We start from the raw sequence: 70,597 nt of genomic DNA on the forward strand, positions 1-70,597 counted from the left end.
CACTATTTACAATAGCCAAGACATGGAAGCAACCTGAATGTCCATCGACAGATGACTGGATAAAGAAGACGTGGTATATATATACAATGGAATACTACTCGGCCATAAAAAAGAATAAAATAATGCCATTTGTGGCAACATGGATGGACCTGGAGATCATCATTCTAAGTGAAGTAAGACAGAAAGAGAAAGAAAAATACCATATGATATCACTTATATGTAGAATCCTGGAAAAAAAGGACACAAATGAACTTATTTATAAAACGGAAACAGACTCACAGACAGAGAAAACAAACTTATGGTTATAGGGGGGTGGGAAGGGGTTGGGGAAAGATAAATTGGGAGTTTGGAATTTGTAGATACTAACTACTGTATATAAAATAGATATACAACAAGGTTCTACTATATAACACAGGGAACTATATTCAATACCTTATAATAACCGATAATGAAATAGAATATGAAAAGGAATATATATATATATATATATATATGTATGTGTGTGTGTGTTTGTATATATATAAATAAATGAGCCACCATGCTGTACACCAGAAATTAACACAGTATTGTAAGCCAGTTACACTTCAATAAAAAAAGAACATAAAGAAATGCCCCTTTCGTGTTTATCATGTCCTGAGATCTGGGTGATGTCCTGAATTTTCAGACTCCTTCAGCACTTGCCGCCGAGGCGCTCAGTAAAACATTCCTCCGTCCCAAGAAGCTTTGAGAAGAAAGCGGCCAAGCTGAGCCGCGTCCCCGGAGCCCGGGCAAGGGCCTCCGCGCCCACGGCTCGCAGCCTGCCGGCGCCTCCTGCCCCGCCCCGCCCCGCGCGGCGGCCGGCGCGTGAACGGCGGCGGCGGCGGCGCCGGGGAGGGGCCCGCCCTCGCACGCATTCCGTGCTGGAGCCCGGCGCGTGAGGGCCCTGGCGCGCTGCGGCAGCGGAGCCACGTCGCCGGGCGTGGGGCCGGCCGTTCTTTTCCAAGCGAGTGGCGCTGGCGGATGCGGAGACAGACGCGGCGGTAGGAGGAGCGGCGAGCGTGTTGTCGGGTGGAAAAGTCAGTGCCGGCGCAAGGGAGGGAGTGGGGCTTTGCGGCTGTAGTGACAGCTCTCCCGCCTCTACAGCTTAGCTCGGTGGCTTGCGTGTGGAATCACGCGAGTGTTAGCGGAAACGACGGCCTGGTGCGGTGTGAGGCCCTCCTTCCTTCCAGGGGCGTTTGGACAAATGTCCGCTCAAGTTCACCGACACCCTTCTCTCCATGGCAGCGTGACAAGGTCAGAAGGCAGTGCCGGATGGATGTGACTCGAGGGGGGTCAGCCCCGCGCAGAGCCGGCGCTGGGGCAGCGAGAAGTCTAGGGGTGGGGCCGGCTTTGCTGCTTCTCTTACTGCTCCTCCCGCAGGAAGTCTGCTGGCCTGTAGCTGGCACCTGGGATCCCAACAGATGGGAAGTGAGCTCGGAGATGACGGGGGCCAGGGGTGGCGAGCGCGGGAGGCAGAGGGGAGAGGCCTGCCGCAGCCACCGACGCGCGGATGTGAGAAACTCCATCTTCACCACCCGGAGCCCGCTTTGACGGGACAGCTGGTTTGACGAGCTCGGGGCTGAGCCCAAGTCTCTGCGGTGGGTCTCCAGCCAGCTCCTGTGGCCCCTGACTCTTCTCCACGGCTGACCAGCCTGCTGCTGGGAGGGGGCCTTGCCTGGTAGAGGGACCCCCCCCCCCCCGTTGCCCTCTCTGTGACCCACACTCACGTTTTGAGCATCACCTCCCTAACGGTCCCCCAGGCTCCAGGGGAGCAGGAAGTCCTCTGTCACACGCAGCTCATGTGTGGAGGTTTCACTTGCTAGGAGGCTTCCTGGTGAAAACAGCGGGCTGTTGGGAGTGTTTGGGGTTCACCATCCCAGGGCTGGCCCACCCAGCTCCCCGGGGATGGGGGCGCCCTTCACCCTCCCTGATGTGGTCCCTAATTTCCCGGCAGCTGCAACGTGGCCACCTTCACCTTGGCTGTTGGTGACCCCACGGGAGGCCCTGAGATGCTGTCAGATTCCAGCGTGGAACCTGGGACATCTCTGCAGGTTTATTCCCCTATGTGGGGCCCCCTCTTGGCCTCTCGGTCACTCACCGCTGAGGCTGTGGGCAAAATATGTCTGTCTTGCCTTGATCTGTCAAATCTGGCAGGATGTGCCATAGAGATTTAAGCCGGATGTCCAGCCCTCACCCAGGAGCTGTCCTGGTTGATGAGACTCACTTGATCACCAGCCCATGACCTCCCACTTCCTCTGCTTGTGCATAAACTTGGGGCAGTGGAGGGTGAGTTCCCCGGTGAGCACCTCCTCCGTGAAGCCCCTCAAGATTGCTCCCGCACTGGATGGTCAGTCTTGCTGGTCCAATGTCCTGGGCACTCATCCACACACCCTGATATGATCAGGTTTCTTCATTTCTCCTGAGCTACACCTGACCTCTTACGGAGCAAGGGTGGTACCTAACTGGGTTTCCCACACTTTTGAAGATCGAGGGCAGTGGGCAGTGCATCTGTCACAGGCTTTGTAGTACACATCCTTGGTCCTGAAGTAGATCTCCCACTGTAGCTGCATAAACCTGGCAAAGAGCTTCACCTCCCGAGCCTGCTGCCTCTTCTACAGAGAGGCAGCCTCAGGGTGGTGGCAGGAATGTCTTGATACATCACTGTAAAAGCACCACGGGAGCTGGGCGTGCAGGAGCTGCGTGGGGGGCACCAGTGCCCAGGACCAAAGGGGAGAGGGCTGGTCTCTGGTCCGAGAGTGACTCGGGTCCACAGCAGTGTGTCTGGGGACGAGGCCCCTTCCCCGCAGTCTGCCTGCTAAGGGTTTACCTTTGACGGAGCTCCCACCCTGGGGTCACCTGAGGACTGGGGTCACCCTTCTGGAAGGCAGTGAAGCCTCCTTTGCTGCAGAGAAGCCACCTCGGCCAGTTGGGGGGTGCAGGGTCCTGCGGGAGAGGACTGCAGTGGGAAGTGATGCCTCGACCTTGGGGTCACTCCCAGGCTCCAGGAGACTGAGAATTACCAGCCCTTCCAGCTGTGAGTCTTGGGTCCTTGTCAGCTCTTTCATTTTACAGATGGGGAAACTGAGCCTCATAGGAAGCAGGGGCAATACCGCTGACACATCGGGGGGAAGCCCGGAGGTGAGAGCAGGGGCTGGCCCATGCCTGCGCCCCACGGGCACCTGCCCTGGAAGCATCCAGAGCCGGAGGATCTTTCCTCCTCCTCCTCCTTCATTTTTGAAGGCGAGCCCGAGAACTGGTGGGAGATGCCTCAATGCCATTTCCGCTTGTGGCCAGCCTCTCTGTTCCCAGCCTCTCAGTGCCCAGCTGGGTCCCAGGACGAGCTGCAAGGCAGTAGTGTGGCTCCTGGGGGTGGTGAGGCAGTGGCAAGAGGAAGAGCTGATCCTTCTGGAACTTCCTCAGTAGATTTGGGCAGGGTCCACACAAGTGGACTCTCTGGCTATGACCCTCCTTGCAAACGCTAAGGAGGTAAGGCCGCCGTGACTGGGACAAGCTTGGGGGATGCCCTCCCGCCCGGGCTGTCAGCCCGTTAGCCCAGACCTTTCCTCTCTGCCCGGGCAGCCCCCACCCCCTCAGCCCATCCAAGTCCTGTGTATAAACAGCCAGCTCCCTGGTCTGTGGCATCCAGGCCAGACAGGGGCTCCCTTGAACTTGCTGGGAAATAAACTGCTTCAGCCGTCAATACTCTTCAAGAGCGCTCTCCAAAGACGTGAGCAGAGGGTCCTGGCCTGCCCCACCAGCTTGCCCCGCGCCTGTCTGGGGAAGGACCTCTCGGCTCCCGGCTTTGAACCCTCTGTCTCCCTCCCAAGCTCCCAGAGCTCCGACAAGGCAATGACTTACCACAATTGAGTGTTTTCAATGGTGCCTATGGGGGACGGCATCAAAACAGAGCAGCTGAAAATAGCATCTCTTAAAGAAACCATCTCGAAGCCAACTTCCCCTGATTTGAGTTAAAAGACTCAAGATTTGAAGTTTTTCTAAACACAGAGGTTCAGGTGGATGACCCAGTCTCCCCTCTGGGAAGGTCCACGGGAGTGTGGACCAGGGGCAGCTGTGGCATGGGAGTGGGCGTGTCCGGAGGCCCCACCACCACGCGCCAAAACAGGACCAGGCTGGCGCTGTGGGTGTGCGGCTCCACCTGCCACCCCGCCTGCACTCCTGGGGATTTACCCTCCAGGCGCTGCTTCCCCACGAGGCCCCCAAAGCCCTCTGAGGTCGTCTAGGTGGGAGCTTCCTGACCTGGCCCTGGCGGATGTCCCCGCGCCTCCGTTCACCTTCCCAAACTTTATCATCCCTTCTTGGAGATGGCCTGCCACACCTTGGTGCCTTTGCAGACCCCAGCCCTTTCCCTGCAATGCCTGCATCCACCCTCTCCTGCTTCCTTCCCAGGGGAGCTGGCACACCTGCTTTGATGGGCATGTCCCCCCCACAGGGGCAGGTGTCAGTACTCTCAACAGCATTTCAAGCTCTTTCCCCCCCGGGTTTAGGGAGCCATGGCCCGAAACACCCTTGGGATACAGCTCCTACCCTTGACCTTGACTAAGAGCTCTTGGGGCAGGGACAACGCTGTGTTTGTCTTTGAACCCCCAAGCCTGGAGGGGGGCTGTCTGCCCAGTGGTGGGTGCCCAGCCTGCATTCGTGGGGTGCCACTTCTCTTGCCATGGGGCTTCTGCGTCCCAGGTCCTCTGCCTGTGTCTGATGCTGGGGACGCGTTCCACGCGCCTGCAGCCGTGGGCGTGCTGGCTGGGCAGTGCCTCCTCACGGTCGCCCAATGGGGCACCCCTCGGGCCAGGCTCTCCGTGGTCTGGAGCCCATTCGTGGGCCCTGCAGCTCCCTGGCCACTAGCCCAGGGTGGGACTGTCCCTGAGTGGCCTTCTCAGAAGGGGTCCACGACTGGATTGGAGGGCTGTTTAACAAGTGATGGTTACCGTGGCCAGGAATCTCATCCGGAGAACCAAAATGTTATTCTTTTTTTCCTTTGAAAAAGTGGATAGGAGCTAGTCGTCCCGATACCCGTTTTTCCCCCTTGGCCAAACCATGCAAAAAACCCCTAAACTCACAATGGAGCAACTTCCATTTCAGATCAGTTTCTCCTCCTCTAACATGGTCTATTTATTTTTATTGGTTTGTTTCTCATTAAATCCTTCAATTACTCTGCAGTGTAAAATGGTGAAATTATTGGCATGTGCCACCTTCATCATGTATCTGAGTTTGCTTATTACACTTGCAGAAAATGCCTGAATGGTATTTGGTTCTGTTGCGGATTGAGACAGAGTTAATAAATATTATTTGGTGTTTTTTTTTTTTCCCTGAGAAGCACTGCTTTTCTTGATTGTTTTTTACAGTTGGATTGGGAATATTGATTTATTCGCCACTGTTACAATAATTGTATACAAGGAACAGGAAAATGCGGAGGTAACATTTCATCAGCTCCGGCAGATTAATTAGTTGTAGTAGAATGGGCACAGTGTTACAGGGAAGATTTGCATTTAGAGGAAGAAAAAGTTTCTTCTTCTTCTTTTTTTTTTTTTAATCTTAAAAAAGCCAAGAGAATTCAATAGAGATGTTTTACCCAAAGCTGCTTCACTCATTAGTCAGTCAGAGTTTCTGACGAGTCTAAAGGACCAGAGTAAGGAGCACCTCTGCCTTCTGACAGAAAGCGCTTGATGCATTACTGGGGGGAAAGGCTATGCAAAATCAGGGGAGCTTAGGGAGCCCCTCTTAAAGAAGACATGTAAAAATTGTGAGAATTCGAGTATGCAAACGCTCGAACAGAAGTTCCTTCCATGGATGTCGTGAAGTCCCATTTTCAAGAAATAACAGAACCCCTTTGTAACTTTATACCCAGCCCCATGCGTCGTATGGTTTTATTTGTGCTCATTCTCCCACAATGCAAAACAGCTTGAAGATGAGAGGAGCCGGTTTACTTGTCAGTGTCTCAGAGAGGAAAACCGTAAGCCTCCTGCACACAGAAGACTTGGTTAAAACCAGAGGCAGCTGAGAAGCGCGCCCTGCGGGCTGGGCGCTGCCCGTGCCCCCCATCCAGGCTCACCCAGCTGAACAAGGAGTGGCACTTCGCCGAGCTGGACGGGAGGCATTAGAGGAAGCTCCGCACCTCCATCCTTTCCCGCCTCTGAGCAGGAGGCTCTGCTCCTCCTCCGACTGCCAGGACCCCACGGGCTGCACCTCCTGCATGGCTGCTGTGAAGGGTTTGGGTCCTTGCAGGGGGCATGTGAGGAAGTAAGAGCCTGTTTCTGATCCAAGATACAATAAAACAAAGTGCTGCAGAGATGAGGGAAGCTTGGGGAAGGAAGGTTCAGATGGGGAGAAAAGCGGGGGGGAGGGAGGCAGCAGGAAAGAAGGGAAGAGAAGACAGAGCCAGACTGCAGGGAGGCAGAGGGGGGACATCCACGTGGGGTCACTTCGATTCCAGACGCAGGTATCTCCGGCCCCGTGTGCAGGCTGCCAGCCCCAGTGAGGAGTAATTAGGCACAACCCCAGATCCGCGCGCTGCAGACCGCGATGCGGACCCGCTGGCCGGGGCGGGAGGGCTTGGCCGCCCACTCCTGGGCGGCGCGTGGGAAGCCAGGGCGGTCCGCTCTAAGCTGGCTTCCAGGGCCGATGCTCCAGTTACTATTTGTGCAGGCTCACCTGGGAATTCAAGCTGGTGGGGAGCAGGGGGTGACTTGGGGCTACGGTGGAGCCACTTCCCAAACTGCCTTGGTCCTTTCCACCTGGGTTTCTAGACATAGGATCTCCCCCAGATCAGAACACGATGTCTCATTGTCTTACGTCCATGGCTTCCGACTTGCTTCTTCTGTCTGCCCCCATGTAGTTTATTGGTTCCTCTTTTTATTTAACTCTAGCATGTTGCAAGGGTACTTTTAAAAACAAGATTTAGAGTTGGAATGGTCTTAGGGATGTGGTGAGAAGTTCTGTCTTTGGTTGGATGTTGGCGGCATGACCCCAAGAGTTGGACTCCACATGCCCCCCCAGGCCACTGCACACTTTCATGTCGGAACTGCCCTCAGAAGGTCACAGAGGCTCCCAGGGCTCCGTCTCAGCCCCTAGGAGAGTCTCCCCTGTGACCAAGCTCAGCCGGGACGGGGCGCGGGCATCTCAGCACGTTCTGGCCATTGCTGGGACAGGGATGCAGGGCCAGCTGCCGGCAGCGCGTCCTTAAGTTCCCTCTGAGAGGAGAAACCAAGGCCCGTCCCTCCGCCGCTCCGTGGGGGGGTGGCCTCTACGGGAGCCAGCCGGCCGCTCTGAAGTCCAGTTCCAAATGGTGTAACTTTCCTCCCGTTTTTGTTTTGAGAAATTTCAAGCCCATAAAATACTTTAAGGAACAAAGCAGAGAACCTTGCTCACCCTTCACCTACGGTCACACATCACTGTGTGTGTGTCCTTCCTGAACCCCTTAAAGTGGCAGATGTCCCGTCCCTTCAGCCCCCAAATCCTTGAGCACACACGTCCTGAGAGCAAGGATGTTTGTTTGTTTGTTCGCAATACTGTATCTTACCTGGGAAATGTAATACAGCGATGTGAGAGGTCTAATAACCAGTTCTTCATCAAGCTTCCCTGGCTGTTTCAATATGAAACAATCGTTACCTCCAGTCTAATGGAGGAGAGCATGGTGCATTTGGTGGTTACTAATTTTTATAATTTTAAAAGAAATAAACATTCCATTAATTTAATTATAGACTATAACTCGCTAATGTGTAATAGGTGTTTCCACTGAGGTGATCAGTTAATGCTCGGGTGAGTCCTTCCCTTTTCCCATTTGAGACCAGCCTGGGGCAGCGTGATGTCCAGTGGGTTGGATTTCTTCTGTGAGCTCGTTCACGGGGCCCCGTGGAGAAGGGCAGTTGGGCGCAGGGTGTACTACACTCTCCTCTCGGAGAGCTGCGCACTGTCACGTAAGGGATGCTGGAAGGCGTTGCAGGAAAGGGCCCTCTGAACTGCGGCTGGCCCCACCCGTCCTACAGGGGAAGCCGCCCTTGGCAGGACCTCTAGTGCCAAGGGGTGCGGTTGCCAAGTGAATGAATGCCCGGTGCCGGCAGAACCGAAGCCCGATCGGAGTCCCTGCTCACAGCTTTGCCTGGTGATGCATTAGGAGTACAGACATGTGAGGTTTTCTGTTTATCCCAAAGATTGACACGGGTGGGACACTGTCATGGGAAGGGTTAACAGGGGGCCCTTGTCAGGGAAAAGGTCTCATTTCAGGACTGGCTCCCCCTCCAAAGCATGCGGTGCCCCCGCCCAGGCCTGCGGGGAAGTCATGGCGGGGGGTGGTCATGGGACAGTGGGGCTGGGAGAGTCGGCCCAGGCTGTCTGAACTCGGGTGCGGTGCTAGTACGTGTTATGGACTGATTCTTGCGCACACGCCGGAAGGTTTCACAGCGCCACGTAGAATGGGACACAGAGTCACACAAATCCCATCATGGAAGGAACTGGACCCCGTTCCACCAGGCAGATGCTCGTTTCATTTCTTGATGCCAGCTGACACCCCTCCTCTTCTGTTGTACGTTCGCATGAACACAGGGAGTTCTCCTTCTGTGTACAGATTCAACGTGTTAAAACACACCGGGTAACGTCACCTGCTTAAAACCTGGCTGGAGGACCAGGCACTGCGCGGCTGTCCGGAAGAGAAGCCCTGAGGACAGAAGGAAGGGAGATGCGCGCCGCCAGGTGGGCACAGCAGATGGGGCTGCAGACACAGGCCGGTGACCTTGAACAAGAGACTTGGCTTCTTGGAGCCTCAGTTTCCTCAAAAGAAGAGAATGGTCTCATCTCCGAGTGTTGCAAACATTCAAGAATGTGAGTGACGGCCTTAGCACCGCACGGGGGGCCCAGTCCCGGGCTGTGACTCGCCCGCCTGGCGGTCCGGGGAGGCTACCCAGACTCTGCTGCGTCTAGGGCTGAGCACTCCTCTCTGGGCTCTGTGTCCCACTCTGGGCACCCAGGGGTCGAACAGGACTCGTGTAAGGGCCCTCCTGGCATCGTGATGCCACAAAATTCTGTGAAGGCGGCTTGAGGATCTTGGCTGAGTTGGTCTCACTCGTGGTAAGACACCCACAGTGCTCTGTGCACATGGTCCCCTCAGCTGCCATCAAACACCCTGGAGCCGCCCTCCACCTACCGGTGGACAGCATGGAGGGCGGCCTCCTGGAGTCCTGGCCAAAACCCCTTTTCCTGATCTATTCCGTTTCCATCAGGAAGTTCTGAATCAGTTCAGCGCTGAACGTTTTTGGGTTTAGAGCTTTCTTCTGGACAATGGGATGAGGAATGCCCAAACATCTTTCCAGCTCTTTGGATACAATGAACAGACGCTGATTAAAGCATTCTTCACTGTCATGACAAGTCATCCACATACCCCCTCTGCCTCTCTGCAGAACTGAGTAAAATAATTCCAGATCCTCCCCGCGCAGAAGAGAGAGCTAACTGTGCTGAGGACCAGGCTGCTGGAAAGCACGCGGCCTTCCTCCCCATCTTCCAGGCACACAGTGGGTCCTCAAGTGAGACTGGCCTCTCCACCCTGCATGTCTTGTTCAACAAAGCAGCCGCCAGTCATCATCGCTGGCATCAGTACCCCTTCGGGGCCTGCTGGTCCAGGGGCTTGACTTGGACCCTGGAGAAGAGTTCACTTGTTCCCTTGCTGGGTGCAGGGTTCGGCTGGGCGCCCTAGTGATGGGTGGGGGATCTACACCCACGTCTGTATTTGTCTGCTCGCCAGTGTCCCCAGCATCGCGGCAGGAATGGTGGGCTCCTCGGAGTCCACAGACCCTCCCACCTCTGCCACTTGGTGGCCATATTTTAATTTTTCTTTTTTACTAATTTTTTTCCCTCTAAACCTCAGTTTTCTCATGAGTTAAATAGGAAGAAAGCTGGCTTTTGGAACTCCCACTGGTCTAAATGAGATGCTGTTGGTGGAGCTGCTGGCACTCATGTGCTGTCCTGTGAGTGTCTGTCCCCTCCCTGTAGCTCGGATGTTCACAGGTTAGCGGAGGCCGTGGAAGATGCTCCCCCTGTGCTGTCGCGGATGCCGCAGCCTGGGCACAGGGAGGCCCTGCAGGTGGAGGGCACCAGCCTGGTCTGAGGGCGCTCCTTTTGGAGATGGAGAGCCCAGCCAGGGTCCCCTGGCCCCTCACACGTCAGCGACACTGAGAAGCCAGTGTCCACGCGGGCTGGGCGTGTCTTCACCTCTTTGCAGAGGGGCTGTTTCCAGTCTGACCCCCTGGTGGGCACGCTTGGTTTCAGGGCCCTTCTTGTCGATGGTGGAGGGGCAGGAGGGAGAGCCCGGAGAGAGTAGAACCTACCCCTTCCATCACCGCTCAGCCTGACAGAGGGTGGAGCCCAGCGGGGGCCGCCCCCGTGGGCACGTGCCGAAGGAGGGACCGAGGACAGATCAGGAGGAGCCGGAGTGAGCCGGGAAGGACACGGAGAACACGGCTGGGGTGACGTGGTTTCCAGAACTTGCCCCAGGAGGCCCACTCCCGAAAGGGGTTTCATTTCAAACTTCCTGCCAGGTTTTGAAGCATCGGTCATCTCCTTTCCTTTCTATCCGGCTCTGAATTCTGAGTCGTGGCTAGCGCACGGCATCCTTGGACATGTTGTGGATTCGGCCTCTCGGAGGCGATCGATGATCTAATGGGGACTCCGCTGCACTTTTCTGATGAAGCAAAACCCATTTCTGACGGCGCAGGATGGGGACAGGATTGGGGAAGCTTGCAGAGTAAATCCTGAAAAGCAGCTCCGGTCGGAGCACATTCTGCCCCTAATTGATCTTCCGCACTTTCAAGGAAAAGGAAATTGACATCCAGTATGTGGTTTTCCTAAGAAAACCTGTGACTTCCCCACTCGGGAGCCCCAGCGCTCAGCTCGGCAGGCCCTCGGCTCCTGCTCAGCCAGGGGTACGATGTTAACACTCACCGGGAACTAACTTTCAGGTGAGCACCCTTAGGCACTCGTGGGGGTGCCAGGATCCCCACCCCAGGTCTCCCCTTCTCTTCCCCAGAGAGGCGGTCAGCTCTGGAGAGGGTGCTCTTCGTGGGAAGAGCCACATCCTGCACGGGTGTCCCCAGCCTGGTGGGCCCCAGGGAAAACTGGCCAGTAAGAGGCCAAAGCCACAGGCTTGATTCAGAACTTTGGGATTCACAGCACTGACCAGGCCCTTTCTGCTTCCACCAAATGTGAGCACAGAACTCACACACGCGTGTGCTGGGATGAAGCTTTAGGTTTTTCTCACACAAGGCTCTGGACCAGGCACCCCAGAGTAAGCGTGTGAGCATGTGTGTCTGCTAGGTGGTAGTGGTGTGTGTCGTGTGTAGTGTGTGTATGAGTGTGTGTGGTGTGTATGTGTGTCTGTGAGGTGCTTATAGTGTGTGTGTGCGCCTGCCTGTGAGGGTGGGTGTTCGTCCAGCTTTCCCAGCGTCCTGACCTGTGCTGGAAAGATGAGGTGTTGGTGGGGTGTGAGACAGCAGTGGCTGGAACTCCGGACAAAGAGATGAAAAACTCTGGCCCCGTCCTGCAGGAAGGGGTGACAGGGATGGTCTTGATGAAGTGGCTGGTCCTGCAGGTAATCGAGTGGGATGGTCCCCTCGCTGACCACACGGTGACTCCTGCCGGCGACGGGGCCACGCTGGCTGCTGTGCTCACTGACCCACGATACTCGTGGGGGCCTCAGCTGGGAACCCACCTTGTCCAGGTGTCCACCTGCTCTTCCCAGTGGCCCCGAGAGGGCTGTCAGTAGTCTCACCTGACAGAGGGGGAGAGACAGACAGCCCAGCCCCGGGAACACTCAGGACCCTTCCTTCCTCCTCTGTGAAATGGGGGAGCAGCATCACCTCGCTTAAAGGGGATGAGGATTAAACAGACCCGGAGCAGAGCCGGCAGTGAGTGCACGTGAGCTACTGGTGCTACTGTCTGTGTGACTGTGTTTAGGTGAGAGGAGCCAAAGTGTGAGCCCATGTGAGCCGAATCTAGGAGGTCAGTCCCCACGTGGCCACGTGTCTGCAGCACAGATGACCAGAGGGAGGGACGGCACCCAGGAAGCAGCCGCCTGCCACTCAGTGCTTCCCGCTTAGCCTTCCAGCGCTTACCTGGGTGGCGGGAGGGTGTTCGGGCGCAGCCTCGGGGCCCGGGTGCGCGGTCAGGCCAGCAGCATCCCTGGGGCTCTAGGGCCTGATGGCGGTGCTGCGGGAGGGGCGGGGGCTGAGCAGAGCCTGGGGGCTCTCAGGCGTGGTCAAGGCTGGCCTTTCAGCTTGCAGGAAGTGGTGCTTTTTACTAACTCTTCCGTGGAAGTTCAGCCAAGGGCAAGGTTCTCTTGTCAATCAGATGAGAAGCCACAGTTATTGGAGGAGAGAGCGGCCCGGCAGGGCGGAACCGGCCCGGCTGCCGCTGGATGCGCCTGAGTTTGGACACGGACGGCTGCTGAGCCGGGTCCCCGAGAGGCCGGCGGAGCAGTGTGGAGTGACCGCTCCCTGACACTCGGCCTGCCCCTGCGGGCGCGTCCGTCTGTCTGTCTCCCACAGGACTCAGGTGGCGTTTGGAATCAGATTTCCCAACAGCTTTGGGTTTCGGTTTCCTGATAATGGACAGAAAAATGAGGCCTCGAAAAATAACTTCAATCTACAGGAAGAATCCGAGGGCAATAAAAAGGCCTGAAGAGAGAAAAAAGAGGCGCCCGCAGACCCTCCGCTTAACGTACAGTCACGTGAAGGCTTGGAGACTGCGGCGAGGAATTTTGGGTGGCTGCGCTGAGGGAAAGTGTGCGTTCAGCACCACCCAGCCCCGCTGCTGCTGTGGAGTCGTTTTAAATGTCTTCTCCCTCATAACCAGATTGTTCAGTACAATGTCATTTGCAGCCACTGACATTTTCTTTAAAGCCATAAAGGCCTACATAGTCATAAAAGGGCTCGGAATAAAATTAGGAATATCATGTATAAATTATCTTTAACCTTAGCTTCATTTGGACTGTGACTTTTTAGACCTGATCAATTTTCATGAAACTATCCACATAAAACTGTGAAAAAATATTTGATCCCTGGCTCTCGTGAAGGCAGTGGTAACAAGGCGCCGCTCTGTTTCTGCTGAGCGCGCCGCTGGTGCCAGTCTCTGCGGGCGACGCCGGGAAGCGGGGGATCATTTAGAAATTGAATGTAATTTCCCAGAGCATTGTTAGGGAAAACATCTCTGCCGATATGCATATTTTATACATATGTGCTGTGTCGTCAAGGACGTTTGGCAACTCACTACATTTTCTGCTTAGTTGGGGAAGCATTCACTCACACGACTGGCACATTCCCCCGGCTTTGCAAGGGTCAATTGACTGGGCGCCGGCGTTGCGATTCTCCTGCGCAGGTTATCTGCATGATGGGTTTCCCTGCAGTGCCATCCGTCTGTGCGCGGCTGGGAAAGGGGATGGGGAGATGACCGGGATGCTCTATGTCCTGACCTGAGCTGGCGCATCTGGAGAAGCGGAGAACCCGTGACTCACGGAAAATTTGGAGCCTCCAACAAGGGCTCTCTACTAGATACTCGTTCCTACAGCAAAGTTGGCTGCGGTGATTCCTCAGCTCTGGGTGAGGATGCCAGCTCAGGAAATCTTGACTTGGGAAGCTTGCTCGTGATTAATTCCAGAATTTCTGGAGGATGTGTGGGCTCTCCTAGGACTCCATCTCAGAGCTCCAGGATTTCTGGTGAGCCTCGCTCAGCTCTCCTGGGGCAGTCCTCTTCCCTTGTTCGACAGTTCTCCGCATGGTGATGGGGGACCCCGGTGGCGGCTGAATCCCTGCAGGTCCCCCTGGATCCCCGCCTCCGGGGGCTGCCGTCTGCGCGCAGCAAGGGCGCCAGCCCAGCAGAGCCCGCCCCCCGTGGAGGCCGAGGTCAGTAGGTACAAAGCGGATGGAATACGAGTCATTACTCCCCTCGTCACCTGGACACTACGTTTATAGACCTTTCATCCAGACGGTTCCCAGAGAGCATCTGCAAATCTAACCAGCTGTGGCGGAGAAGTCCAGCAGCCTCTCGGGTGAACAGTCGTAATCGCTGAGCCATCCCCGCTCCTGGGCCCCTGTGTGGGATGCTGGGCCCAAGTTCAAAGTGGGGACTTCCCTGCACCTGTGGAATCCAGCACGTGTAGACGTTTCTGCCAAAGGCCCCAGCCTCGGTGGGCATCTGTGACCCATCAGCCCCTCGCCTTGGAGCCACCGTCCTGACTACCCGTCACGTGAAAGCAGAAAGACGTGCCCCCTGCGGCTGGCTCAGCTGTTCTCCCACCCTTCCCGGGCACGGACGCTCTTCTCTGCACTCAGGTCCCTGGGACACCCCAGCTGGCCTGGTTAGGGGTGCACCGCCCCCAGCAAAGCGCAGGAGGGTCCAGTGTTCCGGGGGCTGCAGGACTCCCCGCCCCGCCCACCAGTGGCTCTGACGGGAGGTGAGGCATATTTGCTGTTCTCGAGAGACACACCACTTTGAAAGAACATTCCATGCTGTGAATGCCCCGGAAGCTGCACCCAGGGTGTGGGGGCAGGGATGGGGGATGGGGAGTCGCTGAGCAAACTGACGGAGGACTATCCTCAGCCCCCGACCTCTTATTCCCAGCAGCTTGGGTTGTACACGGCCGGGCGTTTCCCCCAGGCTGCTCCACTGAGTCAACAGCCTCCACATGGATTTCTTCAGGGGGCTCGTCCTCAAAAGACACCGTGGCGTAGAAACCAGCAGCTGACAAGACCTCCCACACCCCACCCTCAGGTGTGAGGGGCGTCTGCGGGCTCCCACCCTCATCTTGGGTGAGGGGATGGCCCCAGGCACCCCCGTGCTACTTGGCTGTGTCTCCCAAAGGCGAAGCCCGGCTTGCCCGGGGCCCTTGCGTGTGTGGTCCCTGCACACACACGCACGCATGCACACACGTCCTCCTGCACACACACCTGTCTCCGCCTGAGGCTGTGCCCAGCGGCTGCTCCTGGGCCCGAGACTCTGCAGGAAGCTGAGACGCCCCCTGCAGGCAGGCCATCCCAGGGCTGCACGTCTTCCCTTGAGGCATGCCGCTGCCTGGAAGGCCTGTCCCTGCAGAGGGCCTGGGACCCGGGCCTGTGCAGAGGTGCCAGGTCAGGCTGGAGGGGTGCTGTCACAGATGGTCCCCGCTGGCTTGGGCCTGACAGCTGCACAGAAGGTGGGCTGGAAGCTGGGAGCTGGCCGGGCCTCTGCTCTTCTAAGTGCTTTGGTTGTTAGGGAAACCCGGTCTTAAGAAGCCTTGGTTCCCAAGGACATGGAGCTGGCAGTGGGGCTGGGGGGAGGGACGGGCAAGCCAGTGCAGGGCTCGGGGGTGGGGGATTAGAGAACAGGGCATGGGTGATTCTCCTGCCAGAGGTCCCCTCCGGTCGGTGGGAGGCGGCACCAGACCTGCCCATATGCTTCATCCATCCTTTCAATGGAGTCTCCTCAGATCCCTTAAGAAAGGCTGCGCGCTCTCTAGGGCAGGTGGTCCTCGCCCTGGACCAAGCTGGATGAGCTCCGCAAAGGGACTGTCTGACACGGGAGCGCAGCAGGTAGTTCCTGGAATTCCAGCTGGCCACCGGGCTTCCCAGCTTTGCCTCCGGTCCCATGGCCGAGATCTCAGCCTTCTGTTTCGTTACCCACTAGATGGGAGCACAGTTTTCCCCGGAGCCCCGCATGAGTCGGAACACCGCTGGCAACAGAGGAGTAATAAAGGTGCCCATTTCTGGGCCCTGGTCACTCTGTTACCCACGAAGGTGCACTGCCTTATTCCTGGCAATTCTCCATCTGACAAACAAAGTTGACCTTGGCAGCTGAGTCAGCTCAGGGGCCACACTGGGCCCCCCTGGTTCTGCTCCCTCCCCCGGGTTCAAGGATGGCTGAAGTGGCGAGAGGGGTACGGGTGTGCAGGGAGCGGCCCTTCCTAGGCGGATGTTCATCACAGAAGCCTACAGACTTAGAGAATGCTGGCTCCTCGCCCCATAATCCCAGAGGATGGATGCAACCTGGGTGGTGGCTTACATTCTGGATTTAATTGTCCTTAAAATTGTTACATTCTGGGGAGGTATTTCCCTAGATTCGGGCTGTCCTTGAAGAGGGGACCCTACAACTCCACATCTGTGTGATTAATAAAAGATGCCGGCCCCTCCACGAATCCCCCCCGCGCTGCCGACCCATCCAGCACGACTGATGCGCCAGATGAGGCCATTTCAACAGGGGAAGCGGCCTCCTCTCTGGCTCTGAGATTTTTCTTCTCTTCCTGCGCACTGTCGGCCCCGACCATCGGTTGAGTTTGTCGGGGAGAGGAGCTGGCCAGGGCTCACTGGCCCCAGCGGGCCAGCCTGACGTTCTGGGCCCTTGCTGTCTGCTGCAGCCCACCTCCCCCACTCACTAGTTACTTATTTTCCTGTCTGCCTGGACTTTAGGTCCACTTACTCCCCATCCTCACCCAGACAGGGCCACCCATTTGGTGTCCAACACATGCTCGCGAAGTCTGCCAAGCGTCTGTAGCACGTGCTGTACCATTGCTCTGTGGACGGTGGGGCCGAACCCTGGCTGCACAAGAAGATTACCTGTGGCGCTTCTGAAAAACGCAGACGCCCTGGCTGTGCCCTCAATTTCAAGCTGCAACCTAGTGCTGTTTCTTGAGAAGGTCATGCCAACCTGGTGTGGGAAAAGTTCCTGTTGTCTCACACCTGCTTCTCTGAAGCAGGATCATTTCTTCCAGGGAAGAATGACCACATCTGAACAAACAGGTGCTGTTGATCTGCCCCTGGTGCCTCGACGCTACACGCCAGTTGCTGGCCAATGATTTTTCTGGGGGACACAGTGACATCATCAGAGATGACGGGGTCACAGCAGAGAAATAAAAGCCATGTTAATTTCAAGGTCCATTAAAACTCCAGTTTAAAAAAAAATCAATATTTTCTAAACATAAATGGGAAAAATTGGTAGGAGACGAAATTCTATTTCAAGCTTTTAAGTCTATGACCAGCAAGGGATGAAAATATTGGCCAAAAAAAAAAAAAAAAAAAAACAACCCACAAACTTTTGAGTATTTGATAATCTTCTTCGGAAATGTTATGTATAATTGTAGGTTATTTAGGATAATTGTTTATTGAAGCAGATTGATGTCTCAGGCATTGGGTTTTGATGGAAAGTCAACTTTTGCCAATAGAAACATCTACAATCAGAGAACCCGTAAGCCAATCAGGGAGGGTTATCTCAGCCAGTGTGCACTGCTCTTCAGAGAGGAGGAGATGGACTTCTGCCCAGCGATCTTGTTCTTCCCACAGTGATCAAATAACACCTTCTTGAAGGGATAGAAAAATCAATGATGGGCCAGAAAAAAAAATCCTGGATGATTTCCATCTGTATAGATGAAACCTGTTGTAAAACTCCTTCACGCTGTCTGAAAATACTTTACTGCATTCCTTCGGGTGTTGGAGGTTTTCCTTGTGTGAGAAGGACGCACAACTCCACATACAACTGTGCAGGGGAGGGGGCTCTAGCCCCTACCCTCGGGCAGCCCAGCCTGACCCCCGGGACCAGATAAGGGCTCAGGCAAGCCTCAGAGACGTGTGGGATTAGTAACAGAGGAAATGTTCACTTCTGTGTCCTGGTCACAACCCTGAGAGTGAAGAGTTTTGACTCAAAATGCCTCGTTAGGATAAAACAAAAGCCAAAAACTATCTTTCATCATTCAGCTTTCATTTTGGATGGAATGGAAACAAAGTACATTGACTTCAGTAAATCTAAAAGCCAAATTAGATATTTAACAGTTTAAATAGTCGGCACTATTCTTAAAGTGTTATATTAAATTATATTAAGTATTCTTAAAGTATTTATATTCTTAATGTATTCTCAGGTGGGTCCCACCTGCGGCCACATTGTCTCAACGGGAAGAAGAAGCTGCAACGCCAGCCAAGGCCGGTTTTAGTCTTGCTGGTTGTACACGGCGGGGGGCCTGGGATCCCGGCACGCCCACGGTGTTTAGGCGCCGAAAGCCTTTCCTGGCGCCTGCGTTTGCAGGTGACTTCCGGGAGCCTCTTCCCTCCTCTGGCTGGTGGCCTCCAGTCAGAAACTTGTCTGCTTCATCCAAAGCGCCCTGCCACTTCTGGGACTCGATGGCATTTTTGCCCAGAGACTCAGTTCTGCAAAGTTGTGTCTGGAAGAATGACCCAAGGTCCACTCCCAAGTCCCCCTCACCTGGGAGGAGGCACCGCCATGCCTGCAGGCACACTTTCCTGCCTTCATTTTGGCAAAGGTTTCCCGTTGCGTTGTGTGGTGGAGCGTCCTTGTGTGACCTTCTTCATTCCGGCCGAGCTGGCCCGTTTAGTCGGGCCACAGGAGACCTCTCTTCACTGGTGGCTTTGGTCTTTGTTTAGAAAGCGCCTCCAGCCAGGATGGGAATGTCTTCAGCCAGTCTTGATGAGTTCTGGCTTTATTTTCTCATAAAGGGATGCCAGTTCCAGACCCACCATCATTCCTGGAACAAGATCTGGTCTGAGTGGGCTTGAATCCTCCTTCCTCTCCTATCTGTGTCAGTTTCTTTGTCTCCTTTGACCCGCCAAGCTCACCTTGCGTCCTCAGGCAGCGACCTCCAGGTTCCTCTGCCTCTGGTTGGCTGGCATCGCCTTTCTGCACCGCATTTACATCTGTTGGCATGTGAGACCTTTCGTGAGTTGCCCACACATCTTTTCAATCAGAGGAATTTGGTTTGGTTTTCTTTGGAATTTTGCATTTGTCACCAAGAGTTTCAACAGCTGAACATCCCGGCTGTCAGCCCCGATGTGGGAATGGCTTCTGAGGACCCGGCAGAGGCAGACGGTGCTAATTGTCCAGTCCCTCCCAGCCCCCCCACTGCTCAGCGGTTCCCTTTAAGTCTGGCCTTAGAAATTTCGGAGGAGGAGGGACATTCTAGCCAGGCTTAGATTTTTGAAGAGCAGATGTTTGTGAACAATTCCCTCCAAATGGTAATCCTGAACTTTGATAATTAGGTGCAGATGATAAGATTTCACAGAAGAAAGTCGTGTACTTTACCATCATTGGACTTCAGTCGGATCGAATCCTTGTATTTCACCACACCCGGATGGCTCAGAAGCGAGGGGGACAGCCCTGACAAAGAGGAGAGACGGAAAGATAAAAAGCAAAGAGTGATTTTTCAAAGCCAATTATGTCCATGTCTATGGGACGCAAACCAAAGTTTGGAGAGAAAATAAGTAGTGTGTGTGGGCGGGGAGGGGATTTTCTTAATCTGGGAAACTGGTTCAGGCCCATGAAACATTTCATCAAAAGCTAATGTGAAACCCATGTGCTCATCAATATTTATGTCCTCCCGGCTGCTTGTGGGCCCCTCCGCTCCCGCCTTCCCTCGCCGGCCAGGCAAACACTCCAGCAAAGGAAAACAGTGGAGGCTAATAGCACAGTACAGTACGGCTGGCTCCGAGTGTTTTCTTTCTGGAAACGTGCTGTCTATCCTCCTCGTAGCTATTTATTTTTCACTTGGAATGATCTGCCTTCCCCCCCAAACCTGGAAACACTTACCGAGTATTTACAATGCAGCTGCATTCGGTCCCTGCCCTCCATCCCCGAAGTGGCTGAAGTTCACAGGAAGGAAAGCAGGAAGAGGAGGGGACCGCTGGGTTCCACGGGAGCCCTGAACGCAGGGGCGGTGATGACGGTCACCCTCCTTCGGGCGAGGAAACTGACTTTCCGAGGGCCTCAGTCACTCTCGCACTAGCTGGTGGAGCGGGTGTGGACTTCGTGGGAGGAAACCAGCGCCCCTCCCTGGACCCCAGAACTCCCGCCAGTTCACCGCAGGCCTGCGGTGGTCTCGAGAGGCTCAGCCCCTCTGGAGGGCCTGTGGGACACTTCCTCCTTCTCCTTTCCGGCTCGTGGGGCTCAGAAGCCCCCGGAAACCACCAGCAGGAGCCTCTCCCACTACCTAGGAACAAAACGGGTCTTTGGACGCCTTGCCTGCTACATCATGTGTCCCCAGAGAGCAGGGCGAGGTTGGATCTAAGCGAGGTCTTTCCCGCAGCCCAGCACCAAGGGGCACTGGGGAAGTGTCAGCAGAGGAAGGCGGGGGGAGGGCGGGGGCAGACGTGGCAGGAGGCAGGCACTTCCTTGCCCCGTGAGCCCGAGTCCCATGTATGCGTGTTGTCCAGAGCTTGTACGCAGGAACAAACGGCTTCCTTGGAAGTCACCGCCTTGGCCTTGTTTTACACCATCTCCGTGATCTCAGAACTTTCAAGCTTGATTTTTATACACCTAGGGGGAAAAGAAAGCTCAGACAGACCTCAGGCTCATGACTCATAGAAACTAATTTTTAAATACACAACTCAAGCATAAATTTACATATAAAGAAGGATCTTGGTCAGGGGGAGGAAAAAACCCTGTTATCATCACTTTGTGGTTGGCGTCCAAGACCACAGGAGGCACATGCACAGAAGTTATGGTTGCCCGGCAACCGTAATTGACCAGTTTAACGTCTAAGCGGATAGACCGATGGTTGGAGCGCAGTGCGGGAGGACCCCGCGCCCCGCCACCGGAGTGCAGGTGACGCTCAGCGCCTCAGACAGCCTGCGCGGGGTGGGGGCGGGGCTATATACTCAACAGCTGAAGACCCGCCCGGAGCCCTCCCAGCCCGAGCGCCCTGGTAGCAGAGCGTTTCCATCTGCCACCTTGGCCATGATACGTTGGTCAACTCTGCAGACTGAGCAGCGCCTCAGCCGGCTCTGCCCTCTGGGGTGGGAGGGCTGGGGGCTGGGACTTGCTGGCCGCCGCCGAGGTGTGCACGGCAGAAGGCCCTGGAGGGTCTCTGGGACAGCATGACTGGGGTGAGGCCGGGGAGCGGTTTTTGTTTTCAGTTGGGAACAAGTTCTGGGAAGAAGGGACCGGCAGAGCGAGTGAGAGGGTGAACAAGGAAGCCCGCTCCACGCACACTACGCCCAGACGGGTCCTCCCGAAATCCCCCGCCATTCCAAGGTCTTCAGTGCTTCCGCATGGCCTTGGGGACAAAATCTGAACAACTCCCACTGCTCTGACCATCTATTCCTGGGACAGGCCCTATGTGACAGAATGTCCTTTCTCATCTACTTTGTGAAATCAGCCTGCTCTCTGGTGTGAGAGATGCCGTCCAACAGGGAAGATGCCGACATTGCCACTGTATTACTAGGCGGTGTGAAAAGCTCCCTCTGTCTGCGGTGATTTCTGAGGCCCCACGAGCTGGGCCGGAGAGAGAGGAAGTAGCTCCCACTCCCTCCGGGCAGACGGAGTCACTTAGCAACTCCTGTGACAGACCGGCGAGCACAGCACGCAAAGAACGGGGAAAGGAGAGAAACGTAAAGGAAAGCATCTCCTCTGTATGATTCCGATCAAACCAACGCCCATCCCAAACCTGACCTCATGAGTACAGAGAGTGGCGTGGGCACCTGTGACGGGCGGCGGGGGCTGTGTGCTGGGACACTGACCCACGTCCTCCGTCTTTTTCCTCAGCGCAGCCTCCCTGGTGGGAGGGATGGCAGTCGACGCCTCATCTCATCCTTATCGATGCAATGGAACTGGAAGAAACAGAGTGCGTGGCCTGCCCCCCGGCCCACAGCAGCAGCACTGACTCGTCCGTGGGTCAAGGTGACTGTTGGGGCCCCACAGGGAGCTGGCGCTGTGCTCGCTGTCCTTAAGGGAGCAGCACTTTGCAGGGGGAGGGGAGGTGGGAGCTCTTTAGAAGGTGTACCTTGGGAAGGAGGCGTGGAGCATCACTGAAGAACCCTTTCCATGCTCAGGGACCTTTTACAATAGGCAGGCGCATTTTAAAACTAATTCCAGCTTCTAACTGGGCTCCTCATTAAGAATGAAGAAGGAAAAACTGAAGTACAGAAACACCTGGAAGGGACTTAAAGATCCTTGGGCCGAGTGGCTTTCAGTTTTGCTAAAACCCCTTGTTCACAAGTCCGTTCTATAGAGCCCATCACATCGTCCTAGTAAACGGATGTTTTTCTTGCTACAGAATGATGTAAAGTTTTAGGGAATCTAGTAAAAAGAAATAGATTCAGTTCACCTGTTATGACACGTCCCCTAATCAGGGATAATCAGAGTAAATACTGTATACTTGGCCCTGTGTCTTCTTACTATTGTAATGAAAAAATCTGGCTTTCTTTTCCATTTCACAGTAAACTCTTTAACGGCACAGACCTCTGTGTGTAAGTGCCCATAAACACTGCGTTAGAGGGACGGGCGCAGGCGCCCCTAGTTTAATCAGCTCCTCTCCCCTCGTCTGTGTCAGCTGAGGTTGGAGAAACGCACACGGTTTCGGTGACCGTCAGGGATCCCAGGTTGAAATGCTCCTCACAACCAGAATGATAGTGTTATCTAAATAGTGAGCGTTTAGCTCCTTGGACGCGTCGCTCGGCTTCTTTTGTGCCGGAGAAACTTAGCATGCAGCCCAAGCCGAAGTCCACTTACCAGCAGCGCAGCTCTGTCATCCAGTGGAGTGGTTACGTTGATTATAAAAACATTGTTCAACTTCCTCACAAGTTAAAATTCACGTCCGTTCCGCCCAGAGGGTGCGGGCAGAAAAGCGAGGGCACTGTCCTGTCTGGTCTGTGGCTCCGTGGGATCTCGCTTCCATGACTGAGCCTTTCGGGCCCCGTCTCTGGCCCTGCAAGTTAAGTGTCTCAGATCTTTCCTGGTATGCGGTGGAATTACAAATAAACAGACTCGTAAACAGCCTTGCAAACATCTCAGCTCCAGTTCGATGAGGGATGCTTCAAAGCCACTGATCTAAAATCTTCCCATTTACAGGCATTTTTTTGTGAGACAAAGAGAAGTGTCGCTCTGTGACTGAGCTGGTAACTCCTACAGCAGCTGATTTCAGGTTCCAGATCCCATATCTCCCTCGCAAGTCGTCACCAGTCACGGAGAGAGAAATGACCCCAGGGCCATATTGCTCCTTTTTTGACTTAAGAGGCGCTCCTGGCGTGGGTATTGCTGACTTCCTGGAATTCCCTGAGGCCCTGGATACAGGACTTTGCCGTTGCCTGTCTCACCCTCCCAGGTTTAGTGGTGCTTTTCTGTTCTTCCAAGCCCCCTTCTGACTTTATGTCTCTTCTGTCTGGTTCCTGAGGCTCACTGGCTCTGTTCCCCATGCTGTTCCGCACCCAGCCCGAGGCTGCAGGGGTGGGTGTATTCAGCCCCGTGTCTGGGGAGCGGGCAGGCTGTCTTGGGCCCAGGCTGGCTGCAGACACACTCGTGCCTTCTTTTGTGTAGATTAGAATTCCAACCCATGGGGTCCTTAGACACCGGCCAGGAACGTCTGCGTTTTTCAGAAGAGAAAACTGGCAGCGCAGTGATTCGTTCATAAACATTTACTGAGTGTGCCCTGTGTGTTCAGACTGACTCCAAAATCTATCTGGATGAAGTAAATAAAACAATTCATGGGATGGGAGCTGGGGGTTAGATCTATTCACTGAGGTCAATCCAAGTGCCTGTTTCACAAACACCTACTTTTGCACGAGTGAGTTTACCTTCCTTTATTTTCAGAGGCAGTATCTGTGTCCACACACGCGTCCGGGGCTGCCCAGCCCCTGAAGTGATACGTTCTCCCGTTCTTTCTGTTTGTGGATCTACTCCTGACGGCCTTAATCTCCAAGGCCAGCTGCCTTGAGAAATCACATCACGTTTCCCTGTGGACCTCACTTCCACACAGAAGTCACACCGAGGGAAGAGGTGAGTCATTTAAGCACTTTTTCTTCTTCCTGGGTTTTAAGTTTTCATGTTGCTTTTGCAAAATTCAGCAAGGGCCGGGTGGTGGGTGTAACATGCAGGTTGCCTCAAACCCAGATACGTCCAGAAGCAATGGTTCAAAGCAGAGGCTATCTGTGCTGGGAGAGAAAATAAAGCGAAACTCCTGAGATAATGCTCAAGACAGATTGTCAATAGCTTGTGGAAAGGCCACTTCACTCGATCAGCTGGGCTCTTCTGAGCAGAATTTTGATTGAAGAAGACATCCCGGGCAGGGCTGGTTCGGACAAACCGTCTAAGCAAGAATTGCTCAAAATGAATAAACGTAAACCTGCGTGTTTGAGGCCGGATAGAGAGGAGCTTCTGCGGGGGGGAGACTGCCTCCTGTCGGCCCAGCTCAGGGTCTGTCTGGATGAACGCACCAGAAGTCACCCAGGGAGCCCATGATTCTGAGACAAAAGCAGAAAGCTTTTGACCAATCGCATGGTGTGGTGGGCAAGACTGGGGACAAGGAGCCTCCTGGGATTGTGGGCTGATGGCCACAGTCCTCCCGGCGCCTCCCGAGCTCTGCACCCCAGGGGCTGGCACCTGTCCTCCGCAGACCCCTCCCGTTGCCCGCCCACCCCCAAACACAGGCAACTAAAGAAATTCAATGGAAGAAATTTTGGTAAATGTTTGAGTTAACACCATTGGAAACCTCTTGAAAAAACACCTTCTGCGGTCACGCTCAGGAAAGAATAGCTTTGGAGTGGATTCCGCTCCCTCTGGCCCCCCTGGACCCTGGAAAATGGAAGCTGCATCAGTGTAGGATCAGACACAGGTGTCACCGAGGAGGGGCTACCTGTGAGCAGGATTGTGTCGCCCTCCCAGCCACTCTGGATGCTCCCACCCCAGGTGTGTCCCTTGCTCCGTGTCATCTTATCCAGGGAAGTGACTACTTCAAGGATCTTCTAAAGTGACACGCAGAGAGATCTCAAGATTTGATCCGTACCTGCCTGGCCAACTTGCTGTCGCCACACGTGGGTCTGGGGCTTGATCTGTGGCTTCATTACGAACCACTGCCCCAGCTTCCCTGGGAAGGGTTTGCTGGCTTCTCGATGCAGCAGGGGCTGCCCACGGTGGTCACAAGGTACAGCGCGTCTGCTGTGCTGTGGTCGGTGGAGGGACTGACCTGCGGGGCATGGCCACGGGGAGCTGGAAGGCTTGTGGCTGAGGGCGCGGGCACGGCTGTGTTGCGTCAGGGTGGGGAGCTCCGCCCTTTCATGGTCCCTGACTCGAGCCACGTCCTGCCTCACCCCAGGCCAGTCTCCGCCCTTCTTTTCTCTCCACAGCTCCTGACACCCTGCCTCCCCTGCGCTCCACTCTCTCTGGGTCTTGTTGGCAGAGAATGTGGGTCGTGCTCTCGGCACCAGTCCCTGTGCTGATCCCTCCAAGGAGGACGTTGCCTTTCGCCCAGAATCTCAGGGACAGTCACCCAACGGGGGCAGGGACTGTAGGAATTTTTAAGATGTGTCTGGAGGCAGCTCTGAGTGACCGCAAAACGGCGCTGCTAGGGTTGGCCAAGGCTCTGAAAATGTTGAACTTGAAGGAAGCAGTAAGGACGATCTTGGTTCATTTCTGTCCCCAACTCTCTCAGCCCTGTGCCCGATGGGCCTCGTCTCGTACACCTTAGATCCCAGGTTCATGTTTAGAGCAGGCGTGGACCTTGTTGCTATAGGATTTTTCTTGGGGTGACTTTCCCAAGGGCTGTGGGTTGTGGCTGACGTGGGTCCTGGCACAGTGGGGGAGAAGCCGGGCTCCGGGCTGCGCAGCGCGCGTGTGAGCCCGCCGGCTTTGCTGCTTCCTGAGTCCCTTTCTCCTGCCCTTCCCACCTGCCTGCCCACCACGAGCGGCACCATCGCGGGGACGCGCTTCTCATGAACATTGACCCACGCTGGCCGGAAGCCACAGGGTGCCCTGGAGATGTTCCCCTCCAAGTGGGATCCGGGCATCTCCGTCATGGTTCCCGGGCAACAGACTGGCCCCCAAAGGGGCTGCGGGGAAGGAAGGCAAAAGGCAGCCACTTCTGGGGTCGGGGAGGGAAATTAGGACAAATTTTTATTTCCCTGTAGCACTGAGTAAATAGACTTCAAGATGAATTATTGGTGTCCACAGCCGCCTTGATGCAAAACCCTTAAGTGAAAGCAGGCTTTAATGAACATACGCGGGTCTGCCCTCCCCTCCCACTTCAAGTCCGCTATTAACTCTCTATGCACTCGGGAACCTTTGGCTCACGGCCTAAATAACAGAAGAATAATTAGAATAATCACAGGAGAAGGTCGGGTCAGACAGCCCAGGATCTTCTTTTAACTATTTGTTTCGCTTTATTTTTTAGAATGTTTTACATTAGCCAAACGTGGCTAGTTTGCATCTAGAATATTTATTTTGTGTAAAATAGAATCATTGCTCTGCATCGTGGGCAGCCAGGCAAAATGATAATCATTAGGCTCAAGTACGGATGAAACTTTCATGCTGGTTTTGGGCTCTTTTCCCCCCGAGTCAGGCTTCTGCTGGGTAACCTGGAAGACGGAATTCAAATTAATCCAGGTCACCTGAGCAGCTTACGAGGGCGCAGGGACGCTGGCCATTCTTTTTATCCTTCACGTGTTGTTCTCACAGGGGTGAGGCAAGAACAGCTCACGTCCAGACGGAGGGCCCCCCTGAGCTGCGTGTCCATACTGGTGCCGGGTGGGCCACAGGTGCGTGGGGACACAGGCACCGTGGCAGCCCTGAGCCCGGCTTGGGCCCAGGTGCTCCTGGCCGGGGCAGCCATCCCGGATGCCGCCCTGCACACGCAGGGCTTCACGACTCCGGCTTCTGCTCGCCCTTGCGGCCCCTGGGGTGCGGCCCCAGCCTGCCCTCCCTCTCGCCGGGCCCCGCCCAGCCGGGTGCCGGGCTGCGGTGGGGATCAGGGCTCCAGCCCCTGCTTGGGGCTCGTTAGGTCTGGTACCTGCTGACTCCGGTTTCTTCTTCGTGAAAATGGAGACAACCCCAGCTGCCTCAGGCAGGGCTGCTGGGCTGCAGTGAATGTTTTTACCGGAGCACTTGACCTGCAACAAAGGGCAGACTCACGGTTTTGAGTCCATTGCCGCGCATCATAACAACTAAACAAAACAGAAAGAAATTGGAAAAGGACACCACGTGCTGCAGCCGGGCGAGGACCCTGGTCCCATGCCTGCTCCTGTCCATGGTGAGTTCTCAGGGCCCTGGTCCTGTCTCCTTCCTGCCCGTACCTGGAAGGTGTGGGTGGCTCTGTTGTTAGTAGCATGGGGGAGGGGGTGAGGGGAGAAGAGGGTGCAGACACCTCTTCTCTCTAAAACATAAAACAAGGCAGACAGATGGAAAACAGCCATCTGAAGAGCCAGGTTGCATGAAATCAACAAATCCCCTGATGCAGTCCCCGCCCTAGAAAGATGTCAAGACGTGCCTGCCCTCCAGGAGCCCGGCCCCGGAGGGGAGGCAGAAACTGAAGGAGCACCGGGCTCCCTTGCCAGGCACACCTGGGTGGCTGGCATCCAGGGCAGGAGCGTGCAGAGCCCAGCGTGAGTGGAAGGTTCCAGAGTGGAGGAAGCTCTCACGCAGCCCCACCTGCCGCCGTGGGGGCCACCTGCTGTCAGTGAGGCCTGCAGTCGGGGGCACCCTGTGCTGAGGCGGAAGCTTTGGGAGAACAGCTGTCCCTGTGGAGAGGGGTGCCCGGGACTGGGGACTCCCCTCCGAAGCCAGGGTGGTGTACGAAGCCCGACACTGCCGGTCCCCTGCGCGCCGGATCCAACCTGCCTCAGCCCAGCCAGGCAGCCAGCCACACGTGACTGCCGCTTTCAAACAGTCCTCCTCCTCGTTTTTGGTAATTAATCATCTGTATCAGTGATGCCAGGCTTCAGCCTGAATCTACTATAAACTTGACAGCCTCCTACAGTCTCTCTGCGGAGTTTGTTTTTACCCTAAAAAACATCGGGTACCCTGGTGAGTAACTACTCCCAGGAAAGTGATCGCCCCAGAGGCACGGCTTCGGCTGGGTGGCGGGCATCGGAGTAGCCACTGGGCTGGTGCCTGGGGCTGGTGGTGTGGCCGGAGTGTGTAAGGACAGCCCCCCCGCCCCCACCCCCCGCTAAGACACTGATTAGTTTTCCAGGTTAATAAAATGAGGGGGTTTTGAGTCGAAATCTCCACGTGCAGGTCCCCCTTCCCATGTACCGGCCGCAGCCCCAGATCCCTTTCCGAGGCCTGCTCGCTCGTGCGGATGGCACTCGAACTCCAGAATCTTGGCGCATCAGCCAACCCCGCACATCCTGCGTTTGAGAGATTCCTAAATGAGAACTTATTATCAACCTGTCATTCTTCCATAATTATCCGCAGCCGGGACGCTTTCGGTTGTTTCCATATCATTTGGAATGACACAGAGTAGATATTACCCTTGTCTGTGTTCCGCGGCGGCGCGCAGTAAGCTTTGCAGCGGGTCCTTACCCATTTGCATTGCGAAAGAGGCAGAGGCCTGACAGAGGTTTTTTTGAGCTATTATGAAGGACTCATTAGTAGAAACTGAACCATCCCCCCACAGCATTTCCTTCCTCAGAATCATTATTTCTACAAATTCGCTGCACCTTCCCCAAATTCTGGGGCACGCTGTCTAAAAAGATCGCCTGCCGCTGAAAGCATTATTCATTCGGGTTAATATAGCTCCAATTCTAATGGTTTCTTCCTTAACACTTTCCAGGGATCATGGAAGGAACACCTAGAGGGAAGGTCACTCTCTGCATCGCTGAAATACAGACCCGCAGAGGTGTGTGGGTCTGCGTGCATGTGGCGCAGATGTAAAACGCAAGAAATTGGGGGTGTGTGATGCATACACACAATATAAGAAAAATGTACGTGCGTAGATGTGCGTGGTGCACACACAGAAAAAAACAGGAAAAGCGTGTGTGCGTGGTGCACTCACACAACATGCATCCTACGTGTGTGTCTATGTGTCTATGTGTGCCTGAGGTGTGTTTATCTGTGTTTGTGTGTGTTCGTGTACACGTGTGTCTACGTACATGTGTGTATTTCCGGCACTGAGCCCGGGGGAAGGCCTGCCACTTCGTATGCGTTTAAATTTGCCTTCTAAAGAAAATTATACAAAAATGATTTCTAAAAACAGCTCGCTGGTGGTAGCAGAGAGCGTGCAGGGTTTGGAATGTTCTCGGTGTCTCTGCATTAAGCCCTCCCTTTCATAATTAGTCAGTTTCATGCTGCTTAAAAATAGCTCCGTGTCAGCTGGCCCATCAGACTCTCTGCGTGTTCCCGGGACGGGGGACGGGGGACGGGGGACGGGGGACGGGGCAACACACACCGCAGCTTAGCCATCGGCCGCCCCCCCCCCCCCTTCTAGCGCCTCCTTATTTCCTTCCTTCTCCTGGCTTATTCAGCTTCCCCGCTTCTCGCGTCCTTTCCCTCCTGCTTCAGCTCCTCCCGTGTGGACACTGGCTGTCTTGGAGCTCGCCCCGGCAGGTTTCTTTTGTCTTCGCGAGGGCCCCCGTGCTGGCCCGGCTAGGAGTGGCTCTTGTCCTGTTGAGGCTCAGGAAGAAGGGTGAAGCCTAGAGATTTTCCCCTTCGAGATGGGCCTGGTCGGGGCCCTGCCACCTGCAGCCCTCTCCCCACACCTGTGTGCAGGCCTGGTCCGGCTGTCCCGTGGCTCAGTGCAGCCTCCTCTCCACGCGATGCAGGGCAGGTGGCTGCTGCCCCTCCTGCCCTCTGTCCACTCACCAGTGCGGTGGGCAGGGGCTGCTCTGCGGAGCCTTGGTCCCGGGGGTCCCCTTCCTCAGGCCCCAGCAGGGCAGGGGTGGCTTGCAGGGCGGGGGGAAGTGGGGGACAAGCGTGCACACTGCCACCCGGCTAAAAGGAGCTGGAGCGGGGTCCTGAGGATGTTTGCGGCGGAGCCCCTGGGGAACTTCCCGGGAACGTGGAATTAAACTTGAGTGTCGTCATCATTATCAATTACTATTTATCGCGTGCCCCTCGGTGGCCCTAGCACGCTCCAGGTTTAATGTTTCAGTAAGACCTTATGTGTGCAGTTCCCACCAGGGTCCTGAACTTCAGTCCTCATCCTGATCACCTTCCAGGTGAAGCTCTGATGATTTTTAGGTTCTGGGATTAAACCGTTCGCATCTCTCGTTTTCCTGTGCCTTGACACTTCCCCTGCGAGCCCTGCAATTACCTTTCTAGCTTTTCCTGTAAGGTTCACATTTTTCTGGCTATTTTTTTTCTTTTTCCCTTTTGTCCTTTCAGTTTCCCCTGCTGGCAGTTACAACTCCGAGGTCACCCTCCTGCCCTAGGTAGACCTCTTGGCTGAGGACGGGTCTCCATTCCGTCTTTCTGCCTTCTGTGCTGAACACACAGGGCTGGGTGCTGTGTGTTCCATCCTGGTACAGAATCTTCTGGAGCTCCCTGTCTGTACTCCACAGTGTGTTTTGGGGCTGTGATGAGCCCGGGTTGGGGGAAGGCTTCAGAGGCTGGGGTGGAAGAAGAGAGCTTGGGAGGAGCCACGCCGGGCGGTGCCGTCTACACGGACAGGGTTTCTGCCCGCCGAGGGACTCCAGCTGGCCCCTTTGGTGCCTGGGCACTGCTTTCTGATATGGCCTGTGAAATTTTGAGTTGAATTTAAGCAACTCAGGCCTAATGTGAATCAATCACCATCTCTGAGCTCATTAAGGAGTTGGCGGGCACTATTTAATGAACCTTTATTGTTTAAGAGAATCCTGAGGGCCTCTCTGAGAGTGATCCAGAAATATGAATGCCTTCAACAGTGCGGTATGAATGCATGTGTTTGTTTGCATTTAACGGCAGACTGATGCTGGGATACAATTTTAGACACAGTTTCTTTATCACTGAAAAAAAAAAGAGAAAGAAAGAAAAAAATCCTGCCGTTGGAAAGACAGAGCATGAAGCTCTAGCCCCATCCTTCAGTTTCTGTCTTTGGAAAACTTAGTCTAAATCAAGCAAAGACAAGCTGACTGCAAATTATGCTGAACGGCAGTGAGGTGAGGTCGGCGCAGCCCTGTTCCGGGGAGCGTTTATCAAACACCACAAACTGACATCCGTTTTCTTCAGATCTAATAGATCACAGAATATGAGCGAGAAGAACGGGGCATCAAACAAGCACCCCCCATCACTTTTTGGGATGAAATGCCGGCGAGGCGCCCCTCTCTGCACCAGCCCTGTAATCCCCTAACTGCAGCTGCCCTTGGGAGCGGCGCACTCAGGCTTCAGAGGAAAAGAATTAGTGTTTCATTTTCTAAGACTGTCACACCCCACCTTAATGAGCACTTAAAAGAGATGAATGTGCCGGGAATGAAAAGATTTATTTGCGATATTTAAATAATCTCTCTCAGCTATCACTAAGCGGACACCCTCGGCTCTCACAATGGTATTTTTCTGTTATTTTTGATAACATCCAACAGAAGTTTATGGTTTCCCCTGCCTTTGTACAGACCCTGCCCTGCGCGTTGGCACTGACAAGGAAAGAGGCAGAAATAACCCAAATCGAGATCCCGTGTCCCTCTGTGTGACAAGCTTGCCAATTAAGATACTTAATTACCTTTCCGAACGCAAACAGCTAAATAAATATCTCGTTAATTTTTTTTTTTTAAATGAATAGTACAACAGATCCTCAACACTTTACAGCCCACTAAAAAACCCTTGTGAGAGTTATGGCCCCGTCCGTTACCATCAGCCATGAAGTGCATTACAAAGGTAATGTGGGTTTAAGAAGGAACTACTGCAGAATGTATATTTTCATTATCAAAAACGTTAAGCCATTTATCCTGAGGAGTCAGAATAATCATTAATGGCTGGGAATTTATGGGGCCAGATCTTAAACTAATGTGAATGATTCCAGGTGTTACTAATGGCTTCAGTGAAATGTGCCAGTATCTAAGTCTTCTACTAAATCTGAGGTAATAGTCGGACGCTTAATCTCGACAGATGAGTAGCAATTTAACTGACACATTGATTGGATTCCGGAGGCTTAAATGGCACCCATTGTGAAGGTCCACGGTCAAACAGCAGTCCGGAGGGCGACTTAGAAGTCATTCCCTTTCCAGGCCCCCCTGCTCCCGGGTCGCAAAGATTGCATGGAACTGACTTGCAAAGGATGATGTGTGAAGTGTGCGGTTACCTCCTGTGACATTTGCAATAGCGAACTTGAAGTTGCTCCTGCAGCCTGATGCGCCTTCTCTCTCACATTTTGGGAACATTCTTGGAGACAGTGTCCTGCCAGTTCGGAGCAGTGAAGTGGGAGATGTCAAGCCCAGGAGACATTTTAACGGAGCCCCGCCCACACTAGGGTAGCGCAGCCGCGGTGTGAAAACAGGCTTTTCCCGCCGTGTGCAGTGTCGCCACCCCCCAGTCCTCATCGGATGTTTCTGTTAGATGCCTTTGCTGAAGGGAACTCAGGGTGTCCCTGCCTGATTCTGGGTCACAACCATAATCGTGCACAGAATTGGACCTTGGAGGGGCCGGGGCCCCACATCCGGAGACACGTGGAGAGGGTGCTCTTCTGGCATCCACCGTTGTGCTCATTAACAGTGACCGCCGGACCTCCGGACTCTCTCCCCTGCAACCCGCGAGAGCGCGGTGGACCTTCCTGACTGCTGTCAACATCCTCTGAAAGCACATAAAAATAAATTATCCATAGGTTTACCTGTCGGGAAGATAGATTCGGTGCATCCGACTGTTACAGGCATTTCGAGTGACAGGGGTGCCCATCATGTTCGTGTAATAGGGTCAAACAGCTGGACGGGGATTTAACGCTCAGCAAGGCCAGAAGGGCCGAACACTAGCAGGGAGGATGGATGGAGTGATGGAAGGCGGCGGGGCCTGTTTATTACAGCGTTTTTCTGCTTCACTGCAGACCTGTAATGATTGCCGCAGCGCCCGGGTGACGGCTGCCCTCCCGTCCTGCGCTTCGAGAAAAGCGGGTGAAGGCAGAGGAGCCCGCCTGCTGACCTCCGGCTCCGGTCCATCAGGAGTTCAATTTACTTCTCCTGACAAGCGTCCGGGAGCCCGGGTGGATGGCATTTGATGGGGCCACGTAGGTTCAATAAAAATTGGTTCAATGAATATTTCAAAATGCCTTGTCAGGACCGAGTGTTTTAATGAAGGGACATGCGATCTGCATGTCCAGCACCACTTCCCTCCAGTGCCCTCTGTGGGTGTCTGCGGGGCCCTCGGCCTCCGAGGAAGATGGGGACACACAGCGGGTGTGTGATGTGTGTTTGGGTCTGTGTTTGTGAGGAGGAGCAGGCTAGTGTGGGCCTGGAAGCTCGAGGTCCACGTGGGGCCACCCTGGGGGTCATTTCCTCCTCAAGCCACACATTTGGGTCATCGACCTTGTTCCCAAGGGCCGGCGCTCTGAGCCAGGTTTGTCCCACAGGATTTGCTGCAGGCCCCCCACACACCTGGACACCAGGGGAGCCTGACTGAGCCGGATTCCGCCAGTTTGCCCCTTCACTGCCCAAGGGCAAACCAGGGGCCACGGGGCAGTTCTGATTTGTTCTGTAATATCAGGTGTGGTTCTGTTTCCTTGTACTCCATGAAAACAGAGGCGCCCCTCTCTATAGGAACGGAGAAGCGGCGGGAGGACCAGGCCCGGAGCCACCTCCCGGAGCTCAGACCGGGCTTGGGATGGGGACAGACAAAGATGCTTATCAGGAATGAGGGAGGAAAGGCCGGCCAGGCCAGCTCTTTTTTTACCTCCCATTTTATCATCATGGAATCTTTTTAAAAAAAATTTTTTATTGAAGCGTAGTTGATTTACAGTGTTAGTTTTAGGTGTACAGCAACGTGATTCAGTCATGCATACACACACATGTATTTTTTTTTCAGATTCTTTTCCATTTTAAGTTAATACAAAAAATTGAATAGAAGTCCTTGTTATTTATCTATCTTATATTTAGTAATGTGTCTGTTAATCCCCAACCCCTAATTTATCCAGCCCCGCCCTTTCCCCTTTGGTAATAACCATAGTTTGTTTTCTATGTCCCTGAGTCTGTTTTGGGCTCGTAAATCGAATTTGCAGCGTTGTTTTTTCAGATTCCCGATATAGCTGCTACCGTTTGGTGTTTGTCTTTCTCTGTCTGCCTTAGTTTGCTCAGTATGGTGTGGTACCGCGCACCGAGAGCCATGGCGAGCTCCGTTACACTCACCTGAGGGTCAGATGAAGACAGGTGGGTAAACGGACGGATGGAGGTCCCCACCTGGGATGTGGTCGCCAGCATCAGTGCGATTGCTCAGAGCAGGGCTGTCAGCACCATGCAGAGCAGAGCTCCCTAAGGATGGGGCTCTGTCTGCCACTCGCCCTGGTGTTGGGGTCTTGGCGCAGTGCACAGGACCGAGCTAGAGTCCAGGTGGTGCTTTCAAGTGAGCCGTGATCTAGTTACCCTGTACAATGTTATCCATTCTTTTTATTATTATAAAAATAAAAGAAATCTGGTAAAAAAAAACGTTTAAACAATGTGAAAGAGTGTACAATGAACATAGGCCCCTTCCCACTTCTAGCCCCCGAAAGCCCCCCCCCCCGAGATAACAGCATGGGTTTTTCATGGACCCCCAGAAGTTCCTGGGCAAACGCACACACGCAGGATGACATCATGCTCGCAAGAGCCCTGTATCGATTGTAATGATGATAATCCTTCATGTGTGGGCAGCGCCGTGTAATTGATGGAGAACGCTCTCCTGATGACGCTGTAAGCGGGATAGAGGCTTCTCTGCAGTTTTACACTCAAAGACGCTGAGACTCAAAGGAGTTGAGCATCGTGCATCCTGATGCACAAGGTGCTGCCCCCAGCACAATGCTGGCCCCGAGCAGGACCCAGGCATCCTTCCCAGGGTTCCCCAGGTGCGACCGCAGTCAGGTCCAGAGGCAACCTTCACTTTGCGGTACGGACTTCCTTCCTCTCTTTCTGTATCTGCCTCTCCTGCTTCCTAGCTCTCAGTTTCCCACCTTTAAAAGGAATCAGTTGGAAGAGATAATGCCTGTATCTGCTAACCTGTGGTTGGGGTGCTAGAACAGAGCACCCTCCAGCACTTGCAAAAGCTCAGCATTTCCCAGTGAATCAGGGCATGGCTTTTGGGAAACCTGGCTGGGTATCCCAAGTGCACTGTGATTACACAGAGAAGATGGGAAATGAATTTCAAAAATCTGACATTTTAAGATGATGACTCCAGGTGACCGTTTGCGATCCCTTAAGTCAGTCGCCTCCAAACCTTTCATTGTCCAGCAGCACTATTAAAATGGTCACCTTCAGACCTGCTTATGCTACACACACACACACCCCCATTATATATTAATGTACCCGATATGTATACATATATATAATATACTAATTATTATAAGTTATCCTTCATAAAACAGATGTAAAAACATAAATTAAAAATAAATGATTAAAGAAAACACAGTCAACAATACTGCAGTACACACTTTAAAGTTAGGGGAAGGTGTAGCTCAAGGCGGGGAGGGTATAGCTCAGTGGTAGAGCATGGGCTTGGCATGCACAAGGTCCTGGGTTCACTGGGAGGTGTAAAGAAACTATTTATTTGTACCTTAATTTTATCTCACTCATTTCTGATGAACTTTGATTTTAGAAACCAGCGTGGAAGCAAGGTCTCTGTGCGGCTAGAAAAGTGAGCTGTCCTAAGGGAACAGGTAAGTGAAACTCAGCCTTGGGTTCCTTACACCCGAGAACCTCTGTTCTCTCCAGGTCTGCTCAGAATCTTGCTAGCAGTCTGACGTTCTCTCTCCAGGACAAAGCAGTTTAGTTCAGGGACTAAAAGCCTAAGGAGTCTCTACTATAAAGAAAAATATTTTCCTCTTTTAAAGATACAGAATCTGAAATTCAGAGTAGGTGTTAGTTTCCTAAAGCTGCGATAACAAATAGGTGCCACAGACCGGTGGCTGAAAAAACAGATGTTCACGCTCTCACAGTTCTGGAGGGCGGAAGTCTGAACCGAGGTGTCAGCAGGGCCTCGCTCCCCCTGGAGCCTGGAGGGGAGGCTCCTTCCCGCCTCTCCCAGCTTGGTGTTTGCCGACAGCCCTTGGCTTGGAGGTGCACCCCCCCCCCCGCCACCACATGGCCGTTTTCTCTCCGTGTCTTCATGTAGAACAATCCTCCGTAGGCGGGTCTACTTCTCCTCCTCTATAAGGACACTGGTCACACAGGATTAAGGCTCACCCTAACAACCTCATCTTAACTTTGATTGTGACCCAAAATACCCTGTTTCCAAATAAGGTCTCATTAGGCAGTACTGAGGCTTAGGACTTCGACATATCTTTTTGGGGAACGTTGTCCAGCCCGTAACAGAGGCGTGCACATCCTGCTCGTGACCACAGTGGTCGTGGTTCAGGGTCAGAAACCACTTCTCTCACTCCTTGTCCCCTCCAGCCTCTTGGCTGTATCTCCCGAGGATCCAAATTCCCATTTTAGCGCGATTAGGCGCTCTCTGCCCTGTCACCTGAAGTGGGGTAAACGTATGAGGTTGGACTTCCTCCTGCATCAAAGGACGGCCCTGTCTGTATGACTTCAGACATTCCCATGGAATATTCCAGTGAAGTGTTTTCCCAGGTTACCACGTTGGGTACCGTGGAGAAGTGAATCCATTTTACCACCATCATCAACCAGCATCCAAGGTGGTCATTTTTTGTTAATTAAAAAGAAAAAAAGAACCCTAAGACCACAGTGTTCAGCTTTTACCTTATTTCTTGATTCCAGGCCTTTGCACTGGACCGTAAACTTCAGGAGGAGGAAGATGTCTTTTTTGGCCGCCATAAATGTTTGTTGACTAAATCAATGACAGATTAAAAATAAAGGAATGAGTGTTGGCACTGACCCCCATCAGTTCGGAGCAGGCACAGCGGTTACAGTGTGCAAAACGGGACTGGACCCCGTGGGGTGCCCAGATGCAGAAGTAAAGGGTATTTGTTGGGCTCTCACCCAGTGCTGGCACTGGAAGGGGGCTTGCCTCTCAGCTCCTTGGGGTCAGCTCTACCATGACCCCATTTCACAGGTGAGGAGACTGAGGTCCTAGACACAGAGCTGGCCCACGATAGATCCCAGAACTGGTTCCTTCGTTGCTCTGCTGGTGCTTCTCAGGGCACAGGAACTGACCTTTAATCATTGAGCAGGAATGACCCCCCGGAAACGCCCTGGTACCTACAAGAAAGTTCTGCCAGAGGGTGTCTGTAAACCCGTGTCACGTGTGACTGAGGCGTGGCCTCTCCCACGGAGCTCTCCTCCACCCAGGCCCATGGGTGACTCGTGGAGCGCCAGGACTCAGCCAAGAGCTGCTGGGGTAAGAAGGGGCCAAGAACAGAGGTTTTCTCATTAACGGCCCTGGGAGTTGTCGCCCACACTGGGAGTGCGGGTAATTGCCACCTTTAATGGGATTGATTTAGCAGCAACAATTTTGCTATTTTCCTTTTTCCCTGGGGCTGTCACCTGGGCCCCCTGCACACCTGGGAGACATGGCAGGCTGTGGGGTCTGCCCCGTCCCCCGGGCCGAGCCAGCTCCAGGCAAGGCGCCAGCTCCTCGGACCACCTGGGGACCAATTAGCCCCCGGCAGCAGCCGGGCCCTGAGCACCATGATGGGGAGACTGGAGGAGCTCACGTCCCAGGATGTCAGGTGCTCCCTCTCCAGTGACACGGCCAGTGTGAACCATCCACGGTCATGAAAGGGGGTGCGGGGACAGGGCTCCTCCGGCCAGTCTGTCCCACAGGTAGTGCTCAGGGTCACTGCATCCTTGTTGGACAAAATTCAAAGCAGGGAGCACTTGCCGGTGGTCTGCTGCTGGAGACGCTGGACATCTTGTCACTTTAAATGTCAAATGTTTTAACATTTATTTTACTTCTGAAGAAAGGGCTACTCAGTGAGAACGGAGGACCCGGGCCTCGGGGCTGTGGCCGTGGTCTGCGGACGCTGCTTCTGGAATGAGCTGGGAAGGAGGCACCATCTTTGCTGCAGGGAGGGGAGGGTCTGGCTGCACATCCTTGGGATCGGGGCCACATGCCCACGTGGGGTGCTGCAGCTTCTCCCCAGGAGCTGATGGAGGGACAGTAACCAGTACTGGGGTTACTGGTGACCCCAGCCCCACAGTCACTCTAAGACTCACTGCACAAGTAGCCTCTGGCCTCCATCAGCCATTCCCTCTCTGGGGATTCCACTCAAGGCCCCCGGGGTCCCAGGGCTCCTGAGCCAGGTGCGGTTCAGCTGGGCCCACCTGTGTCCTCAGAAGCCACCAGCGGTAAAAGGTAGCCCCTCCCGCCCAGCCGCTGCTAGCCGTGGTCCCTCCTCAGTCTTGGGAAGCCTCTGTGGGCAACTGACGGGTCCTCCAGGGCTTTCCACTCCTTAAAAAGTTGTCCTGGCCAGACACGCCTGTGCTGCGCATCAGGGAGGGCGCCGGCCCGCGAACTCTCTAGGTTCAGCCAGGCGCCACGTGGCCCCTGTGGGGACAGCTCACCTGGGTACTTCCGCCCACCCCCGGTGGCACAGGAAGCTGTGTCTGAGCCTGGAGCCACACTGGTTAACCAGTCCAGAATCTGCTATGACGGCAGGGGCCCTGTTCCCTCCTGGGGGTGACCGCCTTGATCAGGTGAGGACCCCTCTGACCGTGGAGGGCACTAAGCAAGTGAAAGCACATGGTCCCGTTCTCCAGCTGCCCGAGTTGCGGCTTCTGGGTGTCCCCTGCAGAGGCCATGCAGGGTGTCCCTCTCGTGGGACCGAGTGCCTTTCACTGTACTCCATCCCTCCAACTGCGCTGTGTCCCTCCAGCGCGGCCTCTCCCGATGGCCTCTGGGCAGAGGGGAGGGCAGACGGCTACTTTTCTGCTCTGGCTGTACCTGCAGCCTCCAGAAGATGCCACTCAGCAGAGAAGTCCTGTTGCATCATCCTTTCCCTCCACCTGGTGGCCCCATGGGACTGGTCATGGGCCAAGCTGGGTCCTTTTATCTGTAGACCAACCCACTGGGACACCTGCCTCAAGTCCTGCCAGGCATGCTCTCCCCAGGGCCCTTGGAGTCGGCTTCATTATCACGATGACCCCGCTTGCATTTCCCAGGTACCCACATCCCTGCAGCCAAGGTGACGGGTAAAGAGCATCTGACAGGCCGAGGCAGAGGATCCCTCAGCTGGATGCTGTGGGTCTTAAACTGAGGGAACTTGGCTCAAGCTCTGGCCACCCGGGGCCCTCCCAGGCCTCCTGCAGGTGTGAGGGTTTTTGCAGGAAGGAGGCGTTCGCTGCCTGGCACAGCCCTGGCAGAACTGCCCAGTTATTAGTGCGGGCAGGCGTCTGCCCCACCTCCGGAACACAAGGCTTTTTAGAGGCCATCTCCCCCTCAGAGCCCCCGTTGGTCATCTGCGAGGTGGTGTCAGATGCCTGGGCCCCGGGGGCACAGGTCAGGTGTCAGGGCTTTGAGTGCCCTTCTCTTACCGGCCCCAAGTTCTTGCAAGCCTGTCACTTTGCCTGGAGGCTGGTGGAGTCTGGGACCTTCCCACAGCCACAGTCAGGGGACTGTCCCCTCTGCCAAGGAATGGCTGGCACCTGCCTCTCTGCGGGCAGGTAGCCAAGCCACAGGGCGGACAGTGCCAGCAGGTCAGTGTCTCTCCTGGCCTCCCTCCCAGAGAGGATTCCAGACCCCACAGGCAGTCCACCCCGCACCCCAGGGTCTTGCTGGGAGGGGTGTAGCCGTGTTCTCTTACTCACTCTGTGTCCCTTTTCCAGTGGCCTTCAAAAGGGCAGGTTGACTTTAATTCTCAAAATGCCCTTGATTGGCTTGTGCGAGTCCCCACTTCTGTCGCTGGCCGGCGTGGGCCCCAGCCAGGGTCTGGTCCCATGAAGTCAGAAATAAGTGATGGTAACAGAAGGGCCCAGAGACCATTTTGGCCTTGGCACGAGTTTATGTGTCTTAGAGGCTCGATTTCCTGGTTTCCTTAATGGGCCACACTCTTTCCCTTTTTAACATCCGCCTTCTCATCTTTGCATCTTGTCACCTGCTCTCTGGAGGGGAAGACAGCCTTGTCTTCTGCTGGTGATGCTCTAAGGCAGAGAGGAAGTCAGTGGACAGCAGGCCAGAGGCCTGGAGCCTGGAACAGGAGACCAGGGCATCCTTGATCCCATGTGGAGGGACACCTCGGATCCTGGGGACCCGACAAGACTTGTGCCACCCCGTGGAAGCCCACTGGAAGCCTGTTGTCATCCCATAAAGACTGTCAACTGCTCGTAATTGAATCCAATTAGAAGGAGACTGTCTAACTTTAAACAAATGGCAAACCCACAGTGCGTTCTCTGGTGAGCGACAAATTTTATGCCTTGGCACTTTCAAGCGTTGTCAGGCCGAGCACATACCCAACTTAGAGCCAAATACACTAATGCCGAGAATTAGTTTCAAGGCACATGAGAGACTGGGAAAGAGAGGATGGTTTTTAGGACTTAATAATTTAAAGGCCCGGTTTGCTCTCCTGGAATATAGGCTGACTGGATTACCCACTCATTTCATAATTAGAATATTCCAGGAGTTCTAATTTACAGGATGTTAACTCCTTTTTACCAAACCTTACATCGTTTGTCCTTCTTTTGCCCTAGTTTTTTTTTTATTTAATTTCTCCATGGAGACAGTAAATGTTTTTAATAAAAAGTTGATAATCCACTTTCTCCGTACTTTAAAAGTAAGCAGGGTTAAGCCTTATGATCATATTACTTGATGTGTTCCATTTGGGGTTTTTCCTTTCCTGCAGCCGGAGCCAGGGAAGTGAAGACAATTTATGAAATAGAGGGAATGACATCATGCCGGCCTGTTTGAACAGACACCCCGTCATCTGTGGATGCTGCTGTCCACGGTGCTAATTAGGCTGGACCCTGGATCGAGGGCTGGTGTCCAGGAATGGAGGGTGCAGAGCCACTGCCCGGGCTCCACTCTTCTTAAAAATGGCAGTTTCTGTGTAAACCATGTGCATTTTTATGTCCTTCAAAAAGTAAATGGTAAAACCAACTGCGGTACATCCATCCCAGGGAATATTACTCATAAATAAAAAAGCAAATAAGTTATTGATCTACGCCAATGCTTGGATGTATTGCCAGAGAATTATGCTGAGTGAAAAAAAGCCAGTCTCAAAAGGTTAGATGTTGGTAGACTGCCCTAGGAGAACACTGCTAAGATTTATGTTGGAGAATGTTTTACCTGTGTTTTCTTCTAGGAGGGTTATAGTGCTTTGTCTTATGTTTAGGTCTTTAAGCCATTTTGAGTTTATTTTTATGTATGGTGGGAGGGAGTGTTCTGACTTCATTGGTTTACATGCTGCTAGTCCAGTTTTCCCAACACAACTTGCTGAGGAGACTGTCTTTTCTCCATTGTATGTTCTTGCCCCCTTTGTTGAAGAGCGATTGACGTAGGTGTGTGGGTTCATTTCTGGCTCTTTATTCTGATCCGTTGAGCCACGTGTCTGTTTTTGTACCAATACCACGATGTTTTGATTACTGTAGCTTTTCAGATACACACTACTATACATAAAATAGATCAACAACCAAGTCCTACTGTACAGCACAGGGGATTATGTTCAATACCTTGCAATAGCCTGTAATGAAAAAGAATTTGAAAGGGAATAAACCTATATGTGGGTGTATAACTGAATCACTGTGCTGTGCACCAGAAATCAACATAACATTGTAAACCGACTCTACTTCAACTAAAAAAAAGTTAGATGTTTTCATTCCATTTATGTAACATTCTTGTTGTTCCGTAAGTGGAGAGATGTGTTGCTATTTGTGATATTTACACCATTATTTGTAGTTTGCCATGTAACCTTCTTAAGTGACCGAAGTCCAGAAACGAAGAACAGATTACTGGTTGGCCATGGGTGGGAGGTGGGGTTGGGAGAGCGGTCCAAGAGGAAGGTTATAAAAGGGGGCTGGGAGGATGTGGTGATGGACGTGCTCTGTGTCTTGGATGTGCTCTGTGTCTTGGCCATGGTGATGGATACAAAGCCGACAAATGTGACAAAGTTTCCTAGACCTAAACACACACACACACACACATAAGAAATGTGTGCAAGCATAGCCGGGAACTACGAGTAAGGCTGGTGGGTTGTTCCCAGGTCACTTTGCTGCTTGTGACACTGCACACTTTTGCCAGATGGTGCCGGGTGGGGAGCTGGGAATGGACACAGAGGATCTTTCAGTGTTATTTCTTAAAAAATGCATGCGGATCTTCAATTATCTCAAAATGTAAAAAAAAAAAAAAATAATAATAATTAAAATAGAAGTCCAACTTGTCTCGGAATTAAGGGAAACACGTGCCCATAACACAGTGTTATAATTGGCTGCTGTCTGATGGGTTTGTTCGTGCTTTCCAAGGATGGCCTGTGTCAGAGCCAGTTCTGATCTCAGTGCAGGTGTTCAGAGTCTGTGGGTGAGGTCCTCGCATTCTCCTGGAGGCCTGGAGGGGGCCCTGAGCTGGGCAGAGGGCACCCGCTGGGCCGGTCTGAGCAGCAGGGAGAGTTCCGGAAAGTCCAGCAGGAGACCTTGGAGAGTATAGGCCTGAGGGCTCCCTCCTGCCCTGGACAGGGCACAGCCGGAGCCCTGGGTGCCACCGCAGTGAGTGAGGGGCTGACCCCGCTCCACAAGGAGCCCTGGTGTTGCAGCAGATGGAGCCCGACCGAAGGTTCCAGGGAGCCTGGCCTGCCCCACACTACCTGGGGGACCCCCAGCCTGCCCCAGGATGTCTCTGCTTGGGGCCAAAACTTTCCTCATTTGGAAATAAGAATAAAAATAAACTGAGCTCTGCAGGAGGGTATAGCTCAGCGGTAGAGCATGTGCTTAGCATGCATGAGGTCCCGGGTTCAATCCCCAGAACCGCCATTAAAACAAACAAACAAATAAACCTAATTACCTCTCCCTGCCCCCCCAAAACCCCAATGCCACATAAAAACAGACCGAACTCAGGGACGTCGGACTCCTACAAGGTACCATCGGCTGGTGTCCTTTAACACATTCCTGTAAGTGTGACTCCCTGTGTCCCCAGAGGCCCCTGGCACAGCCAGGACCTGCAAAGGTGAGGCTGCCCTGGCCGGGTGCTGGGGGTGAGGCGTGGACGTTTAAAGCCCGCGTCCTCTGGGGGCGGAGGAGGACGCCCGCATCCGGGAGATGCGCAGGGAGAAGATGACCATGCGTGGGTGCGGGTTCCCGCCCGGGGTCCGGGAGGAGGGGTGGGCTGAGTATGCCACTGGGGAGGCAGGTGCTCCTGGAACCACGGGCCTGGGTGGGCTCACACAGGAGTGGGTGCAGAGGGGACATACGTCTCCAGGGCTGGAGGCGTGGGGATGGCTGGCTGGCCTGCTGCTCCCTGGAGGAGGTGACATGGGAAAGGACTGGGGAGAGCCATGCTGCAGAAGGGGCGGTCCACGGCCCAGGCTGGGGAACCAGCCTCCGAGTTCCAAAGCCAGTCCTGCTACTTGCTCTGTGTCGGGAGGGTCTGCTTCGTGGTTTCCTCTTTATTAGATCAATGATGGACCGGAGCAGTGTTTTTCTACCTGGTCCCGGGTCCTAGAAGTTCCATAGACCCCTTCCATGGGCCACAGGCGGTGGGAGGGATGTGGCCCATTCATTCACTGTGAGCGTGTGTGTGTGTGTGTGTGCGCGCGTGTGCGCGCTACATTGGATCAGCCTTCCTCTCCATAACACTTGGTTTGAACAAAAGGGTTGTACAAAAGTTTGAAAATTTAGAGTAAACATATTTATGGGGCATTATGATTCTAATATCTTAGAAAGACATTTTTAACCACTTTTTTCCCCCAAAGTATAGTTAATTTACAGTGTTGTGTTAGTTTCAGGTGCACAGCAAGGTGATGCAGTTGTACATGTACATACATACTCTTTCTCAGATTCTTTTCCATTATAGGTTATTACAAGATATTGAATACAGTTGGTTTCCTGTGCTGTACCATAAATCTTTGGAAAGACATTTTTAAGAAGCAGGTTTAAGTTGTAAGACCAAATAGTTTCCCTAAATCACTGAAATCTTTTCTACCTCCGACTAGCCGACCAGAAGTGCTGGCACTCGGTCACCTCTCCTGTATATTCAAGTCCCTTCTTCAAGAAATACCTGTCTTTAAGTTCACACTGTCGGATCCCTGCTGGGGACAGCTTACGTCTGGGAAGAAGCTCCAAAGGAGGTAAAGTAAGGAGAATGAACTGTGAGTCTAACCCATGGATACATCTGTTTGCAAGGTTCAGGAATTGCTGGAAACCTCCACTTTTTAAACTGCTTACCTGAAAAGAATTTTCTCTGATGAAAAATGTAGTACATGTGGGCTCCCGGGGCAGGTTTGGGGGGGCAGGTTTGGGGTAGGGGCAGGTGCAGGGAGAGCAGGTGCAGGGAGGGCAGGTGCAAGGGGGCAGGTGCGGGGGGGACAGGTGGGGGGAGGTGGGGGGGCAGATGCGGGGTGGGGCAGGGAGGTGTTACACCGGCCCTTTCCCTGCCTTTACCTCCCTCCGGTCTCTGTAGGCTGAGCTGCTCTGCTCAGCGGCGACTGCAAAGACTCCTTTGTTGGCGGACCCATTTGGGGCAGCTCTGTGCGCTGCTGCACAGAGACCCTCCCATTCCTTGTAGCTGGAGAGCGGAACCACAGCTGGGAGAGCTTGGAAGGGCGCGGTGCGGTGGCAGTGATGTGTCACGTACCTGGACGTGAGCCCTGCATCCTTCATGGACCCTGCTGTGATCAGGGAGCTCGAATCCCCTGTTGTCCGAGCTCAGCAGTGACTTTCAAAATTGAATGGACTAATTGCCATTGTTTAGTATGGAAACACGTCTCCTTTCTGTGGGCATTTATTTTATTTTCAAGGATCCTGTGTGCTCAGTGTAAGACCTCAATGAATGTCTGTGCCTGAGTGAATGCATGAGTGATGAGTGTGTGGACAATCAGCTGCTTGGCTCCGGGAATAGTCTCTTAAGGTTTGCGTCCCCGAGAAAAGGAGCATCAGATACGACACTCCAGTGATGACCTAGTCTGGTGACTGTGAGCCTGGCTTCGGTGACTGTCTTCTGACCTGCAGGTGCCCTGCCACCCCAGGGCCTCGGGCAGGCCACGTAAGCTCTCGAAGCCTAGATTCCCCAGCTGATAGCGCCCTCCCCTCTGGGACCGCTGCAGAAGGAGAGGAGTTTGATTCGTATAAAACACCGTGTCTGGCGCCCGGGAGACCCTTGGGGCCCACTGGCGGGCAGTGGTACCTCTTATGACCGCTCGCTTTCCCTAACAGATCGCTTGGCTGCTTTGATGAACGGCTTCCCTTGTCTACTCAGGATCAAGGATTTCTGTCTGTTTTGAAAACATTTGAGCAACCAGTGTCTAAAAGTAAGTCCCCGCAGCCTGGGCTCAGTGATTATCTGGTATCTCATAATGGTTGGCCATAGGCATTCGTCCTAGGGGGTTGATGAGCTGGGAGTCAGCTGAGCGTTCTGTGTTTCTTTACTGTGAGGCTTTTTGGAGGTAATCCCACCCATCATTAGAAAGGCAAACTTGGCCTTCCACCAGGAACCCCTGCCAACGCCGTCTGTCCTGTCAGGAGACCGTGCGAGGCTGTGCTTCTGTCTCCTAGGGGACGGGGAGACGTCCCTTTGTGGGTCTCAACTTCGGGTGAGGACGTGTGCACATGTGTGCGTGTGCGCGTGCATGTGTGTGTGTGTGTGTGTGTGAGAGAGACATGTCAGGCCCTTGGGTCTCCATAACGACCAGGCCAGGAGAGCGGTCTTGGTCCTAGAAGCGCAATTCTGCTGCGTTCCGGACTCTTCCCCCGCGAGCACACGAGGCCCCTTTTGGGGCAAAGGGAAAAGCCCCGGCTCACGGAGACGCCTTGTTTCCCTGAAAACTGGGCTCTTTCCCTTTAAAACGCCCGCTTTTCTCCTGATGCCTGAGTCTGTGTCTTTAAGACAATAATTGCTGAATTGAAATTTGAGACTGTTATCTTAATAACCAATTACTCAAATAACTTTGAAATTGGCTTAAATGGGCCCGTCATGCTCCATTTACCTGAATCTTTTTATGGGAAAGTTAGGAAGAAGAAAAAAATTTCTTGGCGGTCTCCTTTGTTTGGTTTTGCTGAAGGGCCTCATTGGCAACAAGCAAGTGGCTCTGGTCTCCTTGGCCCAGACCGCTGCCTCCTAGGATGGAGCCCGCCCTGCGGGGCTCCTCTCCGCACTCTGCCCCTCGACGCGCCAGTCCCTCCGAGCTCTCCCTTGTTCTTTCCAAAATAAGGCCCTCTCTGTGTGAGAGAGGACGGACACTTGTGTGTGCCACGCCCGTGGAAGACGTGTCCCTCTTCTCTGCAAAGGATTCAGATGGCATGCATTTCTCTCTGTTTTGCCTTTTTGGAAAATAAGAGATGAGGTTATGCAGCTTTAATTTTCTTCCTCCCAACAGTTATGAAAGCTTAAACGTGAGAGTCACAATCTTTAAACTAAAGAAATTCCCTGTTTATTAGTGGCTTGAACGGATGAGGGCGAGTGTCTGGGAGCAGTGTACTTGGATTTTATACGTGGCTATAAACCCAGCAATAGAACATTACATCTTTTTCTCTAACGTAGTCTTATATCCCCTCATTTTCCTCATAGCCTAAAGTAATGGGAGACCTTAATGTTCTTCACGGCTGTTCTCCGGTTTTCTCTGCACTGTTCAAAAAAATGTTGCTTCTGCAAACATTTCTACTGATTTTGCCAAGATCTAATTCATTTTATTTTAGAAACAAAAAGAAGGTGGAGGCGCCTACTGATCCTGTGTCCTGTGACAAAAGGAAGCGAGCATACGGGAACGGGGACAGCAGCAGGCCCCCGCCTTCAGGACAGCCCCGAGGGCCAGCTCCGCTCACCAGGATTCCCCTCCCCATTCCCCTCTGGCACCTGAAGCCCGCAGAGCTGGATGGAAATCTGGGGCTGAGCACCGCTCAGCCGGGCTCTGAAGGGGACCACGTTTGTTTCCAGGTTGCCTTGGAAACGCGTGAAAGTGTTTTTAACTTAGCAACTACTCGCTGCCCGAGGAGAGGTGGGAATTTGCACCACTGAGCACGACATAGACGTGCTTCTATTTTAAGGCACTGGAACGAAGACAGGAGGAGAACAAAGATGATTTCCAGGTTCGATATTGATCCCCAACCGCAATAAAACAAATTGCTGTTTTCCAGGCACACCACCGTTCTCAGGGGAAGGGGCTGTCAGAGCAGGGGGCGCAGCAGTGAGCGGAGACTCGAGAGAGCACATGGGCCCTGAGCTGGGGGTCTGGACTCCCCTGTGAATCTGCTCCCCTTGGGGTAGGGGGCCCTGGGGTGTCGCCCACCCTCAGCACCCTCCTCGGTGACTTAAGGATGAAAATCGTTAAACTCACATCCCCGCTTCCTGTTGCAGCGATCCCTGCTGGGGAGCGCGGGTCCGGTGGGCAGGGGCAGGGCAGTGACCCCGAGGCAGACGCCCTCTCCCTGCTGGATCCCAGCAAAGCTCTCGCCGCCTTGACTCTCAGTTTCTCATCTGCGGAGCCAAGAAAGACGAGGCTTCCCCCTCCCCTCGTGTGTTTGGGAGGATGAAACGAGAACAAGTACGAATGGAGTCTGAGAACTGTAAAACGCTCCACATGAATATGAAGTATTAGTGCTTTCAAGACACAGCAAGATTTTCAACCTCATAATTTACCTCGCACTCCGGGAGGAAATCACCTTGTCATAAAAACATCTTGGAATGGTGATGCATTATTCTTCTATACTGGGAGAAAATTCAGAGAGGTTTCCAGAAGAACGAAATTATAAAACCGTAAAAGAATCTAAGTTCAAAAGCCCTTGGAAACTGCTGGACTGAGCCTTAATAATTCAAGCAGTTCAGCCGAAGTTTTTCTTTCCTATGGAATAAAACTTTTTTTTTTTTTTTTGACAAACCAGATAATGCATCATTGAAGGCTCAGGCCTGGTCCAGAAAGCACGGACCTTGAGGCTTCTCTCACTCCTGATGTTCCCTTTTGGACGCCTCGCTGGGTTTCCAGGATGCGGGGTCCACAGGGAGAGCCGGCCAGGCTGGGAACCGTCCTTGGCTTCCCTCACTCACCGCCTTCCTCACTGCAGCATCTCCGCCTCCTTCAGTTCCCCCCCTCCACCTCCTCCCCTCTCCCTCCTCTTCCTCTTCTCTGGCTGATGTCAAGGTTGTCCCAGGACCTCATCCAGAAGGGGCTTTCCAACTCCCTCTGCGGCCGCATCTCTTCCTGCTTGGTGCCTGGGTGGCAGCGTCACTGAGAGATCCATCTCTGTGTGGCCTTGGCCACCCGTGCATCAAGGTCAAGGACTGGGGAGGAACAGAGCTTGCTTAGGGTTCCAGAGAATAGAAGCAGCAAGAGAAGAAGGGTGTTGGGAAAGTATTTCTGCCCTTTTCTAGATTATTCTAATGCTTTTGGCCATGCCACCATGGTTTAAGATTTATAAGGGAACACAATTTCTTTTTTTTTTTTCTGGAAACATTTTAATATAAGAAACTGGTTTCCAACGTTATCTGTAATTCAGAAGGAAAAACCTAATATTCAATGTGCCATGCAAGACGCTTCCAAAGGATTCAGGCAAATACAATTTTTAGGATAAACATATTAAATTTTTTTCTATCCACGGAAGGACAGTGATAATGAAATGTAGTCAGTATTTATTAAAGTACCAAATCTTCTGCAGCTTTTGGTTTGGACTTGACAAGGGCAAGTGGATTAAGTAGAACGAGAGCCTGAGATGTTGTCTGTGGGAATCCGGAGTGGGCGTCATAAACTCTCCCTGAGAGTCGTAGTTAGAGGCAGAATCTGGCACAAGAGGAAGCATTCGGGGATGAGTCACATTTGATGTCTGGGAAGAGACAAGCACCCATAGCTGGAGTCCTGGTGTGCAGAGTGGAGCTGGCCTCGCTGGTTCACAGGGCAGAGGGAGCCTTAGGAATCCCAGGGTCAGCAGGCTGACCTGCCACGGCCCCAGCCGCAGAGGCAAGACTGGGAGGCCGGTGACCGAAGGGGACGCTGGGGGTAACGCAGTGATTTTGCAGCTTACACTGTGTGGTCCTTAGGCTCCCAGGTGGTTCCCAGCAGCTAAAAAATCATAGTTTCAGAGGAAAAAGAGCCAAGGTGGAGTTCCGCCTGTGTCCTTTCCATGAGCGTGAACTGTGAAAATAATCAGGATTTGACCGTGACCTTGCGTTCTTGGCGTTTGCACGGTGCTGCGGAGAGTCTGTCCCGGTAACACTCGTTCCGTGGGATTCCCCTGCCCCCACGTAATTTTATGCCACCTGAGATTGTGTATGATGGTCATTCTTGCATAATGTTCTGTTGTAGTCAAATAATTCTTTAAAAGTGAGTAAGTAGCTCAAGTGTCCCACTGAAGTCTGAAGCTGATGATGTAAGAAACCGCCCTTCAGAATCACACCCTTAGAGCTGGAAAACACGAGAAAGGATTTCAGCCGCAGTTCTGCTGGAGCATGTCTCCCCTCGACCGCAGAGGTGCCAGAGAAGGACGCAGAAGCAGCCCTGGCTCCGCTGGCCACCGCGGTGTCGCTGGGGTTGCAGCCCAAGTTAGGGACACTTCCGGCCTGCGAGCAGGGGAGCGCTGCTGGGCTGGGCAGGCGGGAGGGACCGCTGAGGACAGGAGGGCGCGGCCTCTGGGCAGAGGAGGTGCTCACCGCCTTCCAGCTAGTCGACACTTCGCGTCGCAGCCCGTGGATGCTACTGGAGAGGAGATGTTTAATTTAGTTAATGTTTATTTTGTAAACCGTGATCCGTTTGAAAAGCTTGTTTTGCGACAGGACTTTGGATCACACTGCACCCGAACACGGGTCACTGCACCTGATGCGACGCAGACCTGCTGGGTTCACGGGAGGCAGCGGCAGTCTGGGCCGGGGCCCCCCACCCAAGCAGGGAGAGTGCGGGGCCGCACGCTTTCCCTCTGAGCAAAGAGCACGCACCGCACAGCTTCTCCCCACGGAAATGCTCCGAAGGATGAGAGGAAAAGCCTTGAACTTCCGGGACGTGGGACGGCGTTAGATTACCCCTGCTTGGCCTCGGTGGCGCCTGCCAGCCACTTTGAGTAGCTCACTCCAGAGGCACGGCTCAGCGAAGTCCTGGTTTCTTGAACTGCCTGAATCTGGCATTTTAGGCTTGAAATACGACTTTTAAAATTCACACTCAAGCGGCTTTTTTTTTTTTTTTTTTTTTTTAAGATCAGACTGTGGCTCAGACACACTGAACACCCAGAGTCTATCTAATACTTGATGGTTTTATTGCACTTTGAAAAAAAGAAATTGACTACATCGTAGTATTGGGGAGAATTCTCCGAAACTGCATCCAAAGGCTGAAACAGTATAAAAGTTTTTTTTTTTTTTTTTTTCTGGAGCCGAATACTCCCAAACAATGGATTAAGAATCCATTCACTATTATCCCCCAAACTGAAAGATAATCCCACTTTTCAGCTGTTGAGGAAACTCGGCACATCAATGGCTCTGGTCTTCAGAGAGAAAGCTCGTCATGATTTCTGGGCCGCGTTCAAACCGAGCGTCCAGACCCCAGATCGGGTAATGCCAGGAGCAGACAGGTAGAGCGCGGGCTTTCTGACTGGGTCGTTGAAAGCGAAGGTAAGAGGCGAGTGGCCTTGGGCTCGAGTGGCCTTGGGCTCAACTGCCCCATGCGGGCAGCTCGAGTGTCTCCGTAAGCGCCTGAGCAGCAGGGCCCCCCTCGCTGGTCCAGAACACTTATTAGAACGGTTAATCTAAAAATGTTAAGTTCGAATGAACCTATCAGAACGGGGACAGAGGACAGTAAAGAGAAGAAATGGTTGCCAGCCGTGTCTTGCGTTGTGAGATTAAATCTGAGATTGTCTGCAGAGGCCTGAGCTTCCTGACACAGAAGAGACCCAGTGCGGAGGAAATTCTAATAAAAATCTTGAAATCTAGTAATAAATTACCCGGCAAACCCAGGAGTGAGTGGAGGGCTATGAAAAGGGGAAATAAGTCGTTCCCAGGCCTTGTTGCAGGACCAGAGGGAGGGAAGGCAACCGAGGGTCACGGCAGAAGTGGAGGAGTAGAGTATCTTGGGGGGAAAGATTCAGAATCTGTTTTTACATCATTTTAGAGAACTGTTCACCTGACGTTTTCCAAGGAAGGGGCCTTTTCTCAGGCAGTCCCAGCAGGAAGCAGTGGGCACACTCAAACTGGGATGAGCAGGGGTATCTTTGCAGGGCCCCGAGGACCAGTGAGTCCCACTGCTTCCTAAGCTGGAGGGAAGAGCCCGGAGCAGGGCCAGCAGGATGCGGAGCCTGGACACAGACGGGATGCGGAGGGACTTCGCGGCAGGAGCTGAGGTCTTTCCTCCAAGGACTGCAACCATCTTTGGGAGCTGGAGGTGAAATGGGATAGACCCACAGGCTGAGCACAAGCACCCCCACCCCTAGTTTCCAGTAGGTGCTCCCGCTGCCCGAGCCCAGACCTGGCAGCCCAGGGCAAAGAAGCCTGATGCTGCGTCCTGCTCAGCCCCCTGGCACGGGGCGGAGGACGGGGGAGGAGGCGGGCTGGGGGTGAGTGGAAGAGGCCTGACGCAGACAGTGACCAAGAGGGGAGGAAAATGCGGAGCCAAGTGTGCGCGTCGACAAGGAGAGACGGAATGACTAGCACCTGGGTCCCACCAGCAAAAGCAAAGGAAGAAGAAGAAACAAGGAGGTGAAAAAGATAAAAAGTGGTAAATCCAGGTACATCGTGTCAGTAACATGCCAATGGACTGCACTCTCCTGTGAAATGGAAGGACACCCCTGTCGTTTAGGGTCAGCCTGATCGCAGCTCCTCTTTGGTGACTTTCTCAGCCCCTAACCTATGGGCCTCCCAAGGTTGCCTCGTTTTCCCTCCGTGCCTAGTACAGGGCCTAGCACACAGGGGTTTCAGGGCACGTCTGACCCAACTGTCCCCATCCCAGTAGCTCCGGTCACCCAGCGGATCCTTCGGCTGTAACCACAGAAGACACTCACGTCCCAGGGGCTCCACTTGTCCCAGCAGTTTTCCTAAGAGCCTTTCTACGTTGTCAGGGAGGAAACGCGATGAACAGGTCCAGAGTCTGCTGGATCGGGGAGCTCTCCCAGAATCTGACACATTGCAATTCATGCGAGGAGAAATGCAACATCCTTTTATTTGTACCTAATCCAGCGTTGCTCACCACGCACCTATTGATTAGGAGGGAAAAGAGGAGCTAAGCAACCAGCCTGGTGTTCAGCTCATTTGGACCCGATGATTGAAAGCAGCCTTTCAGGCAGCTCTCAGTTTTCTCTCAGAGAGAAGTGGTCAGCTGCTCCGAGGCTGCCCTCGCCTCCCCTCCCTCCTACCCAAGGGTCTGCAGAGAGGGGTGTGGCGAGGGTGCCCCGGCTGTCCAGCCATCTCCAGGGCATCCTGCCTTCTCTGCCATGACCACTCCTGTCGGCTGGGGCGGAGTTTCGTGTTTTGGCCTCACTCTCTTCTGTGGGTGCTTGGAGTCCGTACGTGTGCCAGGCTGTCACTGGCAGCTGCCTCCTGGGGTCAAGACAGGACAGAGTACAAGAGCCCCTCCTGCAATGAACTGAGTATTAATTCCTCCCCCAAATTCATATGTTGAAACCCAACGCCCAATGGGATGGTATTGGCGGACGGAACCTTTCGGAGGTAAGCGTGTCATGAGGGTGGAGCCCTCACAAATGGGATTAGCATCCTATGAAAAAGGCCCAGAGGACTCCTTCGTCCCTTCCACCATGAGGAGACCCAGAGAGAAGATGGCCATCTATGACCCACGAAGAGGGTCTCACCTCACACACGCTCTGCCAGCAACTTGATCTTGGACTTTCTGGCCTCCAGAATTGAGAGAAAAACATTCTGTCATTTAGAAGCCCTCCAGCCTCTGGTACATTTCTTACAGGAGTCCAAACCAACTAAGACGCCTCCTTTAAGGTCCCCGATGAGCCCTGCCCACCCCGCTCTCCTACCGTCTCCCCGTCTCCCCTGGATCTGGGGGTGGGGCAGCTTTGCTCTCTGCCTTCCCCGCGTTGCGTCCTCTCCTGCCCTGGAGGTGGTCCAGCCCTGTCACGGGCAGGTGGGCTGAGTCCCTCAGGCTCGGCTGAACAGGCTAAAGGGAGGTGATGGAAAGCCTGGCCAGCTCCCTCTCGCCACAGCTGTCCTCCTGGCAAAGCTCCTTCCTGGCAGCCTCGTCGTCTCCTGTTTGCATGCACAGAGCTAAATACTCTCTAGCTCAACCGTCCTTTTCTGGGGGACAACTCCCAGTGACCCATCAGGCCGCTGGGTGCTTGAGGCAGCTCTGGCAAAGACCAAGGAATCCCACGCTAACAGGGTTCAGGATGCTGCCCTGCTTCAGCTGGCCTTGGGGACGCGTCCCCCCCCCCCCCCCCTCTCTCTCTCTCACCGCCTTCCGCCCCGCAGCAGGATGGTGTGTGGACAGGTGGTGGTTTCATCCCTGAAGCACCCACTCCTGACACAGGGCTGGCAGGGTGAGAACCAGGAGACGCGAGGCTCATGTGGGTTCACCTGGGGCTCCCTGAGTTCCTTGGAGCCGCGTCTTTAAGATTTAACACAAAGTCAAGGGGAAACCGCTAAATGAGGGCGGAAAGTTCAAGCACAGTCTTTAAATCTGCAGATGCTAAGCAACGCGGCTTCTAAAGGAAGGCCGCACACGCACCTTTGCAGGGATACGGATGTAGGTAGTTAAGAAATTCAAATGATGACATTCCAGGGAAAAAAACCAAAAGGATGCTTGCGGTGTGTTCATTTGCAAGCAGCGAACAGGACATTTTATCGACTGAAGAAAAGGAGGGGAACGGAAAACAAGGGGGGAGGTTGGCAGTGGAATGAGGGAGGTCCTGCCTCAGAGATCCTGAGTGGTGGCCGATAACTGGGGGGACGACACGCGGTGAATCTAAAGCAGCTCCCGCTTGCCGTGGACTTTGATCTGTGCTGTGGCTTCGGCTGTGTTTTCTTTGTAAGCAAAGGGCTTTCCCTTCCCTGGCCCTCTGCAGTACCCTCCGTGCATAATGGGCTCTTCACGGGACCGCCGGCATCACAGACGCCAGCGCCCAGCGACACAGCACCATGTAAATAGCCCCGATGCCCGTGGCCGCAGGAGATGAGCGCCCTTCACCTTCTCAGCTGGGCTGGAAGAGCTGCCACTTTCGGTCTGCCCAAAACAGCCGGCACTGCTCACGCTCCAACGCGCAACCTCAAAGCACCTGTGTTTAATTTTCTTCGGGAGCACCGTTTTCATTTCTGAGCTGCAAAACTTCCGTGCTCCCGGCCCCACTATGTCAAAAATGCACAGTGGCAGATTGGCATATTGGGCTATTAATAATTTGCTATATGTGTTACAGATGTTGCACAAACGAACGGTGTTCTATCACCGTTTCTTGACATTGGGGCCCTTGGGGTGGCAGGCTAAGACCCAGATCTGTCTACAACCTGCCTGTTCTGGAGAGAAAGGGGGAAGAAAAGTGGCCCCTTCGAGCAGAATCACATTCCAGCTTACAGAGCCAATTTCTCAGATGTTTGCTCTTTCCTGTTTCTTGTTCCCCCACTCAGACCTCATCTGGCCATGATGAAAAATGATGTGATGCAATGTTTTATTCTATGCTTGACGCTCTCATGGAAGGCAACGTGGTTCATTGATTCCAAACTCCAAAAAGGTCAAGAAATGAGGAACTAAATTTTTGGAAGCAGCCCAGGAAAAACTTTCAAGCCCGGGAAAACAAAACTGCTAATTGTTACCCCTTCTGTCGCCATTAAGCTTAAGAGGAGCCCTGAGCGTATGTTTCACGAGCCTGTACTTTTATATTAAAACATTATTGAGCCACCGGGTGAAATGTACATTAAGTGAAAACCAGTTGAAATGGACAGTAGGTTTAAATTTTGACAGCAAACAGCTGTAGGATTTCTCAAACTTCATTCAGATAATGAAACCAATAGGTTATGCTCCAGTTTCAAGTGTCCCCAAACAAATTTATATGAAAAATGATATTAATTTATCTGAGATGACTTCAGCCAAGACATAGATTTTTCTTTGTCACTTCTGAAGGGTAGGGAGGGAAGAAAAAATCTGAACTATTACAAAACATCTAGCTTGGATAGTTTAGGGGTCTAATAAACAAAATGTGCCTTTTCAATTTAGATTAATCACAATTGCCCTGTTTACCCATTCTGTAGCCATGACGATTTTTGAAATGCTAATAAATTAGATCTCCTTTTCATCCCCGGAGTTCGGAAAATGGTCCTTTCCAAACAAAATACATGTGTGGGCAGCATGCCCGAGTTTTTCTTTTTCTTTTTCTTTTTTTCAGATACTCTTTTACAGAATGCCACACAGCAGTGAGCCCCTCTATTGACTAATTCCAGTCGGAGGAAAACCTGGAGGTTAGCGATCCAAGTTTAAGCCAAATGGTGCCAGATAAAATTCCAATTTAGACACGGTTCCAATTCACACTGCTTTCAGCCTGTAACCTTCCTGGAACAGTGCAGCCAAAAGATTTAATAGTGTCACCAGTAGGGCACACATAAATAGCAGGTTTTATTGGTCACTATTTTGGAAACGTCAGGAGGGCTAAAATATGGTCCTGGGTTGCACTCAGGCTTCACTTTAGACACCTCCCTGGATCTTGGAAGACGTTTTCGCACGCGACATACTGTGATGCCGTGGGAAGAAGCGTTTCCTCTCACGGGACCTCTGATGTTCACGGGACTGGGCGAGGCATTTTCTGGTACTGTCAACTAATCCACGCCCACTCACGGGGACTCCTTTTCCATGGGCTTCAGGCCTGTCCGGGGTGCCATGGGTCCCACAGGGGCCCAGCTCCCCAGAGGCTCACGGGCCAGGTGGAGAGATGAGGTTTGTACCTGGGACAGTTAATGTAGGGCCAACTGCAAGATAGGGCTCTGGGATCCAAGCAGATTTGGGAAATCCAGCAGGGATATGAGGCAGGCTGACGGCGGAGGGGGCGGTGGGCGCTGGGAGGGCGGGCCTCCCTGTGAGGACGGATTTGCCCTGAACAAGAGCCCCAGGGTAGGAGGAGGTGTTCTGTTCGGCACCTTGGTTAAAAACTCAAACGTGGTTTTCCAAAGGAAGTTCTGGGTCTTCATGGAGTGACTCTGTTTGAAGGAGAACTAGGCAGGCATCACTTAGAACCTTTGCTTCCAGAGACATGTTTTGCCCAGATTCTCTACAATTTTCAGAAACGGTGCAAGTCTCTTCAACATTCTGTGACAGAGAGATCCAGCGATCCAAGGACTGGTGTGCATGACATACTCATTTGCGGCCATTACGTTTCTGGAGAGGAGCATTTCGGAGCCTGTCTCTGGGTGGAGGGAGCCCTGAGCTCTCTGGAGGCCAGCAGTGGACTTGGGGGCCACAGAGGGGAGGGTCCTGCGTCTCCAGGTCCTGCCGAGTCCAGGACGAGGCCAGCCTTTTTCTCCAGACAGATGGTTTCACCGCAGCGTTGGAAGCGTTCTTCCTTCAAGGATTTCCTTTCCCACCACTGCTCATTGGTGACCCACTCAATCACGTTCACCATGAAAATGGTCTTGAACCTGGGACTGGGGGCAGGGGTTCCCGACAGCTGGCCAGGGTCTCTGGACTCCTGCTGAGCTCGCTGTGGGGCTCAGCCCACCTAGCCTTCTCGGCCTGCTGTGCATGGCCCTCAGCTCCCCGGCTTCAGGGCAGCCGGGGCTTCCTGGAGGAGGAGGCAGGGTAGAAAACCCTTCTCCTCCAGGCCTGGATGGAAACCATCCCTGACAGACAACCTCAAATAGAAAACTGATCTGGAAGGAAGGCCTGTCTTGTTTAAGGAAACTTGAGAGCTTTTTCCTCTTGCAAGGCCAGCTCGGTTCTTTCTCTCTTTCATTTATTGGTGACTTTCACAAATGTTTGAAACCAAATTTAGAACAGCTGGCTTTCCAGAAACTGCTGGAACAGAAAGAAAAGGCTTCATTTGGTGCCGTCTCCAAATAAACAGGAGTTTAAACCTCCATCCCCAAAGAAATCTGGCCTCTGGTGGCTCTGGTGGCTGAAAAATTGGCCTTTGTTCAAGATAGATGGTGTAACCCTTGCCAGGTTGAACCATCTCCCGTGTGTTTTGCAGTGAGCGCAACTGAATCACTAGATCCCGTGTCTCTAAGAGCTGGGTGATTTCCCTAAAATCCGCACCATGACGCAGGCATAAAAATGCCACTGCCCCGTGAGGAGAGAGGACTCTCAGACGAGGCAAGACACTTACATTCTCTTTTAAGTAACAGACATGATAGATTTCTTCTTTGTACAAGATGTAATTCTGTGTTTTTTTTTAATCTGTGCCTCGAATATAAGTTACCTTTCAGCCGTCCTGCTGTCTGTTCTTTCTTCCTCCTCATTGGAAAATCCAGTTGTAGTCTGCTTCCCAAACTAAAACACACAACAGCTTCCCGGGCGGTCAGGGTTTGACGTCAGAGGTGAGGCCCCCCCACCCCAGTCTGAAACGCCTTTTTCTTAAGTGCCGAGGAAGGTGGAGCCATCCATCCCTTCAGTTTCTTATTAAAACAAAAACAGCCAGCTTGCAGTCACAAGAAAGAAAGGGTTTTGCCCCCAAATGTGATTTCTGACTGTGTAGTTCTGGTTTCTAGTCTCCTGGCAGCACTTCCTTGTTAACACGCCAGATATCAGAGAGTGGGGATCACTGAATGCGTGTTTATTAATGTATTAAACTCAGGGTCAGGACCCAGGTCCAAGGGTCCCCTGGTCAGCAGGGCCCCGGCCGCGACGTGAAGCCACATGCCCCAGGCCTGGTGCCCCCAGGAGGGCAGCAGCCCGGGGCCCCATCTAAGATGCAAGCGTGCACCCCTATGGGAGCATTTAAAACTCTTGCTTAAGATCACCAGGGAAGTGCTGGCTGGTGGTGTCCCAGGAACTTACTGAGGAAGTGAGTCCGGAGTCCCCTCGCGTAAGAAGCACACAGGACCTGCTGCAGGCTGGGCCGAGGGCCCGGATGCCTGGGCGTCAGGTCGTACCCATGGATGGGGATGTGTCCTGTTGTCACATGGTCGGAACTGCCACCCAACAGCCAGAACAGAAACTGCCACCAGATGACGGCTCCGACTTCCGAGGCCCGAGCACCTCTGTCTCCCGACTGACACAGAAAAGCCAATCTCAAAAGAAAAAAAAAAAAAAAAAAAAGACACAAATGAACTTATTTACAGAACAGAGACAGATTCACAGACAGAGAAAACAAACTTGTGGTTCCCAAAGGGGAAAGGGGAGGGAGGAGGGGCACACTGGGAGCTCAGGGTTAGCAGACACAAACTTCTACGTATAAAAGATGTAAGCAACACGGTCCTACTGCACAGCACAGGGAACTACATTCAACACCTTGTAATGGCCTGTAATGAAAAAAATGTGGAAAAGAATATATATATGTGTGTGTGTGTGTAGCTGAATCACTATGCTGTACACCAGAAATTAACACAACATTGTAAACCGACTATATTTCAATACAAAAAAGCCAGTCTCCAAATACAATAAAACCCAAACACCTTCACTTCCTAGAGCCCAGTGTTTCAGTTTCCTCGTGTAGGCAACACCTCACCCCTAATGTCACCATTCCTGTTTTACAGACGAGGAAACAGCTTCAGTGGGAGTGGTTAGGCCATTTGCCCACGGCCACTTGGCCGGCACCCGGCGGCCCCTGCCTGAGGGCAGCCTCCCCCCAGCCTGCCCGGATGGACCCCCGTCTCCCTCTCTCCACCCGCAGGTCCGTGGGCTTACACTTGTCCGTGGGATTGAAAACCGTGCTGTCTTAAAAGTGGGTTCAGGTGATGCTTCCTGCTGGGGCTTCTCGAGCCCTCTGGACGGTTAGCTCCTCAGAGCGCAGCTTTGGGAGCCCCTCCATCGCCGCGCGCCGAAGAGGCGGGGATTCTAGTTTCCGCTCAGGGCCGCTGGAGGGCCTGCTCCGCCAGGTCCGGCAAAGTGCTCAGGTCCAGGCTTCTTGAGTCTCTCACTGGTTTAGAGCAAGTCAGTTATCAAACTGCTGAAACCGCCCAAGCACGCAGACTCCCTGCCAGTGAGTCTGAAGCATGTCATGGTGCGGGTCTCGCCCTTGAAGAATGTTTCTGTGCTGCTGCCACCCAGTGTCACCCCCCCCCAGGAATCCAGGAGACCCCTCAGTGGCCTGGCAGGGGCCGGCTCATACCCTCCCGCAAAGCCCCCGTGACGCCTTTCACAGGAGAGGCAGATCAACACAGAGAATCACGCCGAGAGCCCCCAGTCACTGGGAGCAGTCTGGCCTTTCCCTGCGGCCTGCGGGGGGAATCCAAGCGCAGAATTCCTCCCGTCACACTTGACGCGTTAGACGTTGCAGTTTTCTGAAACTGTGCTGCCCTGTCTTAGAAAGTTCTGACTCTATGACCCGGCGGCCTGAGCTATTGAAGGTGTTGGAGAGGAGGCGCCAGGTCAAGGGGACAGAAGCACAGAGGCCACATGTGTGTGTAAACTGCACCTGGGAGGCGAGGGCGTCCGGGAACAGGCCGCCCCGCTGTGACCTACTAACCGTATTTACTCCGGAGCAGGCGACGGCGGGAGGCGCCCCCGTCCCAGCGCTTGTCTGAGTTCCATCAGGAGAGCTGCCGACCTCCCCCTGCGCACACCTCTACCTCCTTTCACGGTGCCGAAGGGCCCGGGGGCTGTTTTCCCAGCAAGGTCTCTGCAGGCCCGGGCGTCCAGGCCGGTACACGTGGCCGAGGCACAGGGTGTGTGAGCCGGTGCCGGGCTAACAGCCACTGCTCTGGTACCCGGCTTAAGGGACGACGTGGCCAGCGCTTAGGCGCAGAAAGTTCTGGATGCTCAATGTGGAAGTGACTGTGAGGCCTCAGAAGCCTGAACGTTTACCTGCAAAGGCCATTTGGGGAAGACTGATTTGTTTTCTCCTCTTTAGCTCAAAATGTAATTGATTTTTGGTAAAGGATAGTAACTTCTCCCCTCAGTTTCAATTTGATAGATGTCAAACTCTGAAGTGAGTGTGTGACAGGTTGTCCTGTGCAGAACTCACGGAGGAGGTGGCTAAGAAGCAGATTTTGCCTGCCTTGGACATTCCAGCCAGATGAAGGATACAGGGCTTGTAAATCAGAGACACAGCACTGGGAATACAGTTTCTCTGGAAGGAGCTGTCACGGTCACTCTGTGAGACCTCTCCCCTCTGCTCGACGCGACCTCCAGACCCTGGAGCTGTGAGGTGGGCGGCCGCCTGGGCCTGCCTGAGCTGGCCCGGAGAGCAGCGGCCCGGGGAGGGGTGGGCAAAGGGCAGTAGCTGCTTCTGCCTCGCTCTCCCCACTGCATTCAAGGGCTGGGACTCTGGGTACCAGACGCAGAATCCTTGGGAAGAAGAAACTTTGGCTTGGGGTTTAAGGGTCCCTTGCCAAGAACTCTGCCCTAACAGGCAGCAGGAGGTGGCCTGGGGTGGACTGGCGGAAAGTCACAAGCTGAGAGGGCCCAGTAAGCTCACCCTCACCTCAAGGCACTGGGTCCGGGGAGTCGTTCCAAGAAAGCCAGGATATGACAGTCACCAAAGACGGACTAGGTGCTGTGCTGTCAGGGGACTGTCCATCAGATATCAAATGTCATGTCCAGATGAGAGCCTGTGTGTGTGTGTGCGTGCATGTGTGTGTGCAATATACAGATGTTTATCAAATATAGCTGTCACAGCATGCCATATTCTCTAGAAAGACAGACAGCCAACGTAGCACGCATGGGTGATGTCTATAGGTACGTGATATAGAGAGAGGTGCAGTGTGTGTCTGTCACATCATGACATATTTCATATCTACACATAGAAAATACATATATATTTTATACATATTGTAGATATGCAGGTACAGATATGTGTGTCTTGCTATATCTTGACACACAGTCAATACGCATGTATATGTGTGTGTGTGAGTACACATATATGTACACACACACACAAATATGGACACACACATAGGCTTTCAGGTCAGTCAGGAAGGTCAGAAGTATTCAGATTCTCAGGCACTCATCTCTCTTTTGGCGACGGAATCACCTTGTGTTCCGACTGTAGATGAGGAATAATGGTATCCCCCAAGCCCTTCTGAGTTCCTGGCTGAGATCCTCCACAATAAAAGGCACATTAACAAGAGAAACACAAACGGGAGGTTTTTAACGTGGATACCTGAAGACAAAAGAAAGAGGCTGGGAGTGAGGAGTCCAGGCTTAGGAAGTTACCAGGAAAAGCGGGTGAACAAGGGTGAGACTGTGACGAAGATTTAAGTGGGTACCTTCTCCACTGAGAAGGCACTCACCAATAGAGAGCTCCTTGGTGAATGTACGTTTCCCTCACGAAGCGGTAACTTCAACACTGTCTTCAGAGCTTCCACATCTGCAGTTTCTCGAAATAATCAATCCTTAAGTCAAAGAGGCGTATTCTGGAATGACGTGTTCTGTTACCGTTTACCATAAAAGATATGTTTCCACACTAGGAGCTGTGATTCAGGTGTCATATGATATTTGCTATATGACACTTGATTGCTGTGATTTGTAACTTATACACACAAATACATATGTACACAGTTCTCTCTTATATGTTACTAATAGACAATTAATACAGTTTAATCTCATTAAAATACAGGCACCAGAGGAATAAATTTAGAACTGAATTTCCAAGAAGAGTTGACATTGTGTCTGAGAAGGGGCATTCACATTCTTTAAAGGAAGAAAATGCCGTATGTAAAACCATACGGATGCAGAGGAATTTGCTAGGTTTGGAAAATGGCAAATATTATCAATGTAAAAACAATTCTTACTAATGATCAAGTTTGGATTTGGGTGTGGGTCAAGATGGGTCAGGTCAGAGAAGTTTTGAGCTAGGAGTAAGGCACGGCTTCCTTAAAGCCTGGGCATATGGGTACGTAGCGTTGCATTTGACTGTTTATTTTGAAAGAATTACCAGTTCTCAGGATGTTGCAAAGGTGATACGGAGAGGTGCCATGAAGGCTTCAGCCAGCTTTTAGCCAACGGTAACAGCTTATGTAATTATACAACACCGAAACCAGAAGATTAGCGGGACCATTCACAGGCCTTATTCAGATTTTGCCCGGTTTGCACGCACTCACGTGTGCGCATTTAGTTCTGTGAATTTTTATCACGTGTGTGTATTGGTGTAATCACCGCCGTCAAGGTGCAGAGCTACCCCACCACCGGGAAGACGGCCTTTGTGCTATTGCTTTATGGTCAGAAGCATTTCCTTCCTTCCCCCATCCCTGAGCGTCTGCGGCCCTAATCGCTTCTCCATCTCTGTAATAAGCTTAGCAGAAGAGCGTTAAGAAAATGGAATCCTACTGCATACAGTCTTTTGAGACTGGCTTCTTTCATTCATCAGAATGCCCCTGAGGTCCATCCAAGGCATTCTGCACACGGCAGTTCACACCCTTTTTTGCTGAGTGGTGTCCCACGATATGACGCACGGCGGTGTACTGAGCCTTTCATCCAATGGAGGGCACGTGGCTGATTTCCGGGATTTGGCTGTTATAAATGAAGCTGCCATGGACACTCAAGTCCAGATTTTTGGGTGGATGGAAGTTCTCATTTCCCTGGGATATATGGTCAGGAGTGTGATTGCTGGGTCATGGGATAATGGCCTGCTTAGATTTTTAAGAAACTGCCAAACTGTTTTCCAGAGAATTTGTACCTTTTGCATTTCCCCCCAAAGTGTAACTTGTCACAAGTTTTACTTTTAGTTATTCTAATAGATGTGCAGGAACCTCTCATTGTTGTTCTACTTTGCGTTTCCCCAACTTGCGATGGTGTTGTATGTATTCTAATGTGCTTGCTTGCCATCCATATATTCTCTTGGGGGAAGGGTCTGTCTTTTGCCCATTTTAATTGAGTCATTTGTACCTTTACCACCTGTGTTGTACCACCTGTATGTGTGTTTTTAGCTGTACTTAGCGGAGTGCTGGGGTGAGGAAGAAATTTGTCTATTCCATTTTGTCTGGAACCAGAAGTTGGTTTGTAGCACTTTGATTCCGCTGTTTCGTCCCCATATTTTCCATCCTGGAAACACTTTGGTAACATTTTACGAATGCAAATGTTTGAAACAGAATTATATACCAGTACCTAGTTTTTGTGGAGAAAGTATTTTCTGGAGCAAATCTTGTTAAATCCATCTAAAATAAAAACAGAAACACTTGACGTGTTAAGCTGCTGTATAGAATTGTGGTCAGGGAATTATTTTAGAAAAATTATTTTCATCAAGATCAATTCTCTCCCAGGTAAATTCTGCAGTCAAGCTTTGATTCACGGATCGGGTTTTATTTTTGGTCCACATATTTTAAAAATTAATTTTAGCTTTTGCCAGTGTATACTTTTTATTGCAGTCATCATAGTTTTTAAATCCATTATTTTCTAGATCATTTTTACTGATTTAGGCCTGCCAAGAAATTGCAGTTCTTTTGACAATTTTACCATCTGCATTTTAGCCGCCCTCACTTTTATTTTGTGCTGATTTGTTTCTTCCCTAAGCATCATTATGAATTAAGTGAAGTATTGGTCTCTCCTGTTTATTTCTTAGCTAATCCTTGAGGAAAAAAGAATTCTCCCAAATAGGGTTTGCGTAGGCCTGAGTGTGGAGCCAGCTCTGAGGAAGAGTGCTGCCCCAGTGCAGGAAGGAGGACGAGGTGAGGGTGGGCTGGTCTCTAGGTCAGTGGGGATGATGCTGGAAGGGGATGGCGAAGCAGCAGGAGTCGGGGGGAGCTGAGCCTTCTTCTGAGAAGGGAATCTTGGGCTCCGGCACAAAGAGGGCTGCTTTGACCACATGGGGACACCCACACTTACACAGTCACTGTCTCCTCCATCTCCCAGCCTCCTCTCCCACAGCATCCCCAGCGAGGTGCGCACATGCCTTCCACTTTGCCACAGGTGCATCCTGTCACCACGCGCTGGCACCGTCCCAGTGGCCTGCCTCTGAGAGGCAGGTCAGCTCTGATGGTGGCCTCAGAAGCCCCTGGAGGCACAGCGGGGAGCTTCCCTGCACTCGTGGTGCCTCTTGCCCTAATTCAGGAGAGGATGTTTCTGTCCACGAGTGGTATCACCCATTGACGTTTCCCTGGCAGAGCCGCTGTGACTGGCAGCAGAGCGGCCTGGCTGGGCCAGCAGAGGAGAGCTCTTCTGACATGTCTTCACTGGGCAGGAGCCCTTTCCCAGGGTGACCAGTGCCGAGGAAGAGGAGGCATCCTGCAGAACAAGGATGCAGCCAGCGGCATGCGGATTTCCCCCGGGACACGGATGCTGACCTGTGATCAAATCATCTCTGCCAGCCTGGCCAGAAGAGCCGGGAGTTTTCAAAGGCCAGAGCTCCCTCAAAGAAGCTTTTTTGCTTGCTTTTGTGTTTTTAATTTGCACAGTGAACTGAGCTGCCTGAGACAGAAGGAGGTGAGAGGAGGTATGGACCGACCGACTCAGTCTCCTCAAGGTGCCTCTGTGAGCCTGAGCTGTGCCTGCGGCAGCCGGGGTGCCTCAGCTAGAGGACGAGGTGCCTGCTGATGGCGAGCACCTTCAGGTCCTGCACGGCAAAGCGTGGTTCCCGCACTTCAGTGGGAAGGGAAAGGAAGGCGTCTCCCTGGGCTCCCCTGCCTCCGGCCGCATCGCCCCGTGACCCTCCGCCCCCCGCCCTCTCTGCCCTGCCCTCAGTTGGCTCATGAGCTGCCTCACGCTGAGTGGGGCGGAAGTGCCCAGATCTCCTGTGGGGCCCGCCCTCCAGATCCGAACGCCGGCCACCGCCTGCCTCAGATGTTCTGAGGACATGTCAGCCTCAGAGACCCCGATGTGCCTCCCACTCACCAGCGCCCCTGCCCCTCTGCCCCCTTGGGCCCCAGGAAACCCTGCTCCTCCTGCAGCTCTCCTCTGCCGGCTGTCAAGAACGCACCCAGCACAAGCTCCCCCCAACACCAGGAACCCTCACATCCCTGCTCCCTAAATCCCGTCCTCGTGAATCCCCGGGTCCAGGGACTCACCCTCCGAGACTCTCGAGTCCGGCCCTGCTGCCTGGCCTGTAGTCATGTGCTGTTGTCTCCCTTGGTTTTCCCTTCCTTTTAGGTGTCCCTCCTGCTTGCTCACCTCCTTTCTCCTTTTCCCTCTCCCAGAGAGAGAGACCCCAGACACAGATCTGCATGTGCAGCCAGCCCATCCCAATAGCCTAGATGGCTCCCCACTGACCAGCGGGGGAGCCCAGGGGACGATGTTCAAACCACCAGGTGTGACCAGGGTCACCCAGGTCCCCAGATGTCCAACTTCCTTGAGTCTCCCTTTGCTTTAAGTCAAAAGCAATCTGGACTTGAAGCTCCGTGAAGTCCTGCTCCCCTCCCGCGGGCTTTCAGGGGTGCTGCTGCCGTGTCCCAGCATCCTTCATGCCTCACTCCTGCCCCAGCCCCCTAGCACTGTGCTTCCTGCTGGGGCGGGTCGCGGTCGTGTGTGCACCACCTCCTCCACGCCCTCGAGTATCAGGACCCAGATTCAACATGCCTGAGTGAAGACTCAGGGAAGAGCTAAAGGAGCGACAATTCTGAAAGGAAAATGAAAGACGTAACATGGTGTGTGGGATTCCTGTTCTCGAGGGCTTGTCCTTCGTCTACGCTGTTTTCTGTCTCGTCTCCTGCCTGGAGGGTGGATGATGGGGGTGGGGGAGAAGCAAGGTTAGGGTCCCAGGATTGACAGAGGCTCAGGGTCCGTTTATCGTGGTGGTGCAGGGCCACAGGATGGAGAGGGCGCTGGAGAGAGGAGGCGGCAGTGCGGGCGTCAGAACCTCTGGGTTCCAGCCCTTGGCGCTAAATTTCATGGTGTGTGTGTGATGTACGCCTCCTTAACCTCCATTTCCTTGTCTGAGAAATGGGAATAATAACCCTTGCCTTCCTTCCCAGAGTTATGAGAAGCAAATGAGAAAATACAGGCAGCTGTAAAAATATAAAACTGTAGTATTTGCCTTCACCAATTCCTTAAGGAAATGGGGCCAGAGTTGAGGGGCAGGCCAGACCCTCTTCCATGCAGACGTTACAATCCAATCCTAAGACCATAATGTGTCTGAAACGTTACGAATTTAGGAAATGCCTTTTCAATATGGTGAAGGAAATAAGCAGGTCCCGGTGGCGGTAAAAGCTGGGCCCATCGCAACAGAAGGCCGGCAGCAGCTTCAGTGGAAAAACAAACCACCGGGGCGCTTCCCACGGAGACCCTGACGTGGAAACAGCCATTGCAGGGAGATGATAGATGCCTCTGGGGTCTCACAGCTGGGGGTAGGCTTCGCTCGGGCCAGTAAAAACCTACTTAACCCAGAGAATGAAGCCTTGCGACTGTGTGTGCTTTCTGCAAGAGCCCTCCGGCCCGGCCTCCCGACTCACTGGTGTGAACCGACGGCCACACCGGAAACCTTCCCAGGAAAGGAAGAAACACGGGACACTCAGTGAACGTGTGTTCGCAAGAGGACCCCTTCGTCCCGCGCCTGGTGGAGTCAGAACCCTGCTGGCCAGCAGCGCAGCCGCGGCCCTGGGACAGAGACAAGGTCCCACCTGCCACAGCCACGCCTGCAAACCGGGAAGAGGAGGCCGAGGCTGTTCCGAAGACATCAGGTCAGAGGTCAGTGACATGTGATCAGCACACGTGGTGTGGCCGCTGGGTGACAAAAGGGACCAGATGCCCCACTGGTCTGTCAAAGCTGAGACTCTGAAAGTGTCCCCAGAAAGGCCACTTCCCCAGGCGCGGGGGTCAGGGTCTCTTCCTGCCTTGGCAGCATCCTTGATGGCTCGGGGCTTACTGAAGGTGGCCCCTTACCTTTTTTCCTAAGACCCCATTTAAAAGAAGAATGTTGACTTGCTGCCAAAGTCCATAGGAACATTCTCAGCCAAGTTTAATAACAGGAAGATCAACTTTGACCCTGATGACTTCATGAACATTTCTTATAAACACGCGTCCAGTTCCAGATAGGGCCTCCTTCCTGCTGTGAACGTTTATTAGCAGCCTGCCAAGGAATTGGAAGCTGTTTCTCCGAGAGCAGCTCGGGGTGTCTTGGCGTCTGTCCCTGTGCCAGCCCAGAGGTGACTCCGGGTTGGGTGGGGGTGCTGGGGATGGTGGCACCCAGCTCCAGATCCCCGGTCGCCCACCGCCCCCCAGACCTGAGCTCTGTCCCTGCCCCTGAGGGTCCAGGCCAGGCTCCGCCTCCCAGCTGACCCCGCCCACTGCCCTGGCTGCCTGGGGATGAGAGCGAGCAAAGCCACCGGGACGTTGAAACAGCAGGCTGGGGAATCAGGTTCGTTAAGCATCCGATTGTCTTTGCCCTGATCTGTCTTCCTGGGAATTTTGCTTACAATAATTTCATATCGTATTTAAAAAACAAACAAACAAACAACAAACCAAAACCTCAAACTCATCTCAACTGAGGGCTCCTGGCAGACTTCGGTATTTTCATTCAGTACCGGGTGGAAGGCTCTGAATTCTAAACTGGTGTGGAGCAGAATGTATTTATAAAGCAGATGTAAAACGTGGGTGCTTTGCTCCCAGATATGAATGAACTACTTAAAACTCAAAAAAAAAAAAAATCAGAAACAGAAACCAAATAGCTAGTTGTTTGCTGCTGACTCAGCACGACATAGTATAATCTCACCCTACATTTGAGGGAAAAGTGCTCAAATAAGTATCGGGCATCTGCACATTTTAGGACCTTTTTTCCTCTCGATGCTGCCGCCTTGCTGCTCTCTAGTCTCCCGTTCCCCTGGCCTCCCCCACGCTCACAGTGAAATTTCAATTTAGACTTTTAAAAACTGTTCAAGGAGAGAGAACTTTTCATGCACAAACCATCATGCTTGGCTCTTGTGAAATTTCAGGTGCACTTGATGGAAAGAAAGGCTGCTCAGGAGCCACACGCCCATGTAGCTTTGGAAGGAGGACCCGGAACTCCCCACACGGTGTGAATTGTCTCTTAGTCAGCATCCACCCGCCTGAGTCTCCTGCTCCTCCTGGAGGATGTGCAGACGGGCCAAGAGCGGCTCCATCACCTCCTTGGAGAGGGTGTCACGTTCTGCATCCTCTTCCATCTTTGTTCCTTCACTAGACAGCCATCTGCCCTGCCCTCTCTCCCCAGGCTGGAGGGCAGATTTGAAGACGTTCTCTTTAAGTTTGATCCAGTAGGACCACCTTCTAAACATTTAACACACTTTCACACTTCCTCCAGAAGGGACAGCGATCCATTGTTAGCAAAGTGCTTCCCACAAGTCAGAAAGGGCCAGGGTTCAGGTTCAGATCCATGGGCTTCTCCTAGCAGTGAAGTTGGGTGCCTGAGACCTGAGTAGGTGTCTTCTCCTCTCAAACTGAGAGGACGCTGAGCAGAGGTGACACTGAGCAGAACCAAAGCCTAGGGGTGGGATGTCCTGTCTTGGTGGCTCACTGCTGTTTGACTTCTCTGAACCTCCGTCTCCTCATCTGAGGGAGCGGAGAGTCAGACTCCCTCCTGAGCTGGTTTCAAGGACTGAAATGTCCTCTTCTCTGCTCACCGTTCCTATTCTTCACAATATTGTTGGAAACGACTTAAGTGGGAAATTTACTGCTCATGATGTCTGATGAAACCAGCTAAAGACAACCACACCACCAGGCTCCCCCCGAGGTCCGAGGAGAGACCCAGCACTCCCGCAGGGAGCTCTCACAGGTGGGGCAGCCCCAGCCCGACCTCTTCGGAGACCTCAGTTTGCGTGCTGTAGGAGAAGACCCCGAACCAACCAGCCGTTATGGAACGTCCGCTGTTCCACTTAGCGGCTGCTTCATACAGCCTAGCACAGAAGGAGACCTGAAGTAGTAGCCGGCCTGAAGCCTTCACTTACAGAGAGAGGCAGACCCCGATGCCCAGCAGGCGGGCATGGCTCACCCAAGAGCGTGCAGCTGGTTGGCTCAGGGGCAGGAGGCCATGAGAGGCCGGCCACCTCCCGAGCATCACACAGACCCCAGTCACACTGCTGCGCCGAGGCTGCGCGGGCAGCACCCTGATGGACACGGTACGAGGACAGGCATGCGGGGCACAGGCGCCTTCGTCAGTCAGGAGGCAGAGTGAGGGTTAAGCCCCCGTCCTGCCCGACTCCCTTGCCCACTCTCACCTCCTGGGGCTTCCCAGGCCTCCTGTGTCCGCCCGCCGTCTGCCTGGCTTTTAGGGCTGTTTCAGGACTTGGTTTGGAACATCTTCTGTTCACCGACTGGGAATAAGTGGGGGACGTCCACGGGAGTGGTTTCCATGGCAACCACACCCTCGCGGAAGGTGTCAGAACTTCCCCCTCCTACTCCTCGTGCGGCAGAAATTCAGAAAGCGGTCGGCATAAAAGCGCATGCTAATTGCCTGACCTGAGTTTGCTGGGGTGGGCAGGAGAGATCCCGGCAGGCAGACCTCCTCGACGCAGGTCCACGGTCCTCCCTGGGAGTGAGTCACTGTCAGAGGATTACAATTGTCTGTTGGAGGCGGCACCAGGTATCAGAGGGTTGGCTGTCTTGCAGGCGACCTCCTGCCTTTGGAGGATGTGGAGTTGTCTTCTGGGACAGCGTCTGGGTCAGCCAGGCAGATGCGGTGAGGTCTCTACCCCCGTGGTGCTGGGGGAGGGGCAGCGTAGCCCTGGTAAGACAGTCGTTAGTGTTAGGCACGGTCCTGAGCCGTCGGTCTCAGATGCCTGAGCGCCAAGGCCGCTGGGCAGATGGACTTTATGTCATGGGACAGAGGGCTGCCTCCTGTGATGCAGCTCAGATGCGGGAGGAGGGGCTTGAACCATTCTGGGAGCACTTGGACCAGTGGGAGACGAGGCAGGCGAACAAGTCCCTCCGTGTTGCTCCCTGCAGCTGTCACTACTCTGGTTGTGGCTTTTCTGCACCGTCGGTCAGGGGACTCCTCACCTGCCGGCAAGCATGCTTCTGCCAAGCCGTGGTTGGGTAGCTGGGAGGCCCCTGCGAAGCAGGACCAGGGAGACAACACAGCACCCTGTACTCGTTTCCCACTCTAGTTCAAGGTCCTCTTCCTTCTCTCGCCCCTGGGCCTGGAATGTCACCTTTTAGTGAGACACGGCACTCAGGCCCTGCCTTACACCTCTTCTGGGCCGTCCAAGCTAAGACCAGACCCACTGCGCCAGGCGCTGTAACAGGTGGGCTGAACAGGCCAGCACGGGAGGAAGGCCCGCGATCTTGGGAAGCTGGCATCTTAGCCAACGACAGGCTTTCTTGGGTGGACGCAAGCTAGGGTTTATCGCAGCTGATGCAAAGGGGCGGCCGGTTTTAAATGATGGGAGAGAAATTAAGAGATGAAAGAGGGTCGGTGTCTAGTATTTTGACAACCGATTTTCAACATCAAGGAGTAGGGTGCTGTCGTGAGGCGACAGGCGAGGCAGAGGAAGCCAGTCCGGGGGCGGAGACTGCGGGCTCAGTGTGGCCAGGGCAGCTTCGCCAGGGCAAGTTCCCCCCAGTGGGCCTGAACACAGGCTGTCTGAGCGAAGTCAGAGGTTATTTAGAGAGACAGTGGTGGTCTCCCTGCCTCTTCTCCAAGTCCTCCAACAGCACACGTGTGTGGCCGTGCGCGCGCACACACACACGCACTCACACACACACATCCTTGAAGATATGTTCTTCCCCCGCAGCATGGTGGCTCGGTCAGCCCCTCACGCCACTCGCTGTCTTCATGGCAACAGCCCTTTGGAGGCAGCTGCCAGGTAGAAGCAG

General features: G+C 53.4%; 2 long non-coding RNA genes across 2 annotated transcripts; one reads left to right on the plus strand and one right to left on the minus strand.

The window, feature by feature from the left end:
- Positions 1–17,080: 17,080 nt before the first annotated feature.
- LOC116666916 lies at positions 17,081–20,253 on the minus strand. Its single transcript, XR_004323720.1, has 2 exons — positions 19,579–20,253; positions 17,081–19,149 (listed from the first exon to the last, which is right to left on the minus strand). It is a non-coding gene; the product is annotated as an uncharacterized LOC116666916 (long non-coding RNA).
- A 2,433-nt stretch (positions 20,254–22,686) lies between these two features.
- LOC116666917 lies at positions 22,687–32,939 on the plus strand. Its single transcript, XR_004323721.1, has 3 exons — positions 22,687–23,089; positions 23,575–23,760; positions 32,702–32,939. It is a non-coding gene; the product is annotated as an uncharacterized LOC116666917 (long non-coding RNA).
- The last annotated feature ends 37,658 nt before the right edge of the window (positions 32,940–70,597 follow it).

The sequence above is a fragment of the Camelus ferus genome, chromosome 11 (assembly GCF_009834535.1).
Source record: "Camelus ferus isolate YT-003-E chromosome 11, BCGSAC_Cfer_1.0, whole genome shotgun sequence".
NCBI lineage: Eukaryota > Metazoa > Chordata > Mammalia > Artiodactyla > Camelidae > Camelus > Camelus ferus.